The sequence below is a fragment of the Neoarius graeffei genome, chromosome 21 (genome assembly GCF_027579695.1).
Source record: "Neoarius graeffei isolate fNeoGra1 chromosome 21, fNeoGra1.pri, whole genome shotgun sequence".
In the NCBI taxonomy this organism is placed as follows: Eukaryota; Metazoa; Chordata; class Actinopteri; order Siluriformes; family Ariidae; genus Neoarius; species Neoarius graeffei.
The window spans coordinates 17,915,080-17,980,104 of record NC_083589.1 but is presented as its reverse complement, the minus strand read 5'-3'; the positions used below and the strand labels follow the sequence as shown (position 1 = coordinate 17,980,104).

Sequence of the window (65,025 nt, the reverse complement as noted above, 5' to 3'; positions counted from 1 at the left end):
ACGATGAGATGGGAGTAGATTTTGAGCTGAACGGGTATGAATTAAATTATATCAATAGAAAGAACAAAAGAGGAGGGGGAGTGGCAATATATGTTGATAATAGTTTGGAATATAAAATTAATAATAAAATGACGGTAGCTGTTGATGATTGGATGGAGTGTATTACAATAGAAATATGCTGTGAAAAAATGAAAAATATAATGGTGAGCTGTATATACAGATCTCCTGGATCAAGCATAGAAGTTTTTATAGATTGGATGGAAAGTATGTTTATAAAATCAACTCAGAAGGTCATGTACATCTGTGGTGATTTTAACATCGACCTCTTAAATCATAAGAAACACAAAATGACAGAAGAGTTCATTAATTCAATGTTAAGTATGGGACTGTACCCAACTATTACCAGACCAAGCAGGATCACTTCTCACAGCACCACTTTAATAGATAATATATTTACTAATATCCTGGAAAATAATATAGAGAGCGGTCTACTATTAACAGACATCAGTGACCACCTACCTATTTTTAATGTATATTACTGTAATTATAGCAAGAAAAAGGATAATAAAAATTATAAATATATAAGAATGAAAACTGAAGAAACCATGATTGCACTAAAAAATGACTTAATAATACAGGACTGGAATGTAGTTTATAAAGAAAAAGATGTTGATAAAGCATGAGGAATTTTTAATAATATTCAATGAACTATATAATAAAAATTGTCCTATAAAGAAATACAGTAATATACATAAATATACAAATAGTCCGTGGGTCACCAAGGGGCTACAAAATGCCTGCAAAAAGAAAAATATATTATACAGACAATTCTTAAAGCATCGAACTATAGAGGCAGAGGAAAAATATAAAAAATATAAAAATAAATTAACTAATATTATGAGGATATGTAAGAAAGACTATTATAATAAATTAGTGGAGAAAAATAAAAACAATATTAAAGGTATATGGACTGTATTAAATGGTATTGTGAGAAATGGATCCAAAACTACAAATTACCCAGAGTACTACACTGTAAATGATAAGACCATAAATAATATGGAGGATGTGGTGAATGGTTTTAATCAATTCTTTGTAAATGTGGGACCAGATTTAGCGGCAAAAATAAAGGAACCCGAGACAACACAATGTGGGGACATAGAAGATATGGGGGACAGAAATCCAAGTACAATTTTTCTAACTGCAACTGATGAGGAAGAAATTATCCAAATTGTAAGAAAATGTAAAAACAAAACTTCTGCAGACTGGAATGATATAGACATGTTAACAGTAAAGACAGTTATTGAGGGAATTGTGAAACCACTCACCCACATCTGCAATTTATCTTTTCAATCAGGTACATTTCCAGACAAAATGAAAATTGCAAAAGTGATACCATTGTTTAAAACCGGAGATAGACACCATTTCACAAACTACAGGTCTGTTTCTTTACTCCCCCAATTCTCCAAAATACTCGAAAAACTTTTTTCAGATAGACTGGACAAATTCATTGAAAAACACAACCTCCTTACAGACAGTCAATATGGATTCAGAACGGACAGATCAACATCGATGGCACTAATGGAACTAATAGAGGAAATCACAAAATGTATAGACAATAAAAAAATAGCAATTGGAGTATTTGTGGACCTAAAAAAAGCATTCGATACTATTGATCATAGTATATTATTAAGTAAACTAGAAAAGTGTGGTGTTAGGGGAGTTGGGTGGAGTTGGCTGTCGAGCTATCTAAGAAACAGGCAACAGTTTGTGCAGATAGGTGACCATAAATCTGATTTCATGAACATTACATGCGGGGTACCACAGGGGTCAATATTAGGTCCGAAATTATTCATAATATACATCAATGACATATGTACAATTTCGCAAGAACTGAAATTTGTTTTGTTTGCAGATGACACCAATATTTTTTGTTCCGGTGAGAATTTGCAGCAGACTTTAGAGATAATCACAACTGAAATAAATAAACTAAAACTATGGTTTGACAAAAATAAATTATCATTAAATCTAAGCAAAACAAAGATTATGTTGTTTGGGAGACATAAAATAGATTGTAATGTAGAATTGATAATAGACAATACTAAGATAGAAATGGTACAGGAAATTAAATTTCTTGGTGTGATTTTGGATCCTAAAGTCTGCTGGAAACCTCATGTAGGATACGTACGAGCAAAACTGGCAAAGTGCTCGGCAATTCTGTGGAAAACAAAATATATTCTTGATTGTAAATCTTTGCATACTCTATATTACTCATTATTTTTGCCATATCTGACTTATTGTGTCGAAGTCTGGGGAAACACCTACAAAACCACTCTGCAGCCGATATGTACAATACAGAAAAGAGCAATAAGGACAATAAACAAAACAGGATACAGAGATCACACAAACCCACTATTCATAAAATCACACATGTTGAAATTTATGGATCTGGTCAAATTCAGAACAGCACAAATAATGTACAAAGTAAGAAATAATCTATTGCCAAAAAATATACAAGGAATGTTCATTGAGAGAGAGGGGGGATATAATCTAAGGGGAGACCTAAATTTTAAAAAACCAAAGGTTCGAACAAATATGAAAAGCATGTGCGTATCGAGCTGTGGGGTGACTTTATGGAACAGACTGGAGACAGAAATAAAACAAAGTGCAAATATAAATCTGTTTAAAAAAAGGTACAAAAAAATATTTTTAAACAAGTATATTGCAGAGGAAATATGTTAATGGAGGATGATGAGGGATAAATAGAATAGGGTTGATTGTTATATTAGAACTAGCTTAGTATATGGTATATATTTATTTATGGGGATAGATATCTTCATATTTACAGGGATAAGTATGTAGTAGATATTTTTTTTTTGTAATTATATATTTATATAGATAGTTATGTGTATATGTATATATATGTATATGGATATGGTATGTAGTATATTTATTTTTGTAATTATATATTTATATGGATAATCATGAAGTGTATATGTGGTATATATTTTTATAAGTGTATTAATGTAGTTTGGATTTCGGGGTAGTTAAAAAGGGGTGGGAAATTAAAAAAAGTATTGTACTTCTTCCCACTCCTTTTTCGAACAATGTGCGGTGTATTGTAATGTATTAGCTTTTTATATTATTTTATTTATTCTTTTTTTGTCACTTTTTTCATTTTCTTTCTTTTGTATGTACAAATAGTTACATACATTTTTATACATGTTCGAAATAAATAAATTCATTCATTCATTCATTCATTCATTCAACAGTTTGCTCTGATGGCGCAGTTCATGTGGCCTTTTCTGCTTTCCCGTCGGTGCGCTATCTGCCGCGTTTCTCCCTTCTTTAATCCACATTTCTGCGAATTTCTCAGCAGGGAAGGAACGCACGTCTGGCCCATTGACAGCGAGGAAAAGAAGGCTGTTCAGTGTGGATACATTCATTCTGTTGCGCTCATCAGTAAGGATGTGATTCATGGCGCTAAATCCACGTTCACACTCTGATTATCTACAATGTAGATATTTGCTGGGGATGTTCGTAGGGTTGCCAACTTTCTCATATCCAAATGAGGGACACTTTGTTCCGGGTGCGGACAAGTACCGGTACAGGCCCTGTACACGCACCCCAGCGCCCCAAAATAGTTACAGTACCGAATCGCCTTTAGGTGAGTGTTTCAAATGTAGGCCACTACAAATTCATTTCTAAAATAGAGCTTTTAAAAATTAATAGACCAATTGATAATAGACCAGTGATATTTTTAAGTAACAAACAATTCTAATATTATTGTCTCATTTTTCTCTTTTAAACTTTGGCCAAATAATTCATCAGGCCATATTTATGAAGGCAATGTCATAAACTGAAAAATGATTTGCTGTAGCTGTAAAACCCTGATGTTTGCTTAATTGTCCATTTGAAAACCCTAAGAACCTTCTGCAATGCTTCATAGCAGAAGAAGAAGAGAGAAAGACATCACAAAGGCAGGAGTGAGGCAGAAAAGCTCCCCTACTATAGGCTGAGGTCTATCCTATTTCGGAAGGTTTTTTTTTTAAGCTATCTGCTATCCTTATCGAGCAGTTAGGCTGTATCCACTGGCTGCACCATCTGCTCTAGTTTAATTTGATTCCCATTCTGTCAGTATAGCTTAAAAATTCAGGATATGGCAACAGTGAATGGTTTTAAATCGCAGATGACCGCGACTCGCGGTAATAGCGCTTCTCACGGCAATTACGCGATTTACACCACAGCATTGGAGTGAGGGACAGGATCTGTACCTGACGGGACAAATTAAAATTACCCAAAAAACGGGATGTCCCGCCCAATACGGGACGGTTGGCAACCCTAGACGTTCGTGAACATCAAAGCTGCCACTTCGGGTCATTTTGAAAGTGAGTGCAATGTAGACCATAGAAAACTGTGTCACAACGTGCCTGTCATGTCAACTTTTTTTTTTGGTTTGTTTGTTTTATTGACGGGGTTGTCCCCGAGGATTTTTTTTCAGCAGAGATAAAAACCAGAGGGGGGGATGATCCCCACCATCCCCCCCAGCAAATCGCACCCAGTATATATATATATATATATATATATATATATATATATATATACACACACACACACACACACACACATATATATATATATACACATACACACACACACACACAAATACTCACTTTTTATACAATATATCCGAATGTACCCATACCCACATATATATTATCAATAGCATGTTATTGTAATTCCTCCTCCCTATACCTCATAAAGATCTGTTCCTTATACCTTTTTTTGAACTGGTTTATAGTTGTACATTTCATGAGCTCCACATTCAAACTGTTCCATAGCTTTACTCCACAAATAGAGATACTGAACATTTTTAACGTTGTCCTAGCACTGCGAATTTTAAATTTCAATTTCCCCCTAAAATTATAGCCCCCCTCTCTATCCGAGAACATTATTTGGATATTCCTTGGTACTTTATAATTCCTTACTTTGTACATTACTAAGGCAGTTTTATATTCTATAATATCCCTGAATTTTAAACATTTTGAATTTAAGAATAGTGAATTAGTATGATCTCAGTAACCAGCACTATGAATTATTCTTATAGCTCTTTTTTGAAGTATAGTTATTGCATGAACATTTATACGTATTTCCCCACGCCACTGAGCAGTAATTTAAGTACGGTAAAACCAGGGAACAGTAAAGAATGTGGAGCGAATTATAGTTCAGGACATGCTTAGCTTTACTCAACACAGATATGCTTCTTGATAGTTTCATTAGTATGTATTTTATATGTGATTTCCAATTAATTCTATCATCTATTATTACCCCAAGAAATTTATTATAAGAAACTCTTTCAATATCAACACCATCTACCTGCACATTTATTGCCCCATTTATTTTATAATTATTAAATAACATGATTGTTGTTTTAGACAGATTTAATGATAATTTATTTCGATCAAACCAACTTTTTAACCTGCACAATTCTGAAGAGATTATGTTTTCGAACTCATGCAAATTTGTTCCAGAACAAAACATATTTGTGTCATCTGCAAATAATACCATCTTAAATATCTTTGATACACTGCACATATTTATATAAAGAGTAAACAGTTTAGGACCCAATACTGACCCCTGAGGGACACCACAATCAATATTCAAACGAGTTGAGACAGAGTTACCCAACTTCACAAATTGTGTCCTGTTGCTCAAATAACTTTTTATCCAATTTAATACAACTCCCCTTATCCCATATTGTTCCATCTTATTAATTAATATATCATGATTAATAGTCTCAAAAGCTTTTTGAAGATCAATAAATATCCCAGCGACATGTTTCTTATCTATAGAGTTACTGATTTCTTCAATTGATTCCATTAGTGCCATCTCTGTTGATCTATTTGCTCTAAATCCATATTGACCATCACCGAGTAGTTTGTATTTTTCAATGAATTTATCTAATCTGTTATTGAATAGTTTTTCAAGAATTTTGGAGAATTGAGGAAGTAAAGAAACAGGTCTGTAATTTGTGAAGTTGTGTTTGTCCCCAGATTTATACAATGGAATTACTTTTGCTATTTTCATATTGCTTGGAAATGTACCGGTTTGAAATTACAAGTTACAGATGTATGTTAATGGTTTAGAAATCCCCCCCAATAATAGTTTTCACTAGTTTCATATCAATATCATTACAATCTGTGGATATTTTATTACTACATTTATTAACTATATCAATAATTTCCTTCTCATCTACTGGTGTAAGAAACAGAACAAGAATTCCTCTTTATAATATTATCTATACAGTCATCATTTGTTACTGGATCAGAGATATTTTGAGCTAATCTTGGTCCAACATTAACAAAAAAAATTATTAAAACTATTAGCAACTACATCCATGTTATTTTCGATACCTTTGTCATTAAAAGTATTTAGGGTAATGTATTTGTCCAGAACCATCTTTAATAATACTATTTAATATATTCCATATTCCTTTAATATTATTTTTATTATATATTAATTTACCATAATAATCCTTCCTACATCTTATGATTCTTGTTAACTTGTTTTTATATTTTTTTATATTTATTTTCTGCCTCTTTGGTTCTTAATTTAATACATTCTCTATATAGTGTTTTTTCTTCTTACAGGCATTTTGTAATCCCTTAGTAATCCAAGGTTGGTCATTATAGTTTTGTACTATATTGCTTCAGTGGGCAATTTTTATCATATAATAATTTGAATATACTTAGAAAGTTATCATATGCTCTATCAATGCTATTCTCTATATAAACTGATTCCCAGTCTTGTATTAATAAATCATTATTTAATGCAAATCCTAACTCTTCTATACTTAAGTTTATGGTCTGTCACATTTCTCTTATGATTACAGTCATAAATTGTAAAAACTGGTAGATGATCACTAATATCATTGATTAATATTCCACTTATAATGTTATCTATGGAGTTTGCATGTTCTCCCTGTGTCCGCGTGGGTTTCCTCCGGGTGCTCCGGTTTCCCCCACAGTCCAAAGACATGCAGGTTAGGTTGACTGGTGACTCTAAATTGACCGTAGGTGTGAATATGAGTGTGAATGGTTGTCTGTGTCTATGTGTCAGCCCTGTGATGACCTGGCGACTTGTCCAGGGTGTACCCCGCCTTTCGCCCGTAGTCAGCTGGGATAGGCTCCAGCTTGCCTGCGACCCTGTAGAAGGATAAAGCGGCTAGAGATAATGAGAATGAGATGAGATGTTATCTATATCATTGGTAAATATATTATCTATTAAGGTAGCACTATGGTCAGTAATTCTGGTGGGTCCGGTAATTTTTGGGTGGAGACTCATACTGTACTGTATTAATAAATTCCTCAGTCATACTGTGCTTATTAGGGTTCAACAGATCAATATTAGTATCCCCACAAATGAAGATAACTTTATTATCTACTGTAAATGTCTTTTCTTCCCAGTCCTTAAACGCCTCTATACTAGTTTCTGGCGCTCTATATATACAGCTAATTAATACATTTCTACTTTTTTCAATATTAATTTCGATTGTTAAACATTCTAATAAGTTGGGGGCGTCGTGGCTCAGGTGGATAAGGCGCCATACCAGAAATCCAGGGACCCGGGTTCGATTCCAGCCCGAGGTCATTTCCCGATCCCTCCCCGTCTCTCTCTCCTGCTCATTTCCTGTCTCTACACTATCCTATCCAATAAAGGTGCAAAAAGCCCCAAAAAATATCTTTAAAAAAAACCCAAACATTCTAATAAGTTATCAATCACTGTTGTCATGCCATCTATTAACTTATAATTCAAATTACAGTCCACATACAACGCCACTCCTCCTCCACCTTTATTTTTCCTGTTTATATAATGAAATTCATATCCAGCCAGTTCAAAATCCACTCCTTTCTCCAGGTCAATCCAGGTCTCCGATATGGCAATTATGCTGAATGGATGAGTAAACTGACTTAAGTATTTCTTGATGTATTTGAAGTTAGCGTACATGCTTCTGCTGTTGAAGTGTCTCATATCATCTGTAGCTGCTTTATCCTGTTCTACAGGGTCGCAGGGAAGCTGGAGCCTATCCCAGCTGACTACGGGCGAAAGGCGGGGTACACCCTGGACAAGTCGCCAGGTCATCACAGGGCTGACACACAGACACAGACAACCATTCACACTCACATTCACACCTACGGTCAATTTAGAGTCACCAGTTAACCTAACCTGCATGTCTTTGGACTGTGGGGGAAACCAGAGCACCCGGAGGAAACCCACGCGGACACGGGGAGAACATGCAAACTCCACACAGAAAGGCCCTCGCCGGCCACGGGGCTCGAACTCGGACCTTCTTGCTGTGAGGAGACGGCACTAACCACTACACCACCGTGCCGCCCCTGTTGAAGTGTATTATTGATAATTTTCCCACAGCCTCAGTGGACTGATTGTACTGTTCGTCTGTGTAATAGTGGCAATTGTCCTTAATGGTTGAAAAAAAAAAAAAAGTTATTGTCCGGGTCTGTCATTTTCCGTATCCAATAGTTTATGGTCAGTGAATTCATGTGGTTTCAGTTCCAGGTTTTCATAATCAACAAGCATTTGCGTGAGCCGAGTAGTGTTCCGGGTAATGGATGAAAGAGTTATTTCAGTGTGTGTCATGGCTGGGTTTGGTGTAGTGTCACGTCGGTATTGATTACCGTACAGTCCCAATAGCATCACTGGTATTTGTCCAAGTCCTCGATGTTCCGTATGACCAGACCTCTCGCCTCCTCCTGTGTCCTGTTCAGCTTGATGAAAACTTTGCAGTTGGTGATCCATGTCGATTGAATTTTATTTTCCTTCTTCAGATGTCGTGCTTTCCTGGCGATGTCAGCATTGCGTTTTGTCAGGTGCTCATTGATGTAGACGTTTGTCCCTTTCAGTTTCCTTCCTTGTTTCAGTAGTGTAGCTTTATGTTTCCGGCTGATGAATCTCATGATGGTGGTCTGTCTCTGGTGTTCCTCCTTGGTAGCGGGTGGCAAGCCTCGAGGTTATCGCAGTCCAGGTGAATTCCCTTGGACTGCAGGAAAGCAGCTACCTGCTGCTCTGTGGAGCTCACATCCAGCTCCCCGGGCTCCTCGCTGATAGCGGTCACCGCCCGAGCGTATGACCGAGGTTTTACCTGGAGCCCGGTGACGACGACGTCGTTCATTCTGGAGTATTGCTCCAGGTCGGCAATCCGCTTATCCTTCTTCACATTCTGGATCCACAGCATTTTCACCTCTTCCACCAAGTCCAATATGCTCTTCTGCTGCAGCCTGACAGCAGAAACTTCTTCTGTTATGAAGTCGAGTGACTTTTATGTCATCGACTTCCTCAGCAGTGGGGATCTTCTTTGGGCCCATATACAGGGATGTGATTTGGGGCTGGTGAAATTATCTGAAAATTTTAGCCGGGTGTCTGGGGGCCTGTGGTCCCCAGCTGGTCCAGGGCAGCGCCCTGGTGGGGGGACAAGTGGGGCGAAGCCCCCCGAAGCTCCTGGGTTCTGGGGTTTTCTGACTTAAAAATTGTACTAAAATGGCAAGCAAACACACAAGAAAAAACTTGTCATGATTAACAAATTCAAGCCAATTTAATGGTCAACATGCAACTCTGAGCCCCTATAGTAAATTCAATGATTCTTAACTGACAAAAAGCCAAAACATGAAACCTAAAAATGTCATTCTAAATTAAATCATCTGCATTAGAATAAATAGAAAATTGTATAAGGAAAAACAAAATTTATACTTTCAATTACTGTCGAAGTTGAACATACCTAAATGTGCCTTTTCAAACAAACATGATGCAACATAAGAATTCATCCACAAGTCTTCAGGAACTCTCAAAGAAGATGCTAGCATCCATGTCCAGTTCCAGCATATCAGTCACTTTTTTTCTGCAGTTTCTACTCTAGCAATGTCAGCTTCATATACATAACTCTATAGTGTTCACTCACCAAAGGATAATCATAACTCCACAGTGTTCATTCACTTAAGGATATTCAGAACCCCAGTGTTCACTCACTTAAGGATATTCAAAACTACTATGTTCACTCACTTAGGTTTCGTTTCTATACAGGGCTCCAGCCTGACTTTGGACACTTGTAGCTCGGGCAGGGGAGGTCCCAGCCTGCCCAAACTTGACACCCAGAGGCCTCTGCCCTCCCCCCAAAGAACCAGCGCGGGCAGGGCGCGCCAGCCTTGCGCCTCGGGGCGAAGAGCCACGGTGCTCGGCTTCAGTTTCGTTTTCCCATCGGCGGCTCCAGCACGACTTTGGACGCCCGTAGCTCGGGCAGGGGAGGTCCCAGCATCCCCAAACTTGACAGCCAGAGTCCTCTGCCCTCCCCCCAAAGAACCAGCACGGGCAGGGCGCGCTAGCCCCACGCCTCGGGACGTAATTCGCCCTGAGGCGAGCCGCGGCGCTCCGCTTAGGTTTCGTTTCTCTCCCGGGCTCCAGCCCGACTTTGGACGCCCGTAGCTCGGGCAGGGGAGGTCCCAGCTGCCCCAAACTTGACAGCCAGAGTCCTCTGCCCTCTCCCCAAAGAACGAAATCACTGAACAAATGTCTCACAGTCTTATGTCCAACGTCTGTAGCAACCCCTTTCTCCAACCATTCCCAGCGGAACTTGTTTTTCACTATTCTGTCGATTTCTTTAACTCGATTTGCATCTTTACGCTCAATCACGGAGGCTGCCATCTTTCAACTCTTTGTTTGAAGCGAGCTTACGTACAGCTATCTAACAAGCGCGTTCATTGGTTGTTACAGAGCGATGGGCCAATCACGTACCTCGTTTCATCTCAATGACGGAATTACTGAAAGTCGGAACAAATAGGATACGAATGAGGATTTTTGAGCGAAAAATCGGAAAATTTTTTTTTTCAAATTTTGAGGTGAAAAAAGTGGAATTCCGCGAATTCGTGGAAAAATCACATCCCTGCATATAGCCCGGTAGCAAGTTGCTGGGACAACCAGCTTTCGCCGTCAGCTGTTAGCACAGCCAGCTGTTCGCCTCACTGCCTTTCTGAATTTTCCCGCCAAAGGAAGACGAAAGTGATTAGCAACAGGAAGAGTTGTCATATTACTGATGTAATATGTATTCGGATAACATGGTCCAAAATGGGCCTTATTAACAAATGAGATCAAATGTTTTTTCTTAATGCCCCCCTCCAAACATACTTACATGGAAATTGGCAGGCACATAGATGGTTGCATACTGAAGACAAAGTTTAAAAATTAGCAAAAACAAAATTATGCTAATTAGTATTATGCTAGTTATGTAAAAATGTTAATCTGTACACTTCAGTTTCACCAAATTTGTGCAATATAACGCTGATCTTAACTCATTTATACACCACAAAAGAGAAATCAATGTTAATTATAAAATATGCATAAATAAGCACCAAATGTCACTCGCATCTACCATTCTCTATCAAAAAAATATATATTTCTAATACCCTCTGTGTTCTGTAGGCCTTGGTATTTCTCAAAAGTAGAGTCTACTAGTGTTTTTCAATTAATATTCGCAGCTTTCAAGGCTAACCTTGAAAAAACTGAGTCATATCCAATAAACAATTCCACTTAATTGAACTGCAATTGACAGTTGCATTTCTGACTTCCAGTTTAAAATACATCATTCCAACCACTCAATATTCAAGATCTCACCATTTCATCAAAACTACAGCTATATCCTAAAATTATTTAATCAGTTTGATTTGGGGGGGGAAAGGGTTTACATGCTTCCTGGCAACAGGAAATGTGTATTCAAGAAATATTTAAGGCAACAGTGTATCTGCAGGACAGTGCATTTGTCTTTTGTCTGCCTGTCTCTGTTTAGGCATAGGTTTTAAACCAGAAGTGTGTGAGAACAGTTGTGTGTTGACAGAAGGAGAGACATTAGACAAAAGGGAGTGTTCTCTAAATGTTTTGTGACCAGTGATTTTCAACAGTTTTACTCCATCTAATATTCAATGAAGCAAAGTCAGTGGACTTCTGCTCCCTTTTCTTTTGAGGAGTTGTACATCAACCTCCCTTCTGTTACTGTAACAGGTCAAAAGATACATTTAGTTTTTTTATTTACATGGGAAAAATAAACACTGCATTGTTGAGCATTGCACCTTGAATAAGATGTTGTGCATTGAACTTGTCTGGGTTTGGTTTTAATTGATTTATATGAGCTACAACACTGTGCCAAAGGGGATGCCATTAGAAATTTGGGGCCCTGTGATAGAATATCTCCGCAATTACTTGCTTGCTTCTGGAAATTTGGCAACATACTAGCTTACATACTCAATGTAACATGCATATTAACAAGTTGTATTTTAAAATCATTTATTTAAATAAATGAGTCATCTGCACTGTGGCATCAAATACAGTCTTTAAAAAAAAAAAAGGTTCCGTGTAGGCTGAGAATGAGTATGGTAAAAGTATGGAATTTTGAAATGGAAAATGTGCGCGTGCACACACACACACTGGATATGAGCAATGGCACGCTCTGATTGGCTCTTCAACTATTAGATGTCAGCTTATATACTGTGAGTAGAGAAACAATGGTGGAGCATGTTGCTGAACCAACCAAGGATAAAAACTCCTCGAAAACAAAACTCCAAAAATTATGTATGTCAAAGAAACAGAAATAGCTAAAAGAATATAGTTCAGAATTTTATTACAATACAAATGTTGAATAAATCAGTAATAAAAGCAAATGTTTGACAAAATATATAAATTCACCGTAAAGTTGGTCACTATCAGCTCCTAGTCACATTAGGAAGGCAGACAATTATAATACCTTCATTTAACTGCTGAACAAACTGGCAAATATACAGGTCACTCCAAAGAAGAAATAAGAATATCATACATTATGTATTGTTTACTCAGCTTCTAGGAAAATCCTTCACTCTCGATCCCGTAAGTCACTCAAAAAGACAATGTTATCTGTAAAAACAAAGACAACATAACCAACAATAGATAACATTTAAGTCATTAAAGGGATCGGACCAAAAATAAATAAACATTAAAACTCCTCTTTCTAATGCATGCTTAAGTCACATCTAACCTTCAATATTTAGCAGAACCAAGAGCATTGTGACAGTGATGTTCACAGAGCTGAGCACCTCACCTGCAATGATGGTGGTGGCCTGCCGTTTCACATTGTTCTTGTCCACATACTCTCCATAGTCGAGCTTCCCCTCGACAAGAATCCGAGACCTGAACATGTGAATATCAACAAATTAATATTAAAAATGACAATACTGCTAATCCTGTTTTAACCATGAAAAATAATCCATACACACTTGGCCCAAAGTACACCAATTTCTCATTCATTGGACCATCTTCAACACTGATTATGGTGTGCATTCTCCATAGTACTGTTTCATCAATTTTATGCAACATCACAACATTGCATAATCCAGAGTTGCATTAATTCTCACAGAGAACTTGTCTTCTCAAGCATCCCAAAGACTTTCAATGGGATTAAGGTTAGGACTCTGTAGTGGCCAGTTCATGTGTGAAAATGATTCCTCATGCTCTCTGAACCACTCATACAGTGAGTCCTAGTTTTATACCCATGCCCGGGGGGGAGGATATCGTCCCCACTGATGTGAACCTGGTCATTCAGTACATTTCATGTCATCAGTTGACTTCATTTTATTGCCCCATAACCTTGTTGAGCCTCGACCTAACCAACTGATGAAGACAAAGATCATAACACTGCCTCTAGAGGCTTGTACAGTGGACACTATGCATGATGGATGCATTGCTTCATGAGCTGCTCTTCTTACCCTAACATGCCTATTGCTCAAGAATAGGGTAAATCTGGACTTCTCAAACCACATGACCTTTTTCCATTGCTCCACAGTCCAATCTTTATGCTCCATATCAAACTTATCCTCACCAACAAGTCCCACCCCCCCATGGCCACATGCTGTTTACGCTACAAGGTCACATGCAGCCGGTTGATCTATAAAGAACCATAGCTGTGGCTACCGTGGCCATTCTGGCAGATTTTGGAGGTGATCGGTCACAAATTTGGGCAGAGTAAATATGCAAATGAAGCCATGGTTGCTGCAATGGTAGACACTGGAAGCACCACTGGCAATGACTGATGCTATTACGGTTGCCGACTAATGACGGCTGGGCGGCAGTAGCCTCCACGGTTGAGGCTGGTTGGATGACAGCAATGACGTATGTGTCCTTATGGCAATGAATATGGTTTTCACGGCTCCAGCACGGCATTGCCAAGGCAAGATGAAGGGCATTATGGTTGTGTAGTGGTTGGCACCGTCACCTCACAGCAAGGTGGTCCTGGGTTCAAGCCCAGTGGCTAAAGGGGGCCCCTTCTATGTGGAGTTTGCATGTTCTCCCCATGTCTATGGGGGTTTCCTTTGGGTGTTCCAGTTCTCCCCCCCCCACAGTCCAAAGGCATGCAGCTAGGCTAACTGGCTACTCCAAATTGTCCATTGGTCAACCTTGGAGAGGGAAGGGCTCCGCCAAGTTTAAACACCCTAGACACACCAATGATGGGCTTAAAATGTCAGTGGTGCCCCTACTGCCCTTGCTGGCTATGGGATAAAGAAAAAGGGGGCGGCAAGATGAAATAAGCCATGCCTTCCTAGGCAAGATTTTCACTTTCTGCAGAATGTTGTTCTGTGAACATTTTGAGCTCAACAGTTGTGATGGAATGCTACAGTAACCCTCAGTCGCCCACAGAATCCTCACGCATGCTTCTGGATGCCTTTAGGGATGTGACAGAAGAATTCATCCCGCACTTGACCCATGGCAATTTAACACAACCAAACTTTCTGGGGACGGAAGCCACGCCCTCCCAGTTGTCAAGGTAGCTTCCTGGCTCTCACGTATTCTGACGGAAGGGCCCAGAACACATGCTGGTCGACTCCCCAGAAGGGATTCTGGCTATGTGAGGCCAAGGCATTAGTCCCAATCACACTGTGTGTGGAAGTGATCTTTCACTATTAAACAGTTGCGAGTTCTACTATTGATTTTTTTTTTTTAATGATTTGACTTCAAGTGTTTAAGTGCTCGCTGCTCACGGTTAGTCAAGATTTTTTCCGACTACATTCCTTCTGCAAAAGTTTACAGTTTATCACCATCCTTCCAGGTTTTAATAATGCGTTGGACAGTTCTCAGCAATCTCCTTAGTTGTTTTCTTGCCTTGATGCAAGCCAATAATTTGACCTTCTGAAACACAGTAATATCTTTTCCATGAGCACAGGATAAATTGTTTAAGAAATGAGAAGCTACTCACTGCATTAGTTTGGGTTAAAAGAATTGTTGACAGCTGAAACAATCACTGCAGTAATTGCCCAATTAAAGGCTCTTATTTGCTTTTTAAATCCAAATGGTGACTTTTTTTTGGCCAGACAGTGTACATTACATATTACATTACAGGGTTTTCTTGAATTGTTGAATACTCAATTTTGATTCGTCAATTACAGCATTCTAGGTCTGTTGTTTCTGAATAGAAGACTGCTGCTATGACTAACAGGCTGTTGCTACAGACACAGTTCTGATCATAGAGTCTGGAGGACCATGTCCAATCATATCAATTAATAGAAAAATCTGAATTTCGTTGCTTTAATCAAATTAAAGGAGATATGCAGAAACATGCCTCACTGTTTATAAATGCCTTGAGACCTCAAGAATGGCATAGGAATTAGTTTTAAGCGTTAACAAATCAAATAGTAATTTTTATGATCAAAATGATTCATATAGGTAGCGGTCTGAGCAAATGACCTTGACATCTGCGACATCACCGCAGAAAGGCTATCGGACTCACTCATCGCCACTTCCGCTATACTATTAAAAAAAAAAAAAAAAAACACAGCTGACTGCAACGTCGATCCTCCATTTTGAGCCAATTTATCGCCATGTCACATAGATGTGTTGCTGACGGGTGCAGCAACACGACAGAAGGTGGAATTACGTTGCATTCATGGCCCAAGAATGTTCAAACTGCAAAGATTTGGACGTGTTTTGCGAGAAGTTCACAGGCACATTGGGCGCTTACGAAGTGGTCTCTCCTCTGCACATTTTACTGAAGACTTGTATGAAACCTCTGATCTGTTGGAGCATTGGCTATAAGCCCGTACTGAAAGAGGATGCAGTACCAACAATTAAAGGAAAATAAAACTACAAGAAAAGGAAGAAAGTTCAGTTGCACCAATTCTCCTAGAGTGTGAGCAGAGGGTTGTTAAAACCCAGGACGGAACGGGACATCTCTCGGGCATTAACCTCCCCACGGTTGTTGTCAAAACTGGTGACATCCTGTCCTGGGTTTTAGTAATTGCCGGAGCACTCCGTATAGAGAAAATGGAGAATGAGTGGACCAGCCGTCTGATTTCTCCGCTGGATATGCTTGCCTCAGCAAGCCTTATGTGGATGAAGCAAATGAACGGAGAACTGAACGAACAACTGAAAAGTCAGACTGTTTCAAAAACAATCTGCCACAAGGTCGACCTTCAAGAAGCGAGAACACAAAAGGGTAAGATGCGATTTTCATTTGGATACAAAACATAAACCTTGTTCACTTGCATTTAGATCAATATATGTAACTTGTATTGTGTATTTAAGTTACTGGTACAAGACAATTTAATTTGCTTCAGAATGTGATTGTCTCAGTTCATCTGATTTAATTAGCCTTTTACGTTTTAATCAGTGAAAATGCATGCACGTACATGTATGTTGCACAAGTTATAATACCTGTTTTAAATGACAGTCAACCCACAATCAATGAAGTCACTCTTAGTTTACCAAGTCAGTAACGGTATCTTACTTTCACCATAAATTATCATTTGTGTGTCTTTGGTCTACAGCGGTCAAAGGCCTCGGCCTTAAAACCGGGTCCTGCTGTGACGTCTCACACTCAGGGCTGGCTGGCTCAGCAGGGCAGCTCAAATGCCAACTTTGCGGTCGATTTTAACTCTCAAATATATATTTTAAAATCGCATTTATGCAGCATACAAGAGTCAAGGATGGAGATATTCACTCAAACGCTTTAAAAAAAAAAAAAAAGATTCTACGCATTTCCTTTAACAACCATAGACTAACAAACTACCTTTTTCGCAGAAGCAATCATTTTTAAAAATCAATATTTTGCTTCAAATTGATTTCTTTAGTAAGTACAAATAAAGTTTTGTATAAATATAAAACCAGAAATAATTAAAACCATATAAAATGTCAGGTGTACTGCAATATACACATACCCTTTCTTTACATAGTGATAGGCCACATCTCTTAGACCAGGCTTGAACACCGAGATTCTATGCCATGTTGTCTTCTGACTGACATCTCCTGCATCACACACATTCAACGAGTGACAGAATTATATTTTTCAGTACCATAACTCATACCCTTGTAATACTGTCTACACACACACCAATCAACCATAACATTATGACCACTGACAGGTTAAGTGAAAAATATTGATTCTCTCATTACAGTGGTGCCAGTCAGGGGGGTGGGATATATTAGGCAGCAAGAGAACAGTCAGTTCTTGAAGTTGAGGTGTTGGAAGCAAGAAAAATGGGCAAGCACAAGGATCTGAGCAACTCCGACAAGGGCCAATTGTGATGGCCAGACGACTGGGTCTGAGCATCTCCAAAATGGCACATCTTGTGGGGTGTTCCTAGTATACAGTTTCTAATACCTACCAAAAGTGGTCCAAGGAAGGACAACTGGTGAACTGGTGACAGGGTCATGGGTGTCAAAGGCTCACTAATTTGCATGGGGCACAAAGGCCATCCCATATAGCCCAATCCTGCTGAAAAAAAGTTAATGCGGACACCTGTTTTAGTCAGCATTAACTTTTTCAGCAGTTTGTGGTAGCACCTACATGCTAGTACCTAGGTACAAGATGTCCCATCTCAGATCCAGTCATCTAGCCATCACAACTTGGCCCTTGTCAAAGTCACTCAGATCCTTGTGTTTGCCAATTTTTCCTGCTTCCAACACATCTTCAAGAACTGACTGTTCTCTTGCTGCCTAATATATCTCACCCTTTGACAGGTGCCACTGTAATGAGATGAGATAATGTTCTTCACTTCACCTGCCAGTGGTTATAATGTCTGATCAGTGTACACTACTTTGTTTACAGAGTTGCTAGCATCATGTAACCCCAGCTCAGATGCACACAAGTTGACTCAGCTCCACCTCTAGCACATCCACTAATGAAAAGGGATAAAACACTGGTCCACAGCCAACCCACACTGACTCAGTGCAGCATGGCATGGTGATGTACATGCAGCATGTACGAGTCATGTTTTTACACTTTCACAGCATATCATTTTACTTGGAGCAGCTGGTGTGGAAAGGGTTTCATCAACCTGCATTTTTAGCTACAGATATCTCAGGTACGCAGAAGATACGAGTTTCAATTCTGTGATTTCTGTTTGCCTTGAAAACTAAACTGAGTTCAGCTCAATTGGTTAATAATTTAAAAAAAAAAAAGGCAAATTTATAGCCATGTGGATTTATGGTCATTTGTTTACAGAACATCATGCAACAAAACTGAGTCAGAGTCACATTTAGACACGCTACAGTAAAATAGGCTCTTATTTACATTTATTTCATTATCCTGACACTCCGTACTATCGTAGTTGAGCTAAATTTAAAAAAAAAATAAAAAATAATTCTCTGCTCATCTTAGCTCTGTCATGTCTCAAATCATATACTTATTCTAGACTGTTACCAAGTCCTAACACTAACCTGGTTTTCCTATTAAAAAGATAAATGTGTGAATTTTAAAATCCCCTCACGAAGCCCTCAAGCCTACTGAACGGGCTGTTGCGCATACTGGTCTTTTGAATTTTCTAGATTACAAGAAATATTTGAGTGCAAGGTTAGAGTTTTTGATTTGAGACGCAGATCAGGACAAAACACAATGACAGCGAAAATGTTTAAGAGGGACAGAGCTCACGTTTAAGGTCACTGTGAATGAAATTGCTACATGGTTTACAGTTCGACTTGGAAACCGGACAGACAGGGATGTTTTGGATCAGACAGGACATCTCGTGAATGTCGCTTTTAAATCTTCTGGATTCAACACATTTAATTCAAGTGACCAGTCAAACATGCTATAAACTATAAGAACTCCATAATGAATACAAATATGATAATAACCGGTATTGCTACAGTAACAAACATTTACAAACCCCATTTTCAGAACCAAATGCAGTACATATTTCTCAAACACACCACTTTTTCCATGGAATTAAAACATGTATTCTATTCCCTACCAGTGGGTTTCATTCATTTGGTTCAATAGCATGCAATATTATCATATCACTTATCCTGTGTATTATGCCACTCTACCCAGTGGAGAGCGTGCAATATTGTTACAATATTGCACGTTGTCAAGACAACACAACATCACACATCAAAGTGGAACTATCCAATGAGAAACTTTTCTGCTGCGCATGCGCACAATCATTTCTATGTTCGCCAGGAAAGAGACACACTGAACACCTGAAAGGCTACCAAAACTTCATTATTCTTCATGCATACTTACAAGAGAAAAATATACCAACGGACACTGAAAAACTGGAAAAGACACATGGAGATGTAAAACTTCTGCACCAGCGAGCAACTTTGACAACTTGTAAGCAAACATGGCCGCCAGGTTTGCTTCGTTAAATACAGAAGATTGAGAGAATTTTTGGCTGCCAGTTTGCTCCTTTGAGTGTAACCGTCGATGTTGATTTTAAAAGTAATTAAGTAAATTACAGAGATTCCCCCCTGTAATTTACGTAGTTACTTTTAAAATCAACATCGATGGTTACACACAAGTATGAGTGAAAAATACTGTGCTTGCATGGAAGAAGAGTCTGGAGACAGAAATCTTAGTTTCACGGTCATTAGCCTATGCTGCTTGCTCTCTATAGCATTAGCTTGACCACTTTATTAGCATTCGCTAACACTCCTGATGAATGCTACACCAGCTCGAAGGTGACTGCATTACCACGCTAACAGCATCGAGTCACGGGTAAGCTAGCGTTGGCCTTCGCTAACACGCCTGATGAACGCTACACCAGCTGGAAGGTGACTGCACTGCCACACTAATGGCACCAACTCGTAAGCTAGCATTGGCCTTCAAGTGAGTTATGAAGAGAATGTGTAGGTATTAATAATAGCTTTTTTGTGGTATATCAGATATATTCCATTCAGCTAGCATGATATTGAACTTGCCTTCGACTCATTCAGTATCATGCTAGCTGAATGGAATACATGATATACCACTCAATGCCAACCAATATTATTTAATTATATCTGCCCACCAATTCACAGTTCTGAACTGGCCATTGACCTAATAATAAATAACATGGCTTGAAACTTGTACATCTTGTAAACTAACAATTTAAGTCTTTATGACAGTTTAAGAATAAACACATTTAAATAATATTGGGTGGCTTTGAGTGGTATATCAGATATATTCCATTCAGCTAGCATGACATTGAACAAGTTGAAGAGGAGTTAATATCATGCTACCATGCTATCATGATTTTACAAAAAGTTAATAATGGGGAGGGGGGTGTAACTTGCCAATATTGAATGCTGATTCTGATCGAATGTAATTGAATGTTTTGTCAATTCAATGTACAAAGTCAAAGGTCTAACAATAAAAATGATACAAGTCCAAAAACCCTGAACAACCCAACTTATGTACAAGCTATACAGGTTGACAGTTCAAGTTCAAAAAGTTACTTTTGGTAGTTGTTAACTGCTACATTGCAGTTGTTCAAAACAAAAAAGGGCTTTGCTGAGTGAAGTCCTCTTGTAAAAGTCTCCATCACTTTTCCTCACCTCCAAGTAGAACTGAGACAATATTTCCACTATTGCTCTTTTCCAGTTTTTCCGATGTCCGTTGGTATGTTTTTCTTTTTAAATATGCGTGAAGAATATCCAGTAAAGTGTTGGTAGCCTTTCAAGTGTTCAGCACGTCTTTCTTTAAGTCTTCTGCTTTTAATGAAGCAAACCCTGCGGCCAGGTTTGTGTACAAACTGTCATGCTAGTGCGGAAGTTTTACATCTCCAATGTGTCTTTTTTCCAGTTTGTCCTCTTGTAAATATACACGAAAAATATCCAATTAAGTGTTCAGCATGTCTCTTTAAATCTTCCGCTTTTAATGAAGCGGACCTCGTGGCCATGTTTGTGTACAAACTGTCACATGCTAGTGCAGAAGTTTTACATCTCCGACGTGAATCTTTTCCAGTTTTTCCATGCCCGTTGATACATTTTTCTCTTGTAAATGTGTGTGAAGAATATATAATTAAGTTTTGGTAGCCTTTTGGGTGTTCAGCCAGTCTTTAGTTTATTTCGTGCTTAATCTGAGTACTGGATTAGCCTCATCATACTCTCTCCCCTCATGACCCCCCCCCCCAAAAAAAAGTGTGCGCATGCACAGCAGCAAAGTCGTGCCATTGGATCCTCGCATGAGCTCTGATGTGTGACGTGTCATATCTTGACAACATGCAATATTATAACATTGCTTGCTCATTCTCCATTGGGGAGACTGGTGTAATACATGGAGGATAAGCAATATGATAATATTGCATGCCATCAATAAACCCACTAGAAGGGAACAGAATACATGTTTTTATTCCATGGAAAAAGTGGCCCATATGTATAATAAATCCTGGTATAGCACAATAATGAGGTTATACATGTTTGGTTTATCAGTATGATGGTACACCTAGAGACAGGTTTATAATCAAACACCACTAGTGCATCTTTAGATTTACATATTTTAATTATATATCATGCTGTTACCAGTCTGTGAGACTTCTCCTTCTCCAGAGCGCCACATCTCATTAGTGGCCATAGAGAAGATGGTGACAGGGTTTCTACCTTCAACCTGTCTCATAACAGGGTCCTGGCCCACACGCCCCAGCAGCTGCACCCGATTAATGGCTGAGAAAGAGACAGAATGAAAGGATGTATTACCTTATGATAAAGCAAAATGTGAATACTTTAACACCCCTGTGTTAAATCAGGATGAAGAGAGGGTCAGTGCCATACAAGTCCAATTGATATATAAAAAACAATGTACAAAGCCAAACCATGGTTCAGGATTGACTATTAAAAAACAGGTCATAAAACATGTGACCGTAGTGCAAACATCACGGAGGAAGCACACTGGCCAAAAGTATGTGGACACCTACTGACCTGCATCATACGTGGAGTTGAAAGTTATTATTGCATGTGCCTTACGTGTCACAGGTGCAAGGAGTCTAAATTATGTGCTTTTACTGAATAAACAAAGTATGTGTCTATATATTGGACCATCAGAATATTAAAAAGTGTACGTAATGTAGAGCCTCCTATTTTCCGTTTCAAAAAACATTAAATTCCGTTTCAGACAATTTCAGTTATATGCTCAAATGACAACTAAATTGGCATTTTTAGATTTTCAACATATAAAATACATAATTCAGAATTCTTAAGTACATGTAATAAATGCATGAAATTTTATGTTTCAGGTAACTGGTGTTGGGAGGCATCTGCATGTTTGTTTGCATCCATCCCTGTAATCCTGCTTTACTGGCCTGTTGTAGTACAACTTCATATAAAGCTTTAAACTTTCTGTACACAGTCTAATATCTTAATGCACCTTAGAATCAACATTAAATTTCACTTCACTGAAAATGTTTCTTTCATTTATTTAAGACTGTAGTTAATTAGTGCTGTTAATTTGATTGTTGATTGGCTCCTGCTATTTTCTTTAAAACTTTATATTGTATATTAATACTTTTATGGTTATCCTTACTCTTTATACATGTACATTTAAATAAAACACTTATCCATGTTTTTCAAACTTATTCGTTGTTATGCTTACAATGTTTTCAGTGCAACGACAGGTCTAACAAAGTGTGTGACAGTGTCCATTTAATATATACTTTAAATGATTCAAATTATTTAACAGTTAACTCTTATTAGTTTAATTTACATTTTGTCTGTAAATTATTAATTTAATAATGCACAAGTCTTCAAACTCTTCATATAGAAAATCATTCTTCGGAACATAACTTCTTAAGAACAAACCATTAAATCATGAAAATAATCAGTTGCTATATAATGTTAAACCGAAAAGCCTTGGTGCAAACTACTAATGGAAATCTGACTGTTCAAAATCTGCCTTCAAGATCACCATTATAATACAGCATTAGGAGTTCCTTTGTGCTTGAAAATATTCCACGGCCACGCGTTAACGCGTGGGAACGAGATCCTATTCCGTGGCCACAACTTGTTTAATGCATGGGAACGAGATGATTATTAGGTGGTCACGAATTAATAACGCGTGGCCATGAGAAGTGTTAGTCATTTCATCACTGAGACTTGACTTTCTGGCATCAGTAGCTTCAGCCACAAATATGGACTAGTTTGATCTGATTTCGTTTTATTTTAATCTAGGAATTATATCATCCTTAAATCACTTGCAGTTAGACATGGAGTAATTCTGAGCAAGAGACACTTAATTCGGCTGCTCAAAAAGCACGGGCTCAAACGTAGACAATATGCTGACCTCGGGGAAGTTATAGATTTCATCATACAGGATAAATCCTGTATTTATTGCACAACTGACGGTCGCTCAAAAACTGGACATCCCATTAGGCTGGAACTTGAATCATCTCGTGACCACGCATTAATTTGTGACCACCCAATAATCATCTCATTCCCACGCATTAAGCAAGTCATGGCCACGGAATAGGATCTCGTTCCCACGCGTTATTAACTTGTGGCCACAGAATATATTTTTCACCCATGTCACCAGAGGGGCTCCGTAGATTCCTTTTCTGAGTACTAATTCCGTTTCTGACCCCAACTTCCGTGATTTCTGTCTGTTTTCCACGATTGTGGAAAATCGGAGGCCCTAGTAATGCCTTTTTGTAATGCTTTAAAATTAAATACATCATTAGCAATGACGAATGGGGGAGGGAGAAAGGGATATATAAAATTAGTTATTTTATCATCAAGCACAAAACTAAAATCGATACATCGCGACTTCCAGATCCAGGAAGAATGCAGCCTTGCCTCAAGGCAAATTTGCATGAGGTCACACATGGAACCCCGGTAATCTGGGTCATTTCCATTCATCTGACTCTGTGCAAATGAAGATGGGTTCCCTTTTGAGTCTTGTTCCTCATGTCGTTTGACGGACTTTTTCCTTGCCACCACCGCCACAGACTTGCTCATTGGGGATAGATTAGGGATAAAATAGCTCATGTTTAAACTCACTTAAATTCTGTAAAGCTGCTTTGTGACAATGTCTATTGTTAAAAGCGCTATAAAAATAAACTTTACTTGCTTGTTTACTCAGCGAAATTGGATAGAATCTTACAAAAATAACAGGAAAAGCACTGCGTTGTGTTTGGATGATCAAATCCATATACAACAGGACCTTCAGTTCACGAATTTCTGAGAAAAGACAAAGTGACAGTGGATTAAGTTTGTGCAAATGAAGCTTACACCCCCTGTCAAGAAGGAGAGCTGTGGACAAGTTGATGACAGCCTGTGTAAATATGCCTTTTTTTTTTAATCAGTTAATAACCACCAGCTAATGATCTAGATTGATTAAAATAGATGTACATTGGTGTTAGTCAAGGCATGAAATTAAGACTAATATTTGCATATTTCTATTATATGTATTAGTACATGATTTATACAAATCTAATAAAATTCTCCAGCTGTTGCACCATGCCACTGCATCTACACAAATCAAGACAGAATCATGGCCAGAGAATTACTGGAGCAAAAAGAAACCCATTGATTTAATAAATGGCATTTGATCTGACATTTGGACAGTTCATCGATTCCCCCATTATCAACCACTTCATATTTTCTTTCAATAATTACACTGTCAGTCCTGTGCGCTTTGGCGTGCACACCAGAAGGACTCTCGGGCGTGCGCTGGCCTGCACACGCGCCAAGGGGACGCTCACACTTGCGCTGTTAATTATGCACACCTGTGCATGATTAAGACGCATCAGTGTGCCTATAAAAGGACCGTCAATGCACACTCGGTACTTAGTATTAGTGACATTTGTACACTTTGCTGAGCCTTTTTTCTCCATGTTAATTTCCTGGTTTTCCGATTCCTGTTCCTAGTTTCCGTTTTTGGTCTGTGCCTGCGATACTCTGTGCCCTGCTCAACCTGTTCCTTGTTTATGATCTTGCCTGTCTGTCACTTTTTATTAATAAACGTAGGCTACTTCTGCACTTACATCTGTCTCCTATCTATCCCCGACACGCTGAATAAGCATACATTTTAAAGATTAAATTTCTGCATTTATTGAGGTACACGTAAATATTTTCCCCTACATTTTGCAGTGGCCAGCTTAGAATAAAAATCCACAAAGCAATCTGGGTTTCCAATTCTCTCTGGCTAGTGATGCACTATCAGCAGAGACTTGGACTGTTGTGAACTGAGTGAACTGGCAGTTTCTCATTTTGGGGGCTCGAAAAGATAGCCATTTACTCTGGAATATCCTTGATAATCTTCTGCCCCTTCATCCAACATAGGAATCCTAAATCACTATCAAAATTCTCTCCAAAATGTGATTCCATATCGAGATTGGTCTAACCACTGCTACACATGGGAATGAGACGGACACCTGAATCCTCGTTACACGCAAGACATCACGCACCCCTTCGGGATCTTCCGGATGAGTCTCGGCAGAGTCCGTGAAAATCTGCTAACCTTATTGATTTTCCATTAATTTATGGTCTTCTGGATCAGCTCTGGTTCAAAAACACATGGTCAATCAACATAATGATTGTTGCTTTGTACAAGGGAAAAAAGTAGGGTTTAGAGGAATCACATACACTAACATGCAATACCCGTGTACAAGACCAAATACATTGTTTAATCTCATCTGTCTGCATGATTAATTTAAAAACGGTACCTTTATTATCAGCAGCAGTGCTTTAAAATCTACAGGCACCTCACATTTAAACAGTCACTTTATGTAATTTCTGTAAATCTTGCTCTCTTATTGGATTTGGTTTTGGGGTGCAATGCACTTTTTTGCCACAGTAGAGTTCAAAATAATATATATTTTTTTTACTCAATCCTCAACCATGCATCTTTCCTCCCCATAAAACATGAGCATCATTTTCTCAAACTCCGTGATCAAAACCAAAGATTTCTTCAAAATCATGCCCGATTATTCAAAGCCACAAATGTCTGTTATGATACCACAGTTAATTTTCACTCCAATACATCATATTGTGTGTTTGATGGCTGTTTTCACATGTAGCACACATCCTAAACCCACTTTCGGGTGTAGACATGTCCTAACAAAAATGGTGGTTTCTCGTTTCTGGTCCCTCTTATCTGATTGACACCCATTTTACCCAATACTCAGCTCCAGTTTAAAATGCAGGGTTCCTGCTGGTGCTCGTCTCACTCATCCTTGACAATCCATCAGTGACAAAGAGAAAATTACTAGTGGTCGTCACAGTGAGGAATGTATTTGTCATCTTTATCATTCGTCATCTTTTTTAAAAGTCCCTCCACAAATCCCTACATTTGCTGAAATCCAACCCCAGTGAAGAGACTTCTCGCAGTTGATTCTTGGAATTGATGGCAGGATGCCAGAGTGTAAACAATGAGCACATGCTTATGACCAATTAAAAAAAAAGTCTACACATAATGACCAAATGGGCACCAAGCTTTTGACCAATTGCAGTGCGTTTTAATCGGCCTAGTGTGGTGCTGTAATTATGTATGCATGAACCTAACGATGGCGCAGTCTAAACTGACGAAGTTTTTTGGGCAGGCTTCAAGCACTGTATCAGATCATCAGTTAGAATGTTTTACTCCCCTAAAAGAAACTGAATTACTTTCATTAATCTCTACATCAAAAGCCTCAACTTGCGTACTAGATCCCTTACCGACACATCTATTCAAACAGATAATGCCTGGAGTAATTGAACCGCTTCTAAAAATAATAAATTCTTCTCTTACGATTGGCTATGTACCCAAATCCTTTAAACTAGCAGTTATCAAACCCCTGATTAAAAAACCTGACCTTGATCCCTGTCAGCTGTCCAATTATCGGCCAATATCAAACCTCCCCTTTATCTCCAAGATCCTTGAAAAAGCTGTGGCACAGCAGTTATGCTCATATTTACATAGGAATAACATCCATGAAATGTATCAGTCAGGATTTAGACCTCATCATAGCACAGAGACAGCACTGGTTAAAGTAGTAAACGACCTACTGTTGGCGTCTGATCAGGGCTGTGTCTCGCTACTTGTGTTGCTTGACCTTAGTGCAGCATTTGATACCATTGATCATTCCATTCTTCTGGATAGACTAGAAAATGTTGTGGGAGTTAAGGGAATGGCCCTCTCCTGGCTCAGGTCTTATCTAACGGATCGTTATCAGTATGTCGATATAAATGGTGATATTTCTAGACGTATCGAGGTAAAGTTTGGTGTTCCACAAGGTTCTGTCTTGGGTCCACTGCTTTTTTCTCTATATATGTTACCTCTGGGCGATATTATTCGTAAACATTGTATTAGTTTCCACTGTTATGCTGATGACACACAGTTGTATGTCTCTGCAAAACCTGATGAGAGACACCAGCTTAATAAAATTGAGGAATGTGTTAAGGACATTAGACACTGGATGCTTATAAATTTCCTTCTGCTTAACTCTGACAAGACTGAAGTACTTGTGCTAGGACCACATACAGCTAGAAGTAAGTTTTCTGATTACACAGTAACTCTGGATGGCCTTTCTGTTTCTTCACGTGCAGCAGTAAAAGACCTCGGAGTGATTATTGACCCCAGTCTTTCATTCGAAACTCACATTGATAACATCACCCGGATAGCTTTCTTTCATCTCAGAAATATTGCAAAGATAAGAAATTTAATGTCATTGCATGATGCAGAAAAACTAGTCCATGTTTTCGTTACCTCCAGGTTGGATTATTGTAATGCCTTACTGTCTGGATGTTCCAATAAGTGCATAAACAAGCTCCAGTTAGTTCAAAATGCCGCAGCAAGAGTCCTTACTAGAACTAGAAAATATGACCACATCACGCCTGTCTTATCCACACTGCATTGGCTCCCAATCAAATTTCGTATTGATTATAAAATACTACTATTGACCTTTAAAGCACTGAATGGTCTCGCACCACAGTACCTGAGTGAACTTCTGCTCCTCTATGACCCGCCACGCCTACTTAGATCAAAAGGTGCAGGCTATCTGCTGGTACCTCGTATAGTGAAGGCTACATCAGGGGGCAGAGCCTTTTCTTACAAAGCCCCACTGTTATGGAACAGCCTTCCAAGTAATGTTCGGGAATCAGACACAGTCTCAGCATTTAAGTCTAGGCTAAAAACATATCTGTTTAGTCAAGCCTTTTGTTAATGGTGTTTGAGGTAAAGGAGTAGATCTGGAGGGTCCTCAGACATAGAGTGTTTTGGTAAACTGGGATGTATGGATGCTGTCAGTCCCCACTCGCTTGCTCACTCGAGTTTGTTGACGGTGCAGTGGCTGGCTGCTTTATGTCCCGGGGCTCCCTCATGCCTGTGTTACCTTCTGGCTCTCTCCTTTTAGTTATGCTGTCATAGTTAGTTGCCGGAGTCCCTGCTTGTACTTGGTGCAATATGTATACTGTTCCTACTTATTCAGGTGACATTGGGCATACCTAACCACCTGTGTTTTCTTTCTCTCCCCCCCCACTCCAAATCTGTCCCTCTGAGTTACATGGAGTCAACAGGAAATCTTTTGGTGGAGACGGTGGGGACCTCGACTGGCTATCGTAGCCTGCAGGGAATCGGCCGTCAGACATTCTGTCGCATGTCCCAGACCCGGTGAAATGTAACTGAATTGTCTTGGCCAGGCCTAAGGGTCCCATCTGCATCTCATCATTGCTGAGGAGTGTGCTCCCATCACCCAATCAAGCATCCAGCCAGAGCAGGTCATGATATATTTTTTACCATATTAACATGCCATTGTGTGTCATGCCTGATGTAAAGACTCTCGTCTCTGCGAGCCTACCACACAGATTTAATACTTGTCATTTTTAGGGCATACCTAACAACATGTTTTCTTCCCCCCCCCAATCTGTCCCTCTGAGTTACATGTTGATCCTGGGATTGAGATGCTGGCCTCTTCTGCCCCTCGGACCTGCTTGATCCATCCTGGTGCCCTGTGTCTGGTCGGAGTTTTATCGCCCCACTCCTGTGAAGGACGGCCCCATGAGGACAGTTGAGGGTTATACCTGTTAAAACTGTTAATATTATAGTCAGGCTGTCTGTTGTTGCCCAAATGAGGATGGGTTCCCTTTTGAGTCTGGTTCCTCTCGAGGTTTCTTCCTCATGTCGTCTGAGGGAGTTTTTCCTTGCCACCGTCGCCACAGGCTTGCTCATTGGGGATAGATTAGGGATAAAATTAGCTCATGTTTTAAGTCGTTCAAATTCTGTAAAGCTGCTTTGCGACAATGTTTATTGTTAAAAGCGCTGTACAAATAAACTTGATTTGATTTGAAGATTTAAGGGCCGAAACAGCCACAGGGGAGGCACACGAACCCCTATGGTCCCCTCACACATGGAACAGTGTCAGTAATACAGGGGTTGGTATTATTTAAAAGAAAATAAAAAAATAAAAATAAATAAAAAAAAAAAACCCAAAGTGAAACTGCTGTCAACCAGCAAGCAACTGAAAGGTGCTATGGTTTCAGTGGCATGGTGTGTCGAGCTCCCATGGCTAATGCAGTGGCATTGTTGGTCCCATCACTCGGGGCTATAGCCCCCAGGTATTTTGAGCCTAGCCCTGGGTATTTTCACCCTCAAAAAAAAAGTAAGAAATTAATAGAAAAACAACTGCCTGGGATGTCACCTGGGATTTTGAATGTTGTAATATAATTTAGTTTAGAATGTGTCTTTGTGGTCCTAAAGGAAAGATGCGACTGAGAAGTGATATTTTTATTAAATTGACGATAAATTTACTAGTGATATTTAATAGTCAATTGACATGTCTCAGTTTCATAAGACATTATGGGCATTGATAACAAGGAGACAGAAACTGAAATGAACTGCATAAATTTAAAAAGAGCAGTGCAAAAAAAAGATCAGTAATAAAGGCATAACAACCTTTGAATATGCATGGATGATAATCTCTTATAACGTTAGATATAACTGCACCAGGGCAGGAATTTCACGAGGGCCACGGCCCTCGTGCCCTCTCAATTTGGCCTTGTACCCTTGGAAAAAAAATATCTGCCCCAAGGCCACAGTGGCCTTGATGCCCTGCGGTTTTGTAGTCTGCCTCGTGACTGCCAATAGGCTTTAACATCACTATTGAGAAAAAAAAGAAAAAAAAAGAAAAAAAAACACGTCTTTTGATGACATTCTGGATTCTTATTGGGCAACTCCATGGTGGATCAGACTCAAGCCTGGTATGAACCGCTCCGACGTGCTATAATGACACCAATCTATCACCAGCCAACCAGGAGGCTTAATCAAACGCATCCCCCGCCCACTTGTGTCCATGTCTGAGACGTTGAATCTTCACAGAAGGAGGGAAGAAGTTGACTGTGTAAGACTGTGATAAATTAACAAATGAATAAGATAGGAATTTCAACATGTAGGGCTTAAGTTTGTTACCGTTAAATAAGCATTGCTTGTACAGTAACGTTGTCGTTACAACGTTGACCCACTTAACATGCTGAGTACCGACTGTAGCTGGTAACAAATGCTAATTAGCTTGTTGTCAAGTTTTTCCTTTGTCGAGCTTTAAGCGTAAGGTCATGGACGTTACTACTGCTTGTTCCTGCCGTAATATGATACGTGATGTGCTGTTGTCTGTTCATAGCCACTTTAATCTATGCAGTTAGCATTGTTTTGTTACTAGTATTGTATGTTTCTTTTTGCTGTTTAACCAAAGTGTAACTGCTGCTATCTTGACGAGATCACCATCGCAAGAGATTCTCATTGTTTTTGGCGTCATTACAACATTACCATTTACTTTTTCATTTACCCCCCAGTAATAATTATGCCAAGCAAGGAGCGGAGGGAGAGGTGCCGTGTTAAAAAAAAAAAAAAAAACTTGAAGATGCTGCAGCTTAAAACTGCAAAACAATGGACGCTTTTTTTCCCCCCCAAGAGGTGAGTGGTAGCTTAATTATGATTCAAGAGGCAACAAGATATTGTAGTTTGTTAGCTATCTAACACACCAAAAGTGGAATTCAGGGAATCAGTTTATCATGCACACTCCATAAATATTTAGGCCATATATTTAACCCTCTGGATCCCAGAGCCCCCCGGCAGGCTCAAAATACTACTTATTTTTAAATTATTCAAATTTACAAAACACTTTCATCCAAAAGCTGAAAAGACTGGTGAAATAGTCAGATTCTGAAGTTTCCGAGGGTACCTGAATGTTTCATAGGCGATGTCAGCAACACATTTAAATATCCCGGAAAAAACGGTACAGTGAAATTTCATCAAAGTCGCTTTGAGTTGAATGTCATTTTTGAAAAATTGCAGAAAAATACATCGTTTGCTCTAGCTAAATTCTGTAAAAACATAATTCTACGACCTTTCATGTTTTCAGCAAGCCCTGAATGATTTGCATACAGCCTGTGGTTGCGCTTCAACAATTCGCTGAACTTTACTACCCTGGGCATTGGCTTACAGGCATCACATTTGGGGTCATAGCTGCTCAGAACCAATGAACAGGCTCCATTTGCCTGTTCTCAGTGCCTTACAGTCATGTTTTTAGGGAGTAAACAACCCTTTCTTTTAAGTTTGTTTAAATTACAAAAATGAGTACACCCAATGACTGTCTCATACTCTTCATATACTCATACTGTTGAAGTAATGCAATAAAACTAACCTTTAAAAGTGGTATTTACTCAAACTGTTTGCATAGAATGAACTTTCGGGTTAACAGTGTAATAGTGTTGTGCAAATTTGCAATTTAATATTTCAGATCTTGACATGAAAGTGCTATTTTAAAAAATAAAAGGTCAGAAATGTTTTCTTTGTCGTCTATTTAGTTCGTTTTATTTCCCCAATAATTTCACTTGATTGAGAAATCCATCTGGGCTCTTATGGGTTAATCAGTAGCCTGCATGCTAGTATATGTTCCATTTAGTGTCAAACATTTTGATGTACTTCAGGCTCAATTTTGATTAATCAAAAATCTGCGTAGTAGTACAGTCTGAAGATGCTCTTGCACATTCGGTGTCAATTGAACAAAAATTATGGGAGGATATAGGTTTAATAAGTTTTACAATTTTTGAAGTGAGTGATGGATTGATAAGTTTAGATGTGTTCAATATTTTCTTATCTTCATAGTGTAGATGCTTCTTTACCTGCTTGATAGTTTCAACTGAGACTCCAATCTTCCTCAGGAGAGTCATTAGTCCTTAAATCAAATTCATTACAGACGTTAAGTTAAAATCATTGTTTTATTTTATGGCCTTGGTGCCCTGGCTTTTGGCCTTCGTGCCCTCAAAAAATTGACAGCACAAAAGGCCAAGTGGCCTTGCCCCTAAAATGACAAAATTCCAGGCCTGAACTGCAGCCATCTATACCAATTTCCCTAAAAAAAAGTTACAAGCCCCAAGAAAACTTGACTTAGCCCCTGGTCTTTTCAATAGCTAAAAACACCCCTGGGCTAATGTATGATGAAAAACAGGTGTTGTGCTGTGTTTGGCTTGTAAAATCAACAGGAAAATAGGATTCCTTCACTGTCGGTCATTCCAAGATTCTTCTTGACTCTGTTCAATTGTAAATCAAGTTTTCTGTGGATGTAAAGGGAGCCCCAACACCGCTTTCAAATTACATGCTAAAATAACCTTAGGCTAGCTCAAAGAGGTTTATTTGAGCTTGGTGATACACAAGGTGCCTAAAATCAAATCTCTCTTATTAGAGGCTGGAGTGGAGCCCAAATTATGTAACGGAGAAACCTCCATCTGTACAAATATTTGAATAAATTATGCTAGTTTAGTTGGTATAAACCTGTGTTAAGTCCACTTTGATAAGTTAACTAAGAAAAATAAATTACAGAAGAAAAAGTGAAGCATACTTTGACATTTTTCGGGGGGGGGGGGGATATTTTTCAGATCCCAGGGAACCTTGAACATGACATGCGGATTGGTCACTTTCAAAGTAAACGGAGATGTGAAAGGCTCCTGCATAAGAGCACACTGCTGTGCCATTGTTTTAGCGCTAACCCCTCCGGCACCCTCCTAGCGCCCCCTGGCGGGCCTAGAACAGCACAATACATCCATCCGTAGCCGCTTATCCTGCCCAACAGGGTTGCAGGCAAGCTGGAGCCTATCCCAGCTGACTATGGGCGAGAGGCGGGGTACACCCTGGACAAGTCGCCAGGTCATCGCAGGGCTGACACACAGACAACAGCACAATACAAGTAAAGGAAATATAATGGATAGGTTATGAAACACCTGTTTTTGGTACAAAAACTGCAGTCAATACTTGGAAACCTTTGTCTATCTGCTTCGAAATTTATATACATTGTCAAGATGTTGTTGAAGCAGGAATTGTAATTATTAGTTTGCTAGGCCTCTCAAAACCCAGTTCCACACTGCCAAAAAAAAAGCATTTATGCTGACTTTTTGCATTTAAATTTAATCTAAAAATGAATGTAATAAAAACACAGTGACCATAGTTGACGGCCCAAGTGTATTCTTTAATTTAAGCTATGAATGATTATTATGCAATGTGTAGATTGCATAGACACTCAAGGTTGAATCGAAACAGTCAAATATAGGCAGAAATTACCAATTTTATCCATCTGCACATCTTTCCACTAAAATATTAGGACAGTCGTCATGAATATTATTGTGGAAAAACCCAAAACTTACATCTCTCCAAAATGAGACTGGTATCTGTCGATCTGTGCCTGACAATCTGCCTGAATAACTGTTGAAGAAACCATTCATATAGTTAACCATTAGCTACTATATACAACTATGTACAAAGATGACTGTCTGCAGCTTGAAATGTATACTTACCAGTACTGATCCAGTCCGAAACATTTCTGTTTATGGTTGGATTTCTGACTGGTCAATCTACTGGGGGGGGAGAAAAGGACATTCAAACTAAAAAGAAAGAAAACAACTTCATTCATCACACACTTGTGAAATTCCTCTCTGCATTTAACCCATCTGAAGCAGTGAACACATATGCGTGTGCGCGCGCACACACACGTTAGATGCCTCGCTCAAGGGCACCTCAGCCCAAGGCCGTCCCATATTAACCTAACTGCATGTCTTTGAACTGTGGGGGAAACTGGAGCACCCGGAGGAAACCCCCGCAGAGAACATGCAAACTCCACACAGAAAGACCCTCGCCAGCCACTGGGTTTGTACCCAGAACCTTCTTGCTGTGAGGCGACCATGCTAACCACTACACCACCCAATATAGAACTGATGGGAAGAAATTATTCTGTACACACACACACACACACTCACTCACTCTAGTGGTAGAGATATCACATGGATTCAGTGGCATTACTGATACTATATACTGTTTTACAGCAATATGGAATAGCAAAACAAATATGCTGTCCCATGTGAACTGTTTTGAAATTACAATTTGTCCAAACCTTCCACATCGCCACATAAAAAAAAAATTATATTATATTATATATATATATATATATATATATATATAAAAAGACTGCTGGTGAAATGGCCTGGGGCCTCATTTATAAGACTTTGCGCAGGATTTATGCCAGAAGATGGCGTGCGCACGAAACTCAGAATGTGCGTGCACACAGAAATATTCTGATCTATAAAACCATGCGCACACACGTTCCACACCAATTTCCCTTTATAAATCACAATCCACTCTAAATTTGCGGGACCTGTGCGTACCTCAAGGACACACCCACAATTGCCTATAAATATTCAGCGAAACGCCCTTAATGAATATTGATATCTGTGGACAATATGCCCAAAACAGAAGGAAAGACAAAGAAGCGCAACTTCACTGATTGTGAAGTTGAAGTGCTAGTAGATGAAGTGGAGCAGCGTCAAGCTGTTTTGTTTGGAGGCCATAGTACGGGAGTTACAAATGCGAAAAAAAAGTGTGAATGGCAGCATGTGGCCGATGCGGTCAATTCTGTAGCTTCACAAGGCCGTACTATGGCAGAGGTTAAAAAAAAAAAAAAGATTGGTCCGACAAAGGTGGATGCCAAGAAGAGGATCGCAGCACACCGCCAAAGCGTCCGTGCAACGGGCGGGGGGAAGGGGGAGCCGGAGCTCACCCCACTGGATCAAAAACTGGCTGGCATTATAGGGGAAACCCTCCTGAGTGGAGTTGTGCGTGAGGAGGAGGGTGACACCAACGCTGGGCCACACGAACCAGCCGAGGACTCCGGTATGTAATTTTTTTTTTTGGTTGTGTATCAAGGAACCACCTCACATTGCACGTGTGCCCCCCCTTGTTTGAAATGGGTGTGAAATTAATTGAAATGAGTCTTCATCCAGAAAAAGTATTTTATTAACAAAAAATTCCCTTGCAGTTGCTGGGTGTGCCAGTGAGGCCAGCAGTGTGTCGGCTGCGGCAGCGGAGGTCCCAAGGACGTCCACAGCCTCCGATGCATGTGCATCCATGCCGAAACCAGCCACCAGCGCCCGTACCCCAACAGATTCAGTGCTGCAGGTGCAGCGGGAACATGTGGATGCCGTCCGCGAGGTCGCCTGGGAGTTAAAAGAAATAAAAAATGAGTTGTCTGCATTAAATGCCAGCATTAAAGAATTTCTTAAAAAGTAATCATTTGTTTCCATACCTAATTATTTACGGTACAAGCAGTGCATCACCTCCTCGTGCAGGCACACGGCTCCTGCGTTTGGGTGGAATGCCTGGGGATAGGGATCGGGTTCGAGGTCAAGGTTGACCTCTTCAGCTTGCAAAGGCACGTTTTGTAGCTGTGCCACATTGTGCAGCACAGTACAGGCCCTAACAATCCTTCAGACCTTTTCGGGTCTGTAACATAGCGCTCCCCCCGTGGCATCCAGACAACGCCATCTGCCCTTCAGGAGCCCGATGGTGCGCTCCACAACAGCACGTGCCTGGCTGTGGCGCAAGTTGTAAGTGGTCTCCTCAGGCGTTTGGGGTTTATAAATGGCGTGAGCAGCCACCGTTTCAGCGGATACCCACTGTCACCTACAACATAACTGAATGAGTAAAGAGTTGAATATTTAGAAATGGTCTAAGAATGGTTACAAATACTTTCAGGATTTACACATTAAATCACCTGAACCCAGAAGCCAACCATCGCGCACAGCTCCAATATGTCTCTATATAAATGAATCATGGGTTGAACCAGGCCACCAGGCGACAACATTTGTGAGGACCATGTCCGCGTCACATATAACTTGGACATTGAGGGAATGAAAATGCTTCCTGTTAACAAAGGCAAATTCATTTTCACTCGGTGCCCTTATAGCAATATGAGTGCAGTCAATAGCGCCGATCACATTTGGGAAATCAAACTTTGCTGCAAATTGCACTTTTTTATTTGCCTGTTCATCCACCATGTAAGGAAACTTGATGTAGTTTGGTGATAAACCAATTACACCTCCTAACACTTCTGGCAAAATGTGGCTGAAGGTTGGCTGCGATATCCCAGACCGGTCAGCCAGTTCTCGCTGAAAAGTGCCAGTGGCCAGAAAGCCAATGCAAGTCAGCACTTGCAGTGAGACTGGGATGGCATGATTCCAGCGGGTACCTCTCTCCAACGCTGGGCCCTACTCAGCTATCAGGTGTAAAAGGACAGCTCGTGGCAATCTGAATCGGTTCATGAGCCACTCATCGTCATTGGCCAACAAATCTTGTTGGTCTCTGAAGACTCGCTCTCTCCTAATTCTTCCATTTGCCACATCCTCCAGCAATGCCAAATACGCCATAGTGCATCATAAGACCTACCATGGCAAATCCCTCTTATATACTAGGCAACCTAACAAGCAACATGTGTGATAGCCTAATGATCAATATCGAAAAATGACAACATGCATAAAAGCCATAAGTGGATAATTAACAAAACTTAGCCTACTGCTTATGTTGCAAAAACATACACTGTATAGCCTATCAATTTGTCTTTATTGCCTTAAATAAGATGTTATTTTTGACAAGTGCACAAAATTAAGGATTATAAATGTTAAGTAGATAGTGATGTCATGCTCCAGTAGTTGCATGTATACTTATTATGCTTTGTTCTTTTCTAGATGACTAATCCGTCATCCTTTTCTACTTGAATAAAATGAAGTAAGGAGGAAGAGAGTTGATCGTCTTTCTATGACGGATTAGTCATCTTTTTGGTTGAGATGGGATGATAAGCAGGCAGGTGAGTATGGCAGGCAGGTAGGAGCAGTACAAACAAATAGTAGAAACTGGAGGACTCCAATAATCCAAACAAAGATAAAGACAACTAATTAAGTCAAAAATAGCCTGTAAAGAACTTTTTTGCTGCTCAAGTCCTCAACTCCTTTGTTCAAGTAGACCGATCGATACACTGGCCGACGGGAGTGCTAAACGGATTCCCCAACAAGAACTCCATCTTGATGACAACAGACCCTGCACAGGCAGGAGACGGCAGTGGGTGGGTGCTGAAGAAAGCGTCTCCCACAGCGTGATTTGATTGGACAGCGTAGATAAAAAAAAAAAAAAAAGTCATCGAGTCAAGTAGAAGATTGAGCCATGCCGAAACTTACATGTCCTGTGGAGGGATGCACCTGGGAGTCTCAGGACCTCGAAGCAGCATTCGCAGCAGCCCTCACTACAGCGCTACAGATGCATGACAAGGCAGTGCACACAGCATCACCTCCCTCCAAGCTTAAACTGGATCCCCCCAAGATTGACTCAGGATGCAACCCAGACCAGTGGTCAGCCTTCACCCGACAGTGGGCGATGTACAAGACAGGGATGGCCATATCAGTTAACCAAGCATCAATAGCCTTGTTCTACTGCTGCAGTGAGGACCTTAGGACTGATGTTATGCGAGACCTGCGTTGTGATGTTGCTGGGATGCCAGAGGCTGACCTACTGAGTGAAATCCGACGTCTTGCCGTGAAAGAAGAGAGCATTTTGGTCCACCGCATTAAACTGGGGAAGATGGTACAGCCTCCAGGTGCAGGCATAAGGACTTTCCTCGCCAGTCTTAGAGGACAAGCAGCTCTATGCCAGTTTACAGCAATGTGCCAACAGCCAGGCTGTAACCATATTTTTGACTTCAGTAATGAGATCATCAAAGATAATCTTGTTCGGGGGATAGCAGATCCTGAAATACTCGCAGATCTTCTTGGGGACACAAAGACTGATCGCACCCTTGAGGAGATAGTTGCATTCATCGCACAGAAGGAACAAGGTAAAGCAACTAGGAACGCAGTTGGTGATTGTGCAGGCATGGTTAACAGTATGCAGAAATCAAGCAACTCATCTCCTGTTACTGGACGGTGTTGGGCGTGCGGTGGTTCAAGTCATGGTCAACGGAACGACAAGGTTACAAGGTCAAAGAGATGCCCTGCCTGGTCTTCAACATGTAACAAATGCTCAATAAAGGGACATTTTACAGCATCCTGTAGTAAGTGTTCGACCTGTAAAAAGTGGGGACATAGAGACAATACATCTAAATTCTGTGCCAATAGTAAGGACTCAAAGGACCAAGCTGTACATCGAGAACACAAGGACAAGGTTAATGCATGTCAAGCAGAGGATAACCTTTCTGCATTTGAACAGTTGTGCACCTTAAGTCTTCATGGGAAAATCCAGCAGCCAGAGATCGGCAAGACACCAGTAGCCCACCACATATATGAGGAGAGATGGATCGAACGTCCATCAAAGCCCCATCCCACAGTTGTCGTCGACTTAGTCCCACTACCCGAAGACCAGAGTGAGTTAGGCTACCCTATTAGCAACAGTTCAGGATTAAAGAGACTCTCCATACCTATGGTAGCTGACTCAGGCTGCCAGAGCTCTGTGATACCCATTCAGACCGCATTTGCCATGGGATACAAGAGAAGCGACATCATGCCTGTTAAGCTTAAGATGCGAGGGGCAATAATAGAAGATTTGGGAATTGAGGGCGGCATCCTTTTACAAATTTGTCTCGCTGACATTGCCGGATCTATGAAATCATCAAAACATTTGGTGTATGTGTCTACAAAGATAGAGAAGGCATTTTTGTGCAGAGAAGCCCTCGAGAACCTTGGAATTGTCCCACCCAACTTTCCTGAGATACCAACCAGCCAACCCCCTGATCATGTTTCGTCCATTGAAACCCCAGATGACTCCATCTGCCATTGTCCTCAGCGGGGCCAGTCACCCCCACCCTTACCCAAGTCTCTACCACCGGGGTTGACAGCAACAGAAGAAGACTTACCAGCACTCAAGGCATGGCTCCTCGATTATTACGGTAGCACAACCTTCAACGTGTGCGAGCATCAACCTCTCCCTATGATGAACTGTGAACCCTTGCAGTTGCATGTTGATCCTGAGGCAAGACCTGTAGCTGTACACAAGCCGGCCCTTGTACCAATTCACTGGCAGGACAAAGTTCTGAAAGACTTGGAACGTGACGTTAGAATTGGAGTCCTTGAAAAGGTCAGCCCCAATACACCTGTAACTTGGTGTTCACGGATGGTCGTTGCAGCAAAGGCAGATGGGAGTCCGAGACGGACTGTCGATCTGCAGCCACAGAACAGACAAGCAGTCAGGCAAACACACCATGTGCCAAGCCCGTTTCATCTGGCTGATCGTATTCCTCAGAATACAAGAAAGACAGTCACTGATGCGTGGAATGGCTACCACTCTGTGCCAATTCGAGAAGAGGATAGACATATCACCACCTTCATTACCCCATGGGGCAGGTTCAGATACAAAGTTGCACCTCAAGGCTTTCTAGCTAGTGGGGATGCCTACACCCAAAGATTTGATAGCATCATAGCAGATTTTCCAGACAAGGTGAAATGCGTTGATGATACTTGCATGTGGGCAGGGTCTATAGAGGCTTCTTTCTTTCAAACCTGTAAGTGGCTGGATTTATGTGCCCGCAATGGAATAACCCTCAACCCAAAGAAGTTCCAGTTTGCTCAGGAATCCGTTGAATTTGCAGGCCTTACAGTTACATCCACCCAGGTTAAGCCGAGCAAAAAGTTCCTTGATTCGGTTTTGAACTTCCCAACACCTAAGGACATATCTGGAGCTAGAGCATGGTTTGGACTTGTCAACCAAGGAGCCTATGCATTTGCTGTTGCGAAACAGATGAGACCATTCAGACACCTTCTTAAGCCATCAACACAATTTGCTTGGACAGATGAACTGAACACACTCTTTGAGCGGTCAAAGCATGCTATCATATCAGAAATGAAGAAGGGTGTTAGGCTTTTTGACCCAGCCCGTACAACATGTCTCTCGACTGACTGGTCGGTTGATGGAATAGGATTCCTCTTAAGACAAAGGTACTGTCAGTGCATTTCCAAAACTTTGACATGCTGTCCTGATGGTTGGAAACTTTGTCTTGTTGGCAGTAGATTCACAACACCAGCTGAGAGTCGGTATGCCCCTATTGAAGGGGAAGCCCTTGCCGTGGCTTATGCACTGCATCAAACACGCTACTACATCCTTGGATGTTCTGACCTCATTGTGGCTACAGATCACAAACCACTGCTGAGAATTCTCAATGATCGCTCCCTCACTGAGATAAGCAACAGGCGCCTCCTCAATCTTAAGGAAAAGACACTAGCATACAGGTTCACTCTTGTACATGTGTCTGGTGCGAAGAACAAAGGACCTGATGCGGTCTCACGCTATCCTCCCCCAGACAAGACCAGAATGGACACAGAATCCTTGCAATCATCAGAATCACCTACCCTGTCAACCTCAGGCACAGAGGACTTTGCTGATGACAGCACTACCCTCGCAGAAGCATTTACAACGCTTCACTTTATATCTAACATCGTGACATGGGACATGGTCAAGGAGGCCACAGCTTCCGATGAAGTCCTACATGATCTCATGAACATTCTGCAACATGGTATGCCTTCTAAGTGCCTGGATCTTCCAACAAGTCTGCGTCCCTTCCATCGTTACGCCCAAAGCCTCTCTTGCGTCGATGGCGTGATTCTCATGGGTCAGAGGATTGTTATCCCCACCTCCTTGAGGAAGCATATCTTATCATCACTTCATGCAGCACACCAGGGTGTCAATAGCATGTGTCAAAGGGCCGCAGAATCCGTTTTCTGGCCGGGTATTACCATAGATATAAGCAGAGTCCGAGAAGAGTGTGCTCACTGTCACAGAATTGCCAAGTCAAATGCTTTGCAGCCGCCTAGTGACATCGTTCCTCCAGATTACCCATTTCAGAAAGTGTGTGGTGACTATTTCCTTCACAACAATATTGAGTATTTGGTGCTAGTGGATAGATATTCAAACTGGCCAATGGTGTTCAGATCTACTTCAGGTGCAGATGGTCTGATAAAGCACCTGCGTGAATCATTTGTGACATTTGGGATCCCTGAGGAGCTAACGTCAGATGGAGGCTCTCAGTTCACCTCAGGCAAGACTCAGGAGTTCTTGATGTCTTGGGGTGTCCGCCATCGTCTCACATCTGTTGCTAATCCTCATGCCAACTGTAGAGCTGAAGTTGCCGTTAAGACAGTGAAACGAATGTTGACCGACAACACCGGCCCCACTGGTTCCCTCAACGTTGACAAATTTCAAAGGGCCATGCTTATCTATCGCAATTCAATAGACCCAGAAACTAAAACCTCACCTGCTATGGTGTTGTTTGGCAGGCCGATTCGTGACTCCATCCCAATTCCCTTGGGTAAATACTGCCCTCACAATACATGGCAGGAAACCATGCAAAACAGGGAGGTGGCTCTGGCAAAGCGCCATTCTAGAGAACATGAAAAATGGTCTCAAAATACAAGACAGCTGCCTCCACTGAGAGTTGGCGATCATGTTTATCTGCAAAACTTAGTTGGCAATCACCCACGCCGCTGGGACCGCACTGGGGTGGTTGTTGAGGTACGTCAATTTCACCAGTATGCTATTCGTGTGGACGGTTCGGGCAGGGTAACACTCAGGAACCGGCAACACCTGAGAAAATTCCAGCCATATCAGCCAGCACCCACCAAGCTTGATTATGCAGTTCCCAATAATGTAGTCCCATACACTGACTCTACCTATCCTGCACATTCACAACCCTCTGCTGTGAGGACATCTGTGCAACTCCCACCTCAACCTGCATCAGAATTGAATGTGGAACCTGTATCAACTGAACCAGATGTTGCCCCTCCAGAGCAGACCCCGGAGACACAACCAGTTGTGGACTCTACCCCGTCACTGCCAGAGACATCACCAGCTAAACAAAGTGTTAAGCTACCACTCTCCTTGAGGCGTCTTCTACCTTACAACAAGCCTGGTGCCAAGGAAGCTGCACTCAGAGAGAAGCGTCATAAGGATTAGTGAGATTATGTGTATATCCCAGGGTCTTCGGTGGGTCACAATAATACCCCCCCTGGAAGAGAGATGAGGTCTCTAGTGTGTGGTGGTCATTCATAAACTGTTGTGTGTTTAGACTTTGTGTTTGTTTTAATGACTGTTGGACAATAAGGAAATTGTTAGGACTAAAATTTGTTATTTATTTTATGTGTCAAGTTTTCTACGTACCTTTTAAAACTTCTCCCTGGGGAAAGGAGATAGATAGTGATGTCATGCTCCAGTAGTTGCATGTATACTTATTATGCTTTGTTCTTTTCTAGATGACTAATCCGTCATCCTTTTCTACTTGAATAAAATGAAGTAAGGAGGAAGAGAGTTGATCGTCTTTCTAGTTAAGTCAGTCACATCTTTGATGCGTGATGTTATGTTTGTGTTAAACTTCGGTTATTGAACCAATTTCGGGTCGTTCTCCCCGTTTCCTCCTGAGGTTGCACTTTCCGCGTTTCCCTTTTTTTTGTGCGTACGCATGGGTCAGAGCTTGCGTGGAGGTGCGCACATTTTACCGTCAAGTTCACTTTTTATAAATACCGAAGCTTGCGTAGAACGTGGCGTACGCATTCTTATGTGCGTACGCATCGTTTATAAATGAGGCCCCTGGAGACAATCCCAGAATGAGTAATCCATCACATCATGTGGAACAACAATCAGATTCAGTCAAACTGTGATGCTCCAAAAAACACTTGGCACTGGAGAAGCCAAACCCGAGCACAGCGGAAATGCTCTCTGGCACAAAAGCGACAATACACTGTGGCAGATCACCCGAACCCAGTGATTGAGCTCAAACACAGGACCACAAACTACAAAAATACTGACTGTCCTACAGAGATTGGCTGATAGAAGGCAGCAGAGCAGAGGACAAGTGGAGACACAACTGCACTTCTGCACACTCTTTCACCTGTAACTGTTCTTAACATGTCCACTAATAGGAAAAATAGCCAAAATCTTTAAAAAAAAAAAGCCAGAATATTTTAAAAAGTATAAACCCTTGTTTGTATAAAAAGACATCACCTTTAGAATTCAGGCATCTGGCATTCAGTGTTATGGTGTAATAATGCCACCTACTGGACTTGAATGTGGATTAACATTTATATTTCATAAGGTTTTGCATGCCTCCCAGATTATTCATAGGAGTAAGAAATTAAAAATTAACCACTGGTTGCACCTTGATATTCTCTCATCACCAACCATTAAACATTGCATTAGATAAGATTTGTGAAAAATAGGTCTCTAAAGCTTTATATAGATAGCACTGAATAAGATTTAAACGAGTCTTTTTTTAAAAACCACTTGAGCTTGGCCTTATTTTCACCCATGTACAGCTCCGCCCCCAAAACTTATTGTAGTTAAAACAGAGTTAGCATTAGCACAGACGGTCATGACATCACTTGAGTGCACTCAGACATTCAACTGGATCAAGACCAAGTTAGAAGTTGTGACAATCATGCAAAGTTCTCCTCCGAATGATTTAAGCGAGATGTGAAGGTGCATTGGGGGCGTGTCGATGAAGTGACTGATTCCAAAAAATAAAATTCCACACCTGAAGGCAAAATTAATTAAATAAAATCATGCCTATTACACTTTTAAAATAGTGCTGTGCTAATCCTGTGCGTTTCATCCTGCAGCAGGATCTTCAGATTGAACTTATTGATTTCTACATTTCAGGTTCTCCCTTACAAACTTGAATTCCTGATTAAATTGTGTGTGAGTGGCGAGTCTTCAAATACGAACATCTCAATATCAAATTTGAGCACCTGATTACTTTTCCTGATTTTGTCCCAATAGAAGCCATAAAGCTAAAAATATTTATCACTCATTCTTCTTGATTCTTTTCTCTTCACTTCTGGTGAAGTGATCCAACATGAGCCGATTTGTAACATTTGTAAATATTTCCATGTGTCCTTGATTAGTGAATCCTTCAGCTTTGGTTATTAACTGAACATTTTTCAATTTTCTTATTTGTAAATCAGTTTCAGGTCTTTCCAGCTTCCATGTTGGATTTGGAAAGATTGCTGTTCTGCTCTATTCACACTGTTTAAAATGTCCCTCTGCTCAACACTCTTCTCTCTTTCCCAGCAAACCCGTAGCATTTTCTTCGATACATAACCATCCTTTCTGTTTGGCTCAGTAATTTGTACTTATTCTTACCATCTCATCATCTCTAGCCGCTTTATCCTTCTACAGGGTCGCAGGCAAGCTGGAGCCTATCCCAGCTGACTATGGGCGAAAGGCGGGGTACACCCTGGACAAGTCGCCAGGTCATCACAGGGCTGACACATAGACACAGACAACCATTCACACTCACATTCACACCTACGGTCAATTTAGAGTCACCAGTTAACCTAACCTGCATGTCTTTGGACTGTGGGGGAAACCGGAGTACCCGGAGGAAACCCACGCGGACACGGGGAGAACATGCAAACTCCACACAGAAAGGCCCTCGCCGGCCCCGGGGCTTACTTATTCTTAGTGTCTGACAATTTTACCTGTACTTGAACCTCTCTTTTCATGACCTCACACCTTCCATAAGCTACAGTGTAATTCGTCTACAGCTACAACACATATTCAGGAACGTTACACCTTGCACATTAAAATGTTTTATCCTACTGCACTCTTCCATGGCTTGCTTTAGCTTTTCAGGGATTCATGGCTACCACATCTTCACCGGTAAATTTTAGTATTTTTGCTCCTCCTTTCCTCTTTTCCACATTTCCTCAAACACTGAAGTGTCAGCCTTACTGCCTGAATCATTGAGCTTTGAGTAAATGTACTCTTTGGAAGTGAACACGGTTAAATTTAACTTACATGTTCGCTGTTTTGGACGCACGCTGTTTCCAGTCCGTTCGTAAAAAGGTTCCGTGTTAATATATGACCGCTCGGATAGTTCCGCCCTGAGGTCGAGGAGTCAAACTCAAGTGTGTCAAGTAAATTAAAATTACCATATATGCCACTAATAATGGACAATTTATTTAAAATATACAAAGCAGACTACACAATTTAAATAAAAAACAGTTTACTTCAATCCAAGCAATTTCAAGGTATGGTAACAAACAATAATGACAAAGGATCTCCCATAGCCTAAATTGTAGCCATAGCTGAATTGACAACCTAGCCTAAATGAGTAGCCTTAATCAAAATGTGCAGTCCGCTACACATCACAAATTATACAAATTACTGACACCATAAACCTACAGCTTTATATAGCCAGCTACTCTGTGGAATAACACACCAAATGTGTGTGGGTTAGCTTATACCATTGAACTGTTACAATTTTACCTCAGCGGGATTTCTGTTACAGCAACGCTACAGCTAGCAACAACTTCAGCTGACTGGTGCCGCAATGAGCTTTCTCCTGCTAGCACTGGCCACAGTAGGCTACAGTTTGTTAGATCAACCGCTGCATCTCAGTAGAGTGCAGTGCTTCTCAATTATTTTCTGTTACGCCCCCCCGGAAGAAGAAAACATTTCGCGCCCCTCCACTCTTCGCCGCGACTATAAATAGTATAATTTGTCTATAAAATTAAGACTTATAGCAATGGTGTTAGGTGTACTTATAATACAAGTACACCTCTGCATAACATTTCTTTATTAACATTAAAGAAAACAAAAAAGAAAAAAAAAGAAATATAGATCAACTTACAACAAAGAATAACTTTATTAACATTGTTTTTTAGTCTGTAACAGAAAAGATTTAAAGTCCATCAAAGTGCTTGCAATTTGCAAAATTAAAACAAAACTTATTTAAACTATAAACATTTTTTAACCGACTAATTCGGTCCTTTTCAAACAGTGGGGCGCGTCCCATTTGATACTGAAAAATAAAATTAAATAAAATCAATAAATAATACATTCAAATTGATCAGCAACATTAACTCAGGGGCACAATATAAAACACTTTAACCTACAAAACTAAAATTAATAAAACTATTTGTGCTGATTTTTTTTTTTATCAAAATGAGGAAGTCAGGATTAATGGCTACAATGAGCATGTTTTGCAGTGCACAGCTTTTCAAAGCATGGTACTGCAACTCTCAGCTCCTGCTCAATGTTTAGCTGGGACCTGTACTTGGTCTTCAGTGCAGCAACAGCAGAGAAGCCAGTCTCACAAAGATAAGATGTTGCAAAGGGAAGAAGAATCATATTCTTCTTCGTCATATTTCCTCGTCTTAGCTTTCGGGAGACTGTCGTTTGTCTCATCATCTCCGCCTTTCTTTTCACCCCTGTTAACCCATGGTGTCTCTTGACGGTTTGTTCACTACACTTCATATCTCCTGCTGTGTGTACGCAAAAAAAAACCTACCCCATAGCGCTAATACTCCCCGCACACACCCTGACAATGAGAGCGCCACTGCCACCAACTGTAGTGGATGTGCAATTACACTTTATTCTAGTACGGCAAAACCATGTTCCCCGGGGTCACACGCGCCCCCCCGGCATCGTGAACCATAGTGTTTTCTTGTAGGCCTAAGTGACCTTGTTTGCCATCTGTTATTTAGCCTTTAAATGTGTAAGCTACATTTTGTGATGTATATGACATAACATTGCTTGTCACACTATACCAGTCCTTCTCAAATAGTGGGAGAACACGGAACTGATAACTTTGTTTACACTCTTGAATAGCTCTTCTTCATGACGACAACCGGAAGTGTACCAACACGATGGGGCGTGTAGCGCCACCTGTGGCTCGGGTGCACAATGTACCTCACACAATAGCTCGATTTCCTTGTGTGCATGTAGGATTGGATTTATCTGGCACCCCTGCTGGGACCCTTTGCTCGATTACCGACAGCAGCTCGATTTAGATGTGCATGTAAACATACTGAGTTGATTTCAATAGACTGGTGACAGGGGGTGGGGGGGCGGCTGTGGTTCTTGGGAATAGTTTGTGCATTCTCAACAGGTTTACTGACAGAACCCCCCTGAGGAGCTACCTCTGGGAGCTACATTCTTTCTAGGATGACCCCTACCTCTCAGTGCTGGTTTGTTGGGATCTGGAGCATGGAATTCCTGTTTGAGGAGTGGGTCTAGAATGTCCTTAGCAGTGATCCAACTTTGTTCCTCAGGTCCATATCCTTCCCAATATACCAGGTATTCAACTTGACCCCTTCTTCGTCTTGAGTTGAGGATCTTATTTACATGGTAGATGGGCTCAGACTCTAATTCAGTGCTGGGTGCTCCTGGACCAGTGTATTTCTGGCAAGAGGGCCCGGGATGGCAGGTTTCAGATTGGAGACATGGAAAGTTGGGGATATCCAGCTGTGAGGGAGAAGTTCTAGACAGCAAGCAGTGTTCTCCACTACCTGAAGTTATAGCTCGGCGGTAGTATTGAGCGGCTGTCGCCAGGGGGTTCGCGAGGGGGGTGTCCTCTCGCACTAGAAAATTTTGAAATAAGAAACCCCTCAGATGCCATTTCCTGGCATCTAAGTTGCATGTTATTTATTTCACAAGTAGCTGCTTTTGTGCAAAATCTTCTGACACTGGGAGCCGACTTTACATTTATTTTGTCACTCCATTACTGAAATGTTTATTGAATAGAATATTTTTGTTTTTAGTTGAATTCTACACAAAATTACCTTTCATTTGATGTGCAGTATGTGCCTTTTCTTTCCACCGTACTCCTCTCGGAGGTCTGAGGCAATCGGAGCCACTTAACTGACATGCACTCCTCTGTCGCCGCACTACACATACGTAGTGACAAGTGAGTGAGCAAGCGTTAAGGGCCTCTGTTGAACCTATTGTAAAGTAAAGCGCATCAACAATCTGTGATCAGAGAATTACTTTGGTGTTTGTATTTGGTGTTTGTATTGGCGTAGTTTTTTTACTTTTCTTTGAAGTAAACTTTCATTTTTTTTGACTGGGCGGCCAAAAATTAAGGCTCGGCGGCGCATTTATGAGTCAGCGGTAATAGCTCTTCTAGCCGTTATGACTCGGTGGGCCACAGAGTCATTAACGATAGTGGAGAACACTGGGCATGAGACCTCACTGATACGATGCAATACCCGGACCCAATGTAACATGGTTGGAGTTTTCTACAGGCTTTGGGTTCTCTCAGGTTTCTTGTGGTCACCCATACTCTGTTGCCTGGGGGAAAGTTTGGAGCGTCTCCTCTATGTTTATCCACATATTCCTGATACTTTGCATTGACTGACTCTAGACGTTGATGTACCTCCTCCCAGATTGTCTGGCTGCATGCAAACCAGTCATCTATGGCTTGCACCTGGCTAGGTGTGTTGTCCCAAGGAAACGGGGCAGTTGGTAGCCGAATATGCACTGAAACAGTGTTAACCGGGTTGCAGAGTATTTGAGGGAGTTATGTGCATACTCCGCCCACGGAAGAAAGCATGCCCCGGTCCTCCTGGTTATGCATGTAGAAGATCCTCAGAAAACAGCTGATTTCCTGGTTGGCTCTTTCTACTTGGCCATTAGACTGGGGATGATAGCCGGATGTGAGGCTCACTGATACCCCTAATCTTTCCATGAAGCTTGTCCAAAAATGTGAAATAAATTGAGAAATATTCTTTGGGAATACCATAGTACCTAAAAATTTGTTGGAACAGTAGTTCTGCAGTTTGAGAAGCCGTGGGGATGCCAGGTAAAGGGATGAGTTTCAGTGCTTTAGAAAATCGATCGATGGTTACCATTATAGTGGTGTTGCCTCGTGAGGGAGGGAGATCTGTGATAAAATGAATAGCTATGTGGGACCACGAAGCCAAGACAGAAGCAATTTGTGAAAAGAACACAACAAGCTCCTGAGTAACATAAGCAAACACCTGAGAGAACTTGCAATAAAAAAGCAAACACTCTTGCGGACGAGATTGCCTCCACAGACAACAGCCATAAGATGTTTAAGGCAGCCCGTGCCCTCAAAGTTGGAGGCTCCACACCAATGCTCTCAGTACAAAATGCTGATGGTCACTTCATAGCAACCAACAAGGGAAAGGCAGATGCAATTAGGGAATGGTTTAACACAGTTTGCTGATCCAGAAGGGGAGTGACTGGACCCATTCCAAGGCAACCCCCAGCCTCTTGAAGTCCCAATTAAAGAGGATGAAGTCAAGAAGGCCATAAAAACCTTGAAAAATGGACACTCAGCAGGCCTTGATGGAATCAACAATGAACTCTTTAAATATGGGAATAATATCACCAATTATTACACGCATCATAAACGATGCCTTCAAACACCACCACCAAATCGAAGCTGTCTGCCAAGGAACCCTCATTGCTATGCCCAAACCAAAAAAAACCCACCTGGTCCACCCGCAAACCTGCGCCCCATTGTCCTTCTGAACAGCATCAGGAAGATCCTATCGACCATAGTTTCATACCACATTAGAGACAAAATAGACATCTTCACTGGTCCGTATCAGAGCGGTTTCAAGAGGGGATGCAGCTGTGCAGACATTGTATAGGCTCAACGCATGCTCATCTCTGTAGTCTTGTCCAAACACTGGGACTTCTATAAAATGGGAATAGACATGTCCCATGCATTCAACACCATCAAAAGGTCAAAAATCCTATAAGTGGTAGATCAGGCAGGATGCAACGAAGATGAACTGTGATTAGTGAGACTGCTACTGGCTGGAACCAAACTGAAGGTCAGAGTCAAATCAACTTATTTAGCTGACTTCGAAATGACCATTGGCTCCCCACAAGGAGGCAGCCTCTCCCCAGTGCTGTTCACATATTACCTCGCCTCTGCACTGTCATCCATATGGAGGTATTCTGCAAAACCCAACCCTCCAATTTCTCCACTAGGCATACCACTAGAAATGGAATATGCAGATGATGTGGACTTTATCGATGAAGAAAAAGACACACTAGAAAGACTCCTCCCAAAAGCTGCCAAAAATCTTAAAGACTCAAACTTATTCATGAATGAAGGGGAAACAGAATTCACCCATGTATTTCTTGCTGACACAGTGGAAAAAGATGTGAATGATAAACCTCTCCGGGGGCAAAGAAGACTGGAGAAAAGGCAAGATTCTTAGATTCCTCCTTTGTAGCTCCTCTGACATAGCAGCATATTGCATCATGGGCAACATTGCCTTCCGATCCTTCTGGAAAATATGGATGCGGGGAGTGAAAATTCCTCTGATAAAGAAACTGCAGCTATACAACACCACCTGCATATCGATTATGCTATACAACTGCAACAGCTGGGCAGCCCCAAAGGCAATCATGGACAAACTAGATACTTGCCATTGAAAATACCTCCGCAAAATCATGGGACACCAGTGGCCAAACAGTACAATATCAAACAAAAACTTATATAAAATGTGCAATACAACATCCCTCTCTACAAAAGTTGCCCAACCCAGGTGGTCTATGCTTGGGCATGCGCTAAGAATGCCAGAAGACACACCTGCACAAAAAGCACTAGAATATGCAGTTGTTAGATCCAATAAGTACAAAGCCCACAAAGGATGACACTGCACAAACTTGTTAAGTTTACTGAGAGCAGACCTCAAAGAGGCACACTAAGAACTGCAAAGAAACTTCAGGAGCTAAGGATGCTTGCCAGGGACAGGAAACAGTGGAACAACTTGAAGAAAGACTGATTGCAATTGTAGGATGTTTCAACTACTACAAATGCAGAGCCCAGTGGATGATGATATGTGGGACCAGGGTCTCTGAGGAATAGGGAGAGGGCACAGTTTGCCAGGGTTTTTTTTCTCAGAACCTTCGCTTGGGCACATTTAGACCACGAGGCGATGAACTGGTTAATTTCCATGAGCATGTTCTCCCACCAGTATTTGTTTCTTAGCATTTGGTGAGTGCGTTGACTGCCAGGGTGAGATGCGTGGGCCCAGGTGATGAGTCTGCTGCGAAGATGCTTGGGCACATAGAGAAGACCAGGTGGGAGATGAATGAGACTGGTTTGTGGCTGTGATCTTATCTCTCTGTCCAAACCCCAGGTGATTGATTATAAAAAACACTGTGGTGGGAGGATGGGATGGGTAACAGAATCTTGGTGAGATGGATCGAAGGTTCAGGATAGGGCATCTGCCTTTGAATTCTTGGAGCCTGGATGAAATGAAATTGTGAAATTAAATCATGTGAAAAAGAGTGCCCACCTGGCCTGATGTGGATTTAACCTCTTGGCTTTCTTGAGACATTCAAGGTTTTTGTGATCTGTAAGAATTATGAAGGGGTGTGTGGCTCCCTCTAGCCAATGTCACCACTCCTTGAAGGCTAGCAGCTCTCTGTTACCCATATCATAATTCCTTTCTGCAGAAGATAGTTTCTTCAAAAAGAAAGTTACTGGGTGCAGCTTATGTTTCTCCCTGAAACACTGAGATAGGATTGCCCCCACTCCTGTGTCAGACGTATCAACCTCTAAGATGAAAGGTTTGGTTGGGTTGGGATGTTGTAGGACAGGGGCCAAGGTGAACACTAGCTTGAGATGACTGAAAGCTTCTTCTGTCTCGGGGTTCCACTGGAGGTGCTTAGGTCCCTTTTTTAGCAACGCTGTTAAGGCAATTGTGCTGAAACCCTGAATAAACCAGTGATAAAAGTTTGCAAAGCAAGAAACGCTGAAGGTCCCTTATGGACATGGGCGTTGGCCAGGAAGTGACAGTAGAGACCTTGGATGAGTCCATGCTTACTCCTTTTGCATTGATGATATAATCTATGAAGGAGATTTGGCTCTGATGGAACTCACACTTCTCTGCTTTTACATAGAGATGATTCTCCAGCAGACGTTTGAGAACAGCTCTGACATGCTCCTGGTGGCTTTTTTCATCTGGGGAGTATATCAGGATATCATCTATGTAGGTGATAGCATATCTACCTAGCATGTCCCATAGTACATCATTTATTAGGCACTGGAACACGCTGGGAGCCGAAAAAAGGCCTAAAGCATTACCCGGTACTCAAAATGGCCAGTGGTAGTGCTGAAGGCAGTCTTCCATTCATTGCCCTTTATCCTGATCAAGTTATATGCACTGCATAGATCAAGTTTAAAGAAGATCCTAGCAGATCTGAGTTGCTCCAAGGCTGCTGGAACAAGGGGAAGAGGATAAGGATATTTAACAGAAACCTGGTTTAGACCTCTGTAATCAATGTCTTTGTCCATCTCCTCATTTCTCCACAAAAAAGAAACCAGCAGATGCAGGAGACTTGGAAGGGCGGATGTATCTTTGCTTGAGGGCCTCCTGAATGAACACCTCCATGGCTGAACTGTTTCCGGAGGATTGAACAAACTTGGCACGTTCTTGGATAGAGGGTCGGTGTGACAATAGATGGTCTAGACGAATAGCTAAGGCAATGAAAGAGTCCAGCATGAGGTTCTCATCTCTACATGCCAGTTCACTAACAATCTCAGGGTGCAGACCTTGGTGAAAAACTGCTTTCAGGGCAGGATCGTTCCATCCACTGGCAGCTGCTAATGTTCTGAAGTCCATGGCATACTCCACAACACTTCTAGAACCTTGAGAACTGGTAAGCAGACTTTCACCAACCTCAATCCCTTCAGGTTCATGGTCAAACACTGTCTTGAATAGGGTGAGGAACTGCTCATATGACATGGTCTGCTCACCGCCCTTGTCCCAAATGGCAGTTACCCATCGTAGTGCTTTGCCAGTGAGAAAAGATAGAAATTTAGCGATTTTGTGCTCATCAGACAGATTAGGCATGGTAGCAAAATACATGGAGCATTGAACTAGAAAACCGTTGCATGCAATAGCGTCTCCGGAAAATTTCTCCAGCATGGAGAGCTGCAGCACTGGGCTAGGAGGAGACTCAGGGCATGTTAGGAGGGCCTGTGACATCTCAGTTGCGAGTTGTGCCATCCAAGTGTTGAGGTCTGCAAGCATCTGTTGATGTTCTCCGAGTAGACACCCCTGCATGTTCAGAGCAGTCTGTTTCACTTCTTCCGCTACATCCATGATCAGCAAAGTATCCGATCAGAGTGCAGGCACTTATGGATGTATGTGCAGAGGAGAGTGGGGTGCAAACTGTAACCAAAGCGAGAGTCGGGTGATCAGCAAACAATGTAGTAGAGGGAAGACAAAGAGAGAAAACGTGAGATGAAGCGCAAAGGTCAGAAAATCGAGAGGCAGTCAGAAAATACAAGGCTTGGTATGAACTAAGATAGTAGAACAATACTTCGCAATGGAGTGTGTGAGAGGGAGACAGGTAATTAGGGAGATGAGTGACAGCTGATTTCAATAGACTGGTGACAGGGGGCACTGTGGTTCTTGGGAACTGTAGTTCAAGGTGTCCATGTTTGTAGTTTGCTCATTCTCAACAGGTTTACTGACAGTCAGTAACTGCAATCTGAGCTCCTGAGTCTAATAGCCTGAGATAACTATACAATGATTGTGTGAGTTGACAAGTCTGAGAATAAGTGTTAGCTCCCAAGACTCAGGGGATTTCAAGCAGATTTTCTTCAGAGCCGTTGCAAAAATCAACATCTCTCACAGACCTATCCAGCTGGTGTCATAAAAATCAAAGTGAAGCTCACCCCAAACAGCACGTGTACCATGTACATACACAGGGTATAGTAAGTACAGGGATACCCTATTAATGAATACAAGCAGTAGCTGGACAGCTGACACGTGTGTGTACGCAGTGAGCCTGCTGCAGAATTTTATCATTTTGGCTTGTGAACATGCATGTTAATGATACCATAAAGATAAAAGGATGGCGTACACCCTTTACATGTAGTCTACAGTGCAGTCTGGGAATACAGTATGTTATGTTGATGCACGGGGCGGCACGGTGGTGTAGTGGTTAGCGCTGTCGCCTCACAGCAAGAAGGTCCTGGGTTCGAGCCCCGGGGCCGGCGAGGGCCTTTCTGTGTGGAGTTTGCATGTTCTCCCCGTGTCCGCGTGGGTTTCCTCCGGGTGCTCCGGTTTCCCCCACAGTCCAAAGACATGCAGGTTAGGTTAACTGGTGACTCTAAATTGACCGTAGGTGTGAATGTGAGTGTGAATGGTTGTCTGTGTCTATGTGTCAGCCCTGTGATGACCTGGCGACTTGTCCAGGGTGTACCCCGCCTTTCGCCCATAGTTAGCTGGGATAGGCTCCAGCTTGCCTGCGACCCTGTAGAAGGATAAAGCGGCTAGAGATAATGAGATGAGATGAGATGAGATGTTGATGCACAAAGTTCCCGCACCCTGTTAAAATCTAACAGGACTCACCCAGCTTGCTTTTCACTGCATTCATGTCATGAGCGAAAAAACAAAGTATAGAACCGACTATTAAATATTAAGTTATACCATAAACTCTTCAGCTCAATCCCACATAATTTATTTTAAACATTTTTTAAAACCTTATTAATTAAATAAAAAACGGCAGGCATATCTCGGTATCTGCAATACTAAAACTTTTTTTTGACGGGAGGGTGTGCCACCCCCTTAAATCCGCGCCAGTGTTCTAGAACATCTCTGCTATCGGCCTGAGCCCATCTTAAAGTGAGACATAAAAACTTCTTAAATTGATATTTCGGTCTGCTTTTTTTTCTGTCCTTTTTTGGGGGGTCTGTCAGTCGAAATGGTGACATTTCTGGGGACAGCTCCAGCCAGGGACAGGCCACCAAAAATGGGAACTGTGCCCAGAAAATGGGGACATCTGGTCACCCTGCTATTCCAGGATGACAATGCCCCTGTGCACAAAGCGAGCTCCATGAAGACATGGTGTGCATACTGCCCTGGGCAAACTCCCCATTCAATAACCCCCAATCCACCCCCAAAAACACCCTCTACCTCAGTGCTTCTCAATTATTTTCTGTTACGCTCCCCCCCCCAGGAAGAAAACATTTTGCGCCCCTCCACTCTCCGCTGCAACTATAAATAGTATAATTTGTCTATAAAATTGTTATAAGACTTATAGCAATGGTGTTAGGTGTACTTATAATATAAGTACACCTCTGCATAACATTGTATCCTTATTAACATTAAAGGAAACAAAAAAAGAAAAAATAAAGAAATACAGATCAACTTACAACAAAGAATAACTTTATTAACATTGTTTTTTAGTCTGTAACAGAAAAGATTTAAAGTCCATCAAAGTGCTTGCAATTTACAAAATAAAAAAAAAAACTTATTTAAACTATAAACATTTTTTAACCAACTAATTCGGTCCTTTTCAAATAGTGGGGTGTGCCTCATTTGATACTGAAAAATAAAATTAAATAAAATCAATAAATAATAATACATTCAAATTGATCAGCAACATTAACTCAGGAGCACAATATATAAAACACTTTAACCTACAAAACTAAAATTAATAAAACTATTTGTGCTGATTTTTTTTTTATCAAAATGAGGAAGTCAGGATTAATGGTTACAATGAGCATGTTTTGCAGTGCACAGCTTTTCAAAGTGGGGTTTGAAGCATGATACTGCAACTCTCAGCTCCTGCTCAATGTTTAGCTGGGACCTGTACTTGGTCTTCAGTGCAGGAACAGCAGAGAAGCCAGTCTCACAAAGATAAGATGTTGCAAAGGGAAGAAGAATCATATTCTTCTTCGTCATATTTCCTCGTCTTGGCTTTCGGGAGACTGTCGTTTGTCTCATTATCTCCGTCTCTCTCCACCTTTCTTTTCATCCCTGTTAAATATTTTTCCATGGTGTCTCTTAACGGTTTGTTCACTACACTTCATATCTCCTGCTCTGTGCTGTGTGTACGCAAAAAAAAACCCCTACCCCATAGCCCTAATACTCCCCGCACACACCCTGACAATGAGAGCGCCACTGCCACCTACTGTAGTGGATGTGCAATTGCACTTTATCCTAGTACGGCAAAAGCATGTTCCCCGGGGTCACACGCGCCCCCCGGCATTGTACCCCCCCAGAGGGCGCGCCCTAGTGAAGGACTGCTCCTGTGAGTGGCAAAAGTATGTGAACCTTTGTTTTCAGTATCTGGTGTGACCCCATTGTGCAGCAATAACTGCAACTAAATGTTTCCGGTAACTGTTGATCAGTCCTGCACGGCTTGGAGGAATTTTAGCCCATTCGTCCGTACAGAACAGCTTCAAGTCTGGGATGTTGGTGGGTTTCCTCACTTCAGGTCCTTCCACAACATTTCGATTGGATTAAGGTCAGGACTTTGACTTGGCCATTCCAAAAGATTAACTTTATTCTTTTTTAACCATTCTTTGGTAGAATGACTTGTGTGCTTAGGGTCGTTGTCTTGCTGCATGACCCACCTTCTCTTGAGATTCAGTTCATGGACAGATGTCCTGACATTTTTCCTTTAGAATTCGCTGGTATAATTCAGAATTCATTGTTCCTTCAATGATGGCAAGCCGTCCTGGACTAGATGCAGCAAAACAGACCCAAACCATGAAACTACCACCACCATGTTTCACAGATGGGATAAGGTTCTTATGCTAGAATGCAGTGTTTTCCTTTCTCCAAACATAACGCTTCTCATTTAAACCAAAAAGTTCTATTTTGGTCTCGTCCATCCACAAAACATTTTTCCAATAGCCTTCTGGCTTGTCCATGTGATCTTTAGCAAACTGCAAATGAGCAGCAATGTTCTTTTTGGAGAGCGGTGGCTTTCTCCTTGCAAGCCTGCTATGCACACCATTGCTGCTCAGTGGACTCATACTGATAATGGACTCATGAACATTAACATTAGCCAATGTGAGAGAGGCCTTCAGTTGCTTAGAAGTTACCCTGGGGTCCTTTGTGACCTTGCCGACTATTACACGCCTTGCTCTTGGAGCGATCTTTGTTGGTCGACCACTCCTGGGGAGGGTAACAATGGTCTTGAATTTCCTCCATTTGTAGACAATCTGTCTGACTGTGGATTGGTGGAGTCCAAACTCTTTAGAGATGGTTTTGTAACCTTTTCCAGCCTGATGAGCATCAACAATGCTTTTTCTGAGGTCCTCAGAAATCTCCTTTGTTCGTGCCAAGATACACTTCCACAAACATGTGTTGTGAAGATCAGACTTTGATAGATCCCTGTTCTTTAAATAAAACAGGGTGCCCACTCACACCTGATTGTCATCCCATTGACTGAAAACACCTGACTCTAATTTCACCTTCAAATTAACTGCTAATCCTAGAGGTTCACATACTTTTGCCACTCACAGATATGTAATATTGGATCATTTTCCTCAATAAATAAATGACCAAGTATAATATTTTTGTCTCATTTGTTTAACTGGGTTCTCTTTATCTACTTTTAGGACTTGTGTGAAAATCTGATGTTGTTTCAAGTCATATTTATGCAGAAATATCAAAAATTCTAAAGGGTTCACAAACTTTCAAGCACCACTGTATAAGTCGTACACTCCACAAACCTGGCCAAAGCCATTGTTGAAAGACAGGCATAAGAAGTCCCGTTTGCAGTTTGCCAGAAGCCATGTAGGGGACACAGCAAACATGTGAAAGAAGGTGCTTTGGTCAGATGAGACCAAAGTTGAACTTTTTGGCCTAAATGCAAAGCGTTATGTGTGGCGGAAAACTAACACTGCTCATCACCCTGCACACACCATCCCCACTGTGAAACATGGTGGTGGCCCACGCTTACCTGGACACTAAACATACAGCCAGAGCTACAATGGAATGGTTTAGATCAAAGAATATTCATGTGTTAGAATGGCCCAGTCAAAGTCCAGACCTAAATCCCATTGAGCATCTGTGGCAAGACTTGAAAATTGCTGTTCACAGACGCTCTCCATCCAATCTGGCTGAGCTTGACCTATTTTGCAAAGAAGAATGGGCAAAAATTTCAGTGTCTAGATGTGCAAAGGTGGTAGAGACATACCACAAAAGACTTGCAGCTGTAATTGCAGCAAAAGGTGGCTCTACAAAGTATTGATGCAGGGGGACTGAATACTAATACACACCACATTTTTCAGATTTTTATTTGTTTAAAATTTTGAAGACCATTTATCATTTTCGTTTCACTTCACAGTTATGTGCTACTCTGTGTTGGTCTATCACATAAAATCTCAATAAAAAACTTTTAAGTTCATGGTTGTAGGGTGGAAAAATGTGAAAAAGTTCAAGGGGTATGAATACTTTTTCAAGGCACTGTAAATAATAAGTAATGGAATTAACTGGGTAGACCTATTTTTCGAGGCTACATACATTATATGAGTACAAAACTTCAAATGTATTACATTTATAACTAGGTTTGTGTGTTACACCTAGATAATCATTATAAATAACCTTGACACCTCCTCCTCTGCCAGTTAGACGAGGCTGGTGTATATAACTGTATCCAGGAGGACTTGCTTCATTTAATGCTATATATTCATTTGGCTTAATCCATGTTTCAGTTAAACAAAGTACATTAAACTCCTGATCAGTAATGAGTTCATTAACCATTAGCGCTTTAGATGTAAGAGATCTAATATTTAATAGCCCCATCTTTAGATCAAAGGTGCTGGCAGCAGCTGTACAGTCAGTATGATCTAATTTTATACTGATTAGGTTACTGGAACAAACTCTGAATATTTCTACTTTTTTGTTGCACTTGGGGAACAGACACAGTCTCGATATAGTGGACCCTGAGTGATGACTCTATGCAGCTAGCAGACAGTCGGTTTAGCCTGTTCGTCTGCTCCCTGGCCTTGGCTCTGGATTGTCAGAAATTAACTAGGCCTGTTCTAAGACTATGACCTATGCTGCAGGAAATGAGAGCAGCACCTTCCCGAGTGGGATGGATACCATCCCGCCCTAACAGGCCTGCAATGCCCTCAAAATTAGCCCAATTATCTATAAAGCCCACACTGTTTTCAGAGCACCACCTGGACAACCAGCAGTTCAGCGACCATAACCTGCTGTAAGCTACATTGCCATGCCACATTGGGATGGGGCCAGAGCATACTACAGCATCGGACATCGCCTTCGCTAATTTAAACACCTCTACAAAGTTACTCTTAGTAACCTCAGACTGACGAAGGCATACATCATTAGCTCCTGCACGGATAACTATCTTTGAGAACCTGTGCTTGCCTAGAACCCTAAGATTACCTGCTATGTCTGGCACCTAGTATACACCTGACTAAAGCTGCTGGTGCCCCTAAAGGCTGAGCTAATTTCACGTGCCATATGATAAAGTCCCCTATAACCAGAGCTCTTTCAGGTTTCTCAGTGGGTGCGTCACTAAGGAGAGCAAACCTGTTCAACACGTGACGCGGAGAGGAGTGGTGCTCCCGTGAGCAAGCCTCAGTGGTAGCTTTGGCTCTACGCTTATGCCACCGAGTCGTCACCAATTCACCCTGCTGTAAGGGCTCTAATGCCGGAGTTGGGGGATTACTAACTCCACCTAGGGCATCCAGACTTTCCCCTACAGAAACTACACTGTTCTCATTCTCACTGACCTTCTCTAAAGCCTGGATACGCGCTTCTAACACTATAATCTTCTCCATCAGAGAGCTAACTAATCTGCATTTATCACAAATAAAGCTATCGCTAGCGACAGAGAAAGAATGACTAAACATCCTGCACTCAGCACACTGAACAGGCTGAAAGTGTGCCACGATGAAAGGATTCACATACCATAATCGAAGATCTGTTGATATTAAAGCAGATCCGATGTGGATGGCCTCTGCTTGTGGTCTTTACACAGGAGGAGAAAAAAAAGAAAGCTTCTGGTCTCGGCGGTCTTCTGAAAAAAAGAGAGAGAAAAAAAACATGCTGGTGATGTTGAATTTAGTCCAGGACCACAACCTACAGTGAGCATGCAAACCGGTCTCATGGGATTGCCATTTCAAAGTGCCCAGTTTGCAACCCTTCACAACAACCTGCTCATTGGCAGTACTACTCCCGGGCCTCTGTATTACTTTCCCCTGGCGCTCCCGGAACTGCCTGTGCTTGCAGCTCAATCAATGGCCTGTTCCTACTCAACCTGTGATGGTCTCTCGACTGAGGGCCTCTGATGGCGGATGTTCAGCGGAGTTTACCTGGGTGGCGTTGCCTTGTGGCCGCCCCCGACTTGGAACGTCCAGGGCTGCAGGCTGTGGCTGAGTTTACCGGAGTGATGTTGCCTGTGACCACCGGCCTGGAGCACCCAGGACTACGGGTTGCTGCGGAGTTTGCTGGCTTTGCGTTGGCCACTGGCTTGGAGCGTCAAGGGCTGCAGGCTGGTTCTGGCTTAACAAACTCAATACCAGAGTGAACTATTAACATCAACAGTGCTGAGTTGGATACCACCATAGCTGTGGCTGCTGAAAATTCGCCCCGGAGACAGTGCGGAGTATGCCAGTGTCCACAGTCCACAAACGCCTGATAGCGCTGACCTCCAAAACTTCCCCGCCGAAATGCAAGGGAGTCCCTCACTGAGGGCAATCATCATTCCATCCCTGGGCAACACATGGTTGGTCAGCACAACGTCAACAAACTCTACTCTCCCTGTCAACAATTCTGCCGACGGTCCAGGTAAGCGTGGGCCAATTAAAAATTTTCCTAGAACTACAATCGGCAAAAAAAACATTAAAACTCAGTGGAAGTGTCCGCGCTACCACACACAAACCACAGTATGCATCTCCTGGACTTTGTGAAAAAAAAACACAAACGCACAATGTTCAAAAATAGCTCTGACTTTCAAAAGTCACCCATCTATAATGTTGTCAACAGAAAAATCTATTGGAATCCAACTGTTAGAGAAGAGCAAAGCCACACCTCCACTTAAAGCAGAATCATGACTGAAAAAGATTTTCCCACTCCACTCTTTATGCCAGTCTGTAACATTTCTGACATCTGTATGGGTTTCTTGGGCAAATAAGACATCTATCTGCTTTTGCTTCATAAATTCAAATATTTGTGTCCTCTTTTTAACATCTCTAGTACCATTTAGGTTTAAAGTTGCTATATTAAACGTGCCCATTGTTGATAGAAGACAACACAAACTCAAAGAGAAAAAGAGATCCTATAGTACAGAAAATCAAAATAAAACGCTGTCTTTCTCAACATTCTTCTCTTTTCTGAGTTTTGTCAAAAAATTTTTGAGGCGTGCTACCTCTGCATCAGTAAAACCTTGACCTCCTGGATTACCGGTACTCCTATAATGTTGTACTGAGTCAATAAAATCATCAACATCTGGGAAATAATCCACCACTTTTACGCCCGGTACATTTTTCATTCGTTTGAGAAAATCTTTTAACGCTTCCATTGTGTAACGTGCCCTAAAGACATGTTGCCTCGAGCATGGAGTTCTAATTAAAGATGAGTCAGTAGAATCGTCGGAAGAATCAACATATAAATCAACCGCCTCAGCTGAAATCGCAGCGTTCTTAGATGCGGGTTTACTCACTTGAGCATTTACCTTCCTTTTCGCTTGGGGGAGTTTGAACTGCACATTTGCCTCCATATCCTCCACTTCCTCAATGAAATCAATGAGCACCGCCTCTGCTACCTCAATAGCAGTTTTCTCATTTACTTTAGGGATTCCTGACACCTCACTACTCTCTGAGAAAGCAACATTTTCAGTCTGAGAGGTTAACCCGGCAGCACGGTGGTGTAGTGGTTAGCGCAGTCACCTCACAGCAAGAAGGTCCGGGTTTGAGCCCCGTGGCCGGTGAGGGCCTTTCTGTGCGGAGTTTGCATGTTCTCCCCGTGGGTTTCCTCCGGGTGCTCCGGTTTCCCCCACAGTCCAAAGACATGCAGGTTAGGTTAACTGGTGACTCTAAATTGACTGTAAGTGTAAATGGTTGTCTATGTGTCAGCGCTGTGATGACCTGGCGACTTGTCCAGGGTGTACCCCGCCTTTCTCTTGTAGCTGGTTGCGGACTTGTTGGATAAAGCGGCTAGAGATAATGAGATGAGAGATTACCCTCCATCCAACACTGTATTACCCCCCCACACCCAAATCTCCAGCATCATCTTGCTTAGTTTCTTTATCTTCGTTTTGTTCTGGTTCTTTACTCCCATTATGCTGCTCATTAGAGGGTTCTGCCACTTGGGCAACCTCGGACTTCGGGCTTCAACTCCGGCGGTTCATTTGAAGTACTTTCAGCAGGCCTAGGCCTATTTTCCTTTTTCCCCGGACAGGCACGAATTAAATGCCCGTGTTGTCCACAGTGAAAGCACTTCATGATTTCAGTAGTAGCAAAGATCACAATCAAAATTATCCACCCTAAATTTAAGAGCGATATTAAGATCGCTGGTGTACTCTTTAAGGATCATATAGACCTGTCTCCTAAAGGAAACGACATGTCACAACTACGGAGATTTACAGCCAAGGGGAATCATTTTAATTGGGGATACTACTTGCCCATATCGTCCCAACTCATGATGGATGATTGCGTTACTAATAAACGGTGGCACATTAGACAAAGTTACTAATTTTGAAGGTGTAACAAGTGGTAGAACATTAACCAGAGTTTCATGTACAACGATACCTGCGTTTACAATTTCCTCAGCTTTAACAATACTATCAAGGAAGATTATCACTGAGCCATTCATTCTTGAGGCCGATAAAACACCATCATAAGGCACCTACAGCTAAACTACACTCCTCAACAGTGATATCATGGTTTACTGGGATTTTAATGGCATGGCGCCGACTTAACTAATCAAATCAAATCAAGTTTATTTGTATAGCGCTTTTAACAATAAACATTGTCGCAAAGCAGCTTTACAGAATTTGAACGACTTAAAACATGAGCTAATTTTATCCCTAATCTATCCCCAATGAGCAAGCCTGTGGTGACGGTGGCAAGGAAAAACTCCCTCAGACGACATGAGGAAGAAACCTCGAGAGGAACCAGACTCAAAAGGGAACCCATCCTCATTTGGGCAACAACAGACAGCCTGACTATAATATTAACAGTTTTAACCCTCAACTGTCCTCATGGGGCCGTCCTTCACAGGAGCGGTGTGATAAAACTCCGACCAGACACAGGGCACCAGGATGGATCAAGCAGGTCCGAGGGGCAGAAGAGGCCAGCATCTCAATCCCAGGCTCAACATGTAACTCAGAGGGACAGATTGGGAGGGGAGGGGAAGAGAGAGAGAAAGAAAACACAGGTTGTTAGGTATGCCCTAAAAATGACAAGTATTAAATCTGTGTGGTAGACTCGCAGAGACGAGAGTCTTTACATCAGGCATAACACACAACAATGGCATATTAATATGGTAAAAAATATCATGACCTGCTCTGGCTGGATGCTTGATTGGGTGATGGGAGCACACTCCTCAGCAATGATGAGATGCAGATGGGACCCTTAGGGCTGGCCAAGACAATTCAGTTACATTTCACCGGGTCTGGGACATGCGACAGAAGTCTGACGGCCGATTCCCTGCAGGCTACGATAGCCAGTCGAGGGCTCCACCCTCTCCACCAAAAGATTTCCTGTTGACTCCATGTAACTCAGAGGGACAGATTTGGGGTGGGGGGAGGGAAAGAAAACACAGGTTGTTAGGTATGCCCAATGTCACCTGAATAAGTAGGAGCAGTATACATATTGCACCGAGTACAAGCAGGGACTCCGGCAACTAACTATGACAGCATAACTAAAAGGAGAGAGCCAGAAGGTAACACAGGCATGAGGGAGCCCCGGGACATAAAGCAGCCAGCCACTACACCGTCAACAAACTCGAGTGAGCAAGCGAGTGGGGACTGACAGCATCCATACATCCCAGTTTACCAAAACACTCTATGTCTGAGGACCCTCCAGATCTACTCCTTTACCTCATAAACACCATTAACAAAAGGCTTGACTAAACAGATATGTTTTCAGCCTAGACTTAAATGCTGAGACTGTGTCTGATTCCCGAACACTACTTGGAAGGCTGTTCCATAACTGTGGGGCTTTGTAACGTATTGAATCTCATTTTTACTTGGTGAAGGTCCCTCCTCCCAATTTTCTCGCAGCACATCTAAAATGCCGTGCGGCTTACACCCATATAACAATTCGAATGGGGAGAACCCTGTGGAGGCTTGTGGGACCTCTCGCACTGCAAATAACTAGGGTTCGAGCCATTTATCCCAATTATGTGCGTCCTCGCTTATGAATTTCTTAATTATATTTTTGAGGGTGCGATTGAATTGTTCGACTAAACCATCCGTTTGTGGGTGATAAACGCTGGTGCGGATCGGCTTAATTCCTAATAACCCATACAGTTCGTTCAGTGTTCGTGACAAAAGCTGCGTGATTTGTTCTTTAGTCTGAGTGTCCTGTGTCACTCGGTATCCTTCATAATTGAGAAGTAGGGAAAGGACGGGGTGGCGTTTGGCTGGAGCGTTTGACCATCGATTACTCTCACTTGGTCCAACGCATGCCACAGAGTCTCGTCTCATGACTGCTCTAATGGAAAATCTGCAAGGGATTCCCCAATAGAAGGAGGAGGAGCCTGCGGCTCCTTATTCTGACGCGGAGATGACGTAGATGGCTCTGTGACAGCTGATCCCGCCAATGCAACACCGGGACCTCCCCCTGCAGAACTATGGCACAACCCACTCTTCACTAAATGACTCATTAATTCCCCAAATCCCGGCCAATCAGTCCCCAAAATTATCGAGTGGGTAAGGCGAGGATTAACCCCCGCCTTTACTCTAAATTTTTCCCCTCGAAAAAGAATGTGGACCGACACTAAAGG

The 65,025-nt window shown here is 41.5% G+C and overlaps 1 protein-coding gene across 4 annotated transcripts; it reads right to left on the bottom strand.

The window, feature by feature from the left end:
* Positions 1–12,659: 12,659 nt before the first annotated feature.
* Positions 12,660–45,931, bottom strand: ssbp1 (single-stranded DNA binding protein 1). Of its 4 annotated transcripts, none has more exons than XM_060902764.1 (8): positions 45,794–45,931; positions 45,323–45,408; positions 34,024–34,080; positions 33,874–33,931; positions 21,796–21,936; positions 17,235–17,322; positions 13,130–13,218; positions 12,660–12,945 (listed from the first exon to the last, which is right to left on the bottom strand). In XM_060902764.1, the coding sequence occupies exons 3-8, from the start codon at positions 34,045–34,047 to the stop codon at positions 12,905–12,907; spliced, it is 441 nt and encodes a 146-aa protein (XP_060758747.1). In that variant the 5' UTR covers positions 34,048–34,080; positions 45,323–45,408; positions 45,794–45,931; the 3' UTR covers positions 12,660–12,904. The 4 variants fall into 4 exon arrangements, with proteins under 4 accessions (XP_060758747.1, XP_060758744.1, XP_060758745.1 ...); XM_060902761.1 differs by having other exon boundaries at positions 34,024–34,083; positions 45,794–45,930; XM_060902762.1 differs by lacking the exon at positions 45,323–45,408 and having other exon boundaries at positions 34,024–34,083.
* Between the last annotated feature and the right edge of the window lie 19,094 nt (positions 45,932–65,025).

Bases quoted from the DNA above. Each gene is read 5' to 3' on its own strand.
- ssbp1 (XM_060902764.1), bottom strand. From the start codon at position 34,047: ATGTTTCGGACTGGATCAGTACTG. The intron at 33,932-34,023 runs GTAAGTATACAT...TTTCTTCAACAG, and splicing joins TTCGGACTGGATCAGTACTG to TTATTCAGGCAGATTGTCAG. The intron at 21,937-33,873 runs GTAAGTTTTGGG...TCTCTTTCTCAG, and splicing joins CAGTCTCATTTTGGAGAGAT to CCATTAATCGGGTGCAGCTG.